This window comes from Heterodontus francisci, chromosome 22, assembly GCF_036365525.1.
Source record: "Heterodontus francisci isolate sHetFra1 chromosome 22, sHetFra1.hap1, whole genome shotgun sequence".
In the NCBI taxonomy this organism is placed as follows: Eukaryota; Metazoa; Chordata; class Chondrichthyes; order Heterodontiformes; family Heterodontidae; genus Heterodontus; species Heterodontus francisci.
The window spans coordinates 24469230-24541318 of record NC_090392.1 but is presented as its reverse complement, the minus strand read 5'-3'; positions in this window follow the sequence as shown (position 1 = coordinate 24541318).

Here is a 72089-nt window from a genome sequence, read left to right as displayed (position 1 = left end):
CCTCTCTGATACTCTCACACCCACTCAGACACTCGCTGACACTCACTATCACTCTCTGATACTCTCTGACACATTCAGACATTCTCTGCCACTCTCTATTACTCTCTATCACTCGCTGACACTTTCAGACACACTCTGCCACTCTATATCACTCTCTTTCACTCTCTGACACTCTCTGACACTCTCACACTCTCTGACACTCTCACACTCTCTGACACTCTCACACTCTCGGACCCTCTCTGACACTCTCTATCACTCTCTGACACTCTCTGACACTCTCTGTCACTCTGTGTCACTCTCTGACACTCTCTGACACTTTCAGACACTCTCTGCCACTCTCTATCACTCTCTGACACTCTCTGACACTCTCTAACACTCTCTGACACTCTCTTACACTCTCCATCACTCTCTGACAATCTCTGATGCACTCTGAAACTCTCAGAGACACTCTGACACACTCAGACACTCTCCATCACACTCTATCACTCTCTCACACTGTCTGACATTCTCTGATACACTCTAACACTCATAGACACTCTCTGACACTCTCTATCACTATCTGACACACTCTATCACTCTCAGACAGTCTCAGACACTCTCTGACACTCTCTGACACTCTTTGATACTCTCTGATACTCTCTGATACTCTCTGACACTCTCTATCACTCTCTGACAATCTCAGACACACGCAGACACTCTCTGACACTATCTGACACTCTGGATCACTCTCTGACACTCTCTGACACTTTCAGACACTCTCTGCCACTCTATGTCACTCTCTATTACTCGCTGACACTTTCAGACACTCTCTGCCACTCTCTATCTCTCTCTATCACTCTCTGACAATCTCTGACACACTCTGACACACTCACACTCTCTGACACTCTCACACTCTCGGACCCTCTCTGACACTCTCTGACACTCTCTATCACTCTCTGACACTCTCCGACACTCTCTATCACTCTCTGACACTCTCTGACACTTTCAGACACTCTCTGCCACTCTCTATCACTCTCTGACACTCTCTGACACTCTCTGACACTCTCTGACACTCTCTGACACTCTCTCACACTCTCTGACAATCTCTGACACTCTCTGACGCAATCTGTCCCTCTCTGACACTCTCTGACACTATCTGACACTCTCTGACACTCTCACACTCTCTGACACTCTCACACTCTCTGACACTCTCTGACACTCTCTGACATTCTCTCACACTCTCTGACACTCTCTGACCCTCTCTGACAATCTCTGACAAACTCTATCACTCTCTGACACTCTCTGACACTTTCAGACACTCTCTGCCACTCTCTATCACTCTATATCACTCTCTGAAACTTTCAGACACTCTCTATCACTCTCTATCACTCTCTATCACTCTCTGACACTCTCTGACACTCTCACACTCTCTGACACTCTCACACACTCGGACCCTCTCTGACACTCTCTATCACTCTCTGACACTCTCTATCACTCTCTGACTCTCTCTGACACTCTCTGACAATCTCAGACACACTCAGACACTCTCTGACACTCTCTGACACTCTCTACCACTCTCTGACACTCTCTGACACTTTCAGACACTCTCTGCCACTCTCTATCACTCTCTATCACTCTCTGACACTCTCTGACACTCTCACACTCTCTGACACTCTCTGACACTCTCACGCACTCTCTGACACTCTCACGCACTCTCTGACACTCTCTGACCCACTCTGACACTCTCTGACATTGTCTGACACTCTCTGACCCTCTCACACTCTCTGACACTCTCACTCTCTCTGACACTCTCTGAGACGCTCTCACGCTCTCTGACACTCTCCATCACTCTCTGACTCTCTCTATCCCTCTCTGACACTCTCTGACAATTTCAGACACTCTCTGCAACTCTCTATCACTCTCTGACACTTTCACACACTCTCTATCACTCTCTGACACTCTCTATCACTCTCTGACACTCTCTGACACTCTCTGACACGCTCTGACACTCTCTGCCACTCTCTGCCACTCTCTATCACTCTCTGACACTCTCTGACACTCGCACACTCTCTGACACTCTTTCACACTCTCTGACACTCTCTGACCCTCTCTGACCCTCTCTGACACTCTCAGACACTCTCTGGCACACTCTATCACTCTCTGACACTCTCTATCACTGTCAATCATTCTCAATCGCTCTCAATCACTCTCTGAACCTCTCTGACACTCTCTGGACTTTCAGATACTCTCAGACACACTCAGACACTCTCTCTCACTCTCTCTCACTCTCTGACACTCTCTGAAGCACTCTGGCACTCTCAGACACTCTCTGACACTCTCTATCATTCTCTGACACTCTCTGATACACTCTGACAGTCTCAGACACTCTCTGACACACTCAGACACTCTCTGACACTCTCTGATACACTCAGATACTCTCTACCACACTCTACCACTCTCTGAAACTCTCTCATACACTCTAACACTCTCAGACACTCGCTGAAACTCTCTATCACTCTCTGACTCAATCTGACACTCTCAGACAGTCTCTGACGCTCTCTATCACTCACTGACACTCTCTGACAATCTCAGACACACTCAGACACTCTCTGACACTCTCTGACACTCTCTATCACTCTCTGGCACTCTCTGACACTCTCTGCCACTCTCTATCACTCTCTATTACTCTCTGACACTCTCTGACACTCTCTGACACTCTCTGACACTCGCACACACTCTGACACTCTCTGACACTCTTTCACACTCTCTGACACTCTCTGACCCTCTCTGACCCTCTCTGATACTCTCAGACACTCTCTGGCACTCTCTATCACTCTCTGACACTCTCTATCACTGTCAATAATTCTCAATCACTCTCAATCACTCTCTGAACCTCTCTGACACTCTCTGGCACTTTCAGATACTCTCAGACACACTCAGACACTCTCTCTCACTCTCTATCACTCTCTGACACTCTCTGAAGCACTCTGGCACTCGCAGACACTCTCTGACACTCTCTATCACTCTCTGACATTCTCTGATACACTCTGACACTCTCAGACACTCTCAGACACTCTCTGACACACTCAGACACTCTCTACCACACTCTATCACTCTCTGAAACTCTCTGATACACTCTAACACTCTCAGACACCCGCTGACACTCTCTATCACTCTCTGACTCAATCTTACACTCTCAGACAGTCTCTGACGCTCTCTATCACTCACTGACACTCTCTGACAATCTCAGACACAATCAGACACTCTCTGACACTCTCTATCACTCTCTGACACTCTCTGACACTTTCAGACACTCTCTGCCACTCTCTATCACTCTCTGACACTCTCTATCACTCTCTGACCCTCTCTGACACTCTCAGACCCACTCAGACACTCGCTGACACTCACTTTCACTCTCTGACACTCTCTGATACACTCTGACACTCTCAGACACTCTCAGACACTCTCTGACACACTCAGACACTCTCTACCACACTCTATCACTCTCTGAAACTCTCTGATACACTCTAACACTCTCAGACACCCGCTGACACTCTCTATCACTCTCTGACTCAATCTTACACTCTCAGACAGTCTCTGACGCTCTCTATCTCTCTCTGACACTCCCTGACAATCTCATACACACTCAGACACTCTCTGACACTCTCTATCACTCTCTGAAACTCTCTGACACTTTCAGACACTCTCTGCCACTCTCTATCACTCTCTATCACTCTCAGACAGTCTCAGACACTCTCTGAAACTCTCTGATAATCTCTGATACTCTCACACACTCTCTGACACTCTCTATCACTCTCTGACACACTCTGACACTCTCTGACACTCTCTGACACTCTCTCTGACACTCTCTCACACTCTCTGACACTCTCTGGCACTCCCTGACCCTCCCTGACACTCTCTGAGACTCTCTGACACTCTCTATCACTCTCTGACACTCTCTGACAATCTCAGACACACTCAGACACTCTCTGCCACTCTCTATCACTCTCTGCCACTCTCTCTCACTCTCTGACACTCTCTGACACTCGCTGACACTCTCAGACAGTCTCAGACACTCTCTATCACTATCTGACAATCTCTGACACTTTCTGACACTCTCTGATACTCTCTTATACTCTCCAATACACTCTGACATTCTCTATCTCTCTCTGACACTCGCTGACAATCTCATACACACTCAGACACTCTCTGACAGACTCTATCACTCTCTGAAACTCTCTGACACTTTCAGACACTCTCTGCCACTCTCTATCACTCTCTATCACTCTCAGACAGTCTCAGACACTCTCTGACACTCTCTGATAATCTCTGATACTCTCAGACACTCTCTGACACTCTCTATCACTCTCTGACACTCTCTATCACTCTCTGACACACTCTGATACTCTCTGATGCACTCTGGCACTCTCAGACACTCTCTGCCACTCTCTGACGCTCTCTACCACTCTCTGACACTCTCTCTGACACTCTCTCACACTCTCTGACACTCTCTGACACTCCCTGACCCTCCCTGACACTCTCAGACACACTCAGACACTCTCAGACACTCTCTGCCACTCTCTATCACTCTCTGACACTCTCTGACCCTCTCGATCACTCTCTCACCCTCTCTGATACTCTCACACCCACTCAGACACTCGCTGACACTCACTATCACTCTCTGATACTCTCTGACACATTCAGACATTCTCTGCCACTCTCTATTACTCTCTATCACTCGCTGACACTTTCAGACACACTCTGCCACTCTATATCACTCTCTTTCACTCTCTGACACTCTCTGACTCTCTCACACTCTCTGACACTCTCACACTCTCTGACACTCTCACACTCTCGGACCCTCTCTGACACTCTCTATCACTCTCTGACACTCTCTGACACTCTCTGTCACTCTCTGTCACTCTCTGACACTCTCTGACACTTTCAGACACTCTCTGCCACTCTCTATCACTCTCTGACACTCTCTGACACTCTCTAACACTCTCTGACACTCTCTGACACTTTCAGACACTCTCAGACACACTCAGACACTCTCTACCACTCTCTATCACTCTCTGACACTCTCTGATACACTCTGGCACTCTCAGACACTCTCTTACACTCTCCATCACTCTCTGACAATCTCTGATGCACTCTGAAACTCTCAGAGACACTCTGACACACTCAGACACTCTCCATCACACTCTATCACTCTCTCACACTGTCTGACATTCTCTGATACACTCTAACACTCATAGACACTCTCTGACACTCTCTATCACTATCTGACACTCTCTATCACTCTCAGACAGTCTCAGACACTCTCTGACACTCTCTGACACTCTTTGATACTCTCTGATACTCTCTGATACTCTCTGACACTCTCTATCACTCTCTGACAATCTCAGACACACGCAGACACTCTCTGACACTATCTGACACTCTGGATCACTCTCTGACACTCTCTGACACTTTCAGACACTCTCTGCCACTCTCTGTCACTCTCTATTACTCGCTGACACTTTCAGACACTCTCTGCCACTCTCTATCTCTCTCTATCACTCTCTGACAATCTCTGACACACTCTGACACACTCACACTCTCTGACACTCTCACACTCTCGGACCCTCTCTGACACTCTCTGACACTCTCTATCACTCTCTGACACTCTCCGACACTCTCTATCACTCTCTGACACTCTCTGACACTTTCAGACACTCTCTGCCACTCTCTATCACTCTCTGACACTCTCTGACACTCTCTGACACTCTCACACTCTCTGACACTCTCTCACACTCTCTGACAATCTCTGACACTCTCTGACGCAATCTGTCCCTCTCTGACACTCTCTGACACTATCTGACACTCTCTGACACTCTCACACTCTCTGACACTCTCACACTCTCTGACACTCTCTGACACTCTCTGACATTCTCTCACACACTCTGACCCTCTCTGACCCTCTCTGACAATCTCTGACAAACTCTATCACTCTCTGACACTCTCTGACACTTTCAGACACTCTCTGCCACTCTCTATCACTCTATATCACTCTCTGAAACTTTCAGACACTCTCTATCACTCTCTATCACTCTCTGACACTCTCTGACACTCTCTGACACTCTCACACTCTCTGACACTCTCACACTCTCGGACCCTCTCTGACACTCTCTATCACTCTCTGACACTCTCTATCACTCTCTGACTCTCTCTGACACTCTCTGACAATCTCAGACACACTCAGACACTCTCTGACACTCTCTGACACTCTCTACCACTCTCTGACACTCTCTGACACTTTCAGACACTCTCTGCCACTGTCTATCACTCTCTATCAATCTCTCTGACACTCTCTGACACTCTCACACTCTCTGACACTCTCTGACACTCTCACGCACTCTCTGACACTCTCACGCACTCTCTGACACTCTCTGACCCACTCTGACACTCTCTGACATTGTCTGACACTCTCTGACCCTCTCACACTCTCTGACACTCTCACTCTCTCTGAAACTCTCTGAGACGCTCTCACGCTCTCTGACACTCTCTATCACTCTCTGACACTCTCCATCACTCTCTGACTCTCTCTATCCCTCTCTGACACTCTCTGACAATTTCAGACACTCTCTGCAACTCTCTATCACTCTCTGAAACTCTCTATCACTCTCTGACACTTTCACACACTCTCTATCACTCTCTGACACTCTCTGATACTCTCTGATACTCTCTGACACTCTGACACTTTCAGACACTCTCTGCCACTCTGTCACTCGCTGACACTCTCTATCACTCTCTGACACTCTCTGACACTCTCACACTCTCTGACACTGTCTGACACTCTCTCACACTCTCTCACACTCTCTGACGCTCTCTGACCCTCTCGGACCCTCTCTGACCCTCTCTGACCCTCTCTGACACTCTCTGAAATTTTATATCACTCTCTGACACTGTGACACTCTCTATCACTCTCTGACTCTGTCTGACACACTCTGACACTCTCAGGCACTCTCTGAAACTCTCTATCACTCTCTGACACTCGCAGACACTCTCTGACACTCTCAGACAATCTCTGGCACTCTCTGATACTCTCACACACTCTGACACTCTCACAATCTCTGACACTCTCTGACACTCTCTCACATTCTCTCACACTCTCTGACAATCTCTGACCCTCTCTGACAATCTCTGACACTCTCTGACACACTCTGACACACTCAGACACTCTCTATCACTCTCTGACACTTTCAGACACTCTCCGCCACTCTCTATCACTCTATATCACTCTCTGACACTTTCATACCCTCTCTATCACTCTCTATCACTCTCTATCACTCTCTATCACTCTCTGACACTCTCTGACACTCTCTATCACTCTCTGACACTCTCTATCACTCTCTGACACTCTCTGACACTCTCTGACACTCGCACACTCTCTGACACTCTCTGACACTCTCTTACCCTGTCTGACCGTCTCTGACACTCTCAGACACTCTCTGGCACACTCTATCACTCTCTGACACTCTCTATCACTCTCTATCACTCTCTGAAACACTCTGATACACTCTGGCACTCTCAGACACTCTCTGACACTCTCTATCACTCTCTGACACTCTCTGATACACTCTGACACTCTCTGATACACTCTGACACTCTCAGACACTCTCTGACACACTCAGACACTCTCTACCACTCTCTACCACTCTCTGACACTCTCTGACACTCTCTGATACACTCTAACACTCTCAGACACTCTCTGACACTCTCTAAAACTCTCTGACTCAATCTGACACTCTCAGACAGTCTCAGACACTCTCTATCACTCTCTGACACTCTCTGACGCTCTCTGATACACTCTAGCACTCTCAGACACTCTCTGACACTCTCTATCACTCTCTGCCTCAATCTGACACTCTCAGACAGTCTCAGACACTCTCTATCACTCTCTGACACTCTCTGACACTCTCTGATACTCCCTGATACACTCTGACACTCTCTGACACTCTCTGACACTCTCTATCACTCTCTGACACTCTCTGACAATCTCAGACACTCTCTGACACTCTCTATCACTCTCTGACACTCTCTGACACTTTCAGACAGTCTCTGCCACTCTCTAACACTGTCTGACACTCTCTGACCCTCTCTGACACTCTCAGACCCACTCACACACTCGCTGACACTCACTATCACTCTCTGACACTCTCTCACACTTTCAGACATTCTCTGCCACTCTCTATTACTCTCTATCACTCGCTGACACTTTCAGACACTCTCTGCCAATCTCTATCGCTCTCTGTCACTCTCTGACACTCTCTGTCACTCTCTGACACTCTCTGACACTCTCACACTCTCTGACACTCTCACACTCTCTGACACTCTCACACTCTCGGACCCTCTCTGACACTCTCTATCACTCTCTGACACTCTCTATCACTCTCTGACTCTCTCTGACACTCTCTGACACTCTCTGACAATCTCAGACACACTCAGACACTCTCTGAAACTCTCTGACACTCTCTGACACTCTCTATCACTCTCTGACACTCTCTGACACTCTCTGACACTCTCACACTCTCTGACACTCTCTGACACTCTCACGCCCTCTCTGACACTCTCTGACCCACTCTGACACTCTCTGACATTGTCTGACACTCTCTGACACTCTCACACTCTCTGACACTCTCACTCTCTCTGACACTCTCTGAGACGCTCTCACACTCTCTGACACTCTCTATCACTCTCTGACACTCTCTATCACTCTCTGAGACTCTCTGACACTCTCTGACACTCTCTGACACACTCAGACACTCTCTGACACTCTCTATCCCTCTCTGACACTCTCTGACAATTTCAGACACTCTCTGCAACTCTCTATCACTCTCTGACACTTTCACACACTCTCTATCACTCTCTGACACTCTCTGACACTCTCTGATACTCTCTGACACTCTGACACTTTCAGACACTCTCTGCCACTCTATCACTCGCTGACACTCTCTATCACTCTCTGACACTCTCTGACACTCTCACACTCTCTGACACTCTCTGACACTCTCTCACACTCTCTCACACTCGCTCACACTCTCTGACGCTCTCTGACGCTCTCTGACCCTCTCGGACCCTCTCTGACCCTCTCTGAAATTTTATATCACTCTCTGACACTGTGACACTCTCTATCACTCTCTGACACTCGCAGACACTCTCTGACACTTTCTGACACTCTCAGACACTCTCTGGCACTCTCTATCTCTCTCTGACACTCTCTATCACTCTCTGACACTCTCCATCACTCTCAGACAATCCCTGACCCTCTCAGACACTCTCTGACACTCTCTATCACTCTCTGTCACTCTCTGACACTCTCTGGCACTCTGTTTCACTCTCAGACATTTTCTGACACTCTAAGACACTCTCTGACACTCCGTATCACTATCACTCTGTATCTTTCTCAGTCTTTTTCTGACACTCTCAGACACTCTCAGACACTCTCTGATTCTCTTTGACTCTCTCTGACTCTCTCAGACACTCTCTGACTCTCTCTGACTCTCTCTGACACTCTCTCACACTCTCTGTCACAGAGAGAGAGAGAGAACAGCGGGAGCAGAGCTTTGAAATGTGCGCCAAGAAGTCGGAAGCCACACAGAGAGAGAGAGAGAGAGAACAGCGGGAGCAGAGCTTTGAAAAGCGCACCAAGAAATGGGAAGCCACAGAGAGAGAGAGAGGGAGAACAGCGGCAGCACAGATTTGAAAAAGGCGCCAAGAAATCGGAAGCCACACAGAGAGAGAGAGAACAGCGGGAGCAAAGCTTTGAAAATCGCGCCAAGAAATCGGATGTCACAGAGAGATAGAGAGAACAGCGGGAGCTGAGCTTGGAAAAGCGCGCCAAGAAATCGGATGTCACAGAGAGAGAGAGAGAGAGAAAGAACAGCGGGAGCAGAGCTTTGAAATGCGCGCCAAGAAATCGGAAGCCACAGAGAGAGAGAGAGAGAGAGAGAGAGAACAGCGGGAGCTGAGCTTGGAAAAGCGCGCCAAAAAATCGGAAGTCACAGAGAGAGAGAGAGAGAGAACAGCGGCAGGAGAGATTTGAAAAGCGCGCCAAGAAATCGGAAGCCACAGAGAGAGAGAGAACAGCGGGAGCTGAGCTTGGAAAAGCGCGCCAAGAAATCGGATGTCACAGAGAGAGAGAGAGAGAGAACAGCAGCAGCAGAGATTTGAAAAGCGTGCCAAGAAATCGAAAGCCACAGAGCCAGAGAGAGAACAGCGGGAGCTGAGCTTTGAAAAGTGTGCCAAGAAATCGGAAGACATTTCTCGTGTGCAGGCGGAGCGCACGCGGGACTGCTGGGTAAGTGAGGTTACATATTTGGGCAGTTGCTTGAGTGTCCCTGCTGACTGCACCGATGGGAAGTGCACCCAACTCCAGCTCCTCGAGAACCGCGTTAGGGAACTGGAGCTGGATGAACTTCGGATCATTCTGGAGGCGGAGGGGGTTATTGACAGGAGTTATAGGGAGGTAGTTACACCTCAGGTAAAAGAGGTAGGTAGATGGGTTACCGTCAGAGGAAGAAGGAGAGGGAACCAGCAGGCAGTGCAGGGATCCCCTGTGGCCGTTTCCCTCAACAACAGGTATACCGTTTTGGATACTGTTGGGGGGGACGACTTACCGGGGTAAGCAATGGGGTACAGGTCTCTGGCACAGAGTCTGTCCCTGTTGCTCAGAAGGGAAGGGGGAAGAGGAGCAGAGCATTAGTCATTGGGGACTCCATAGTTAGGGGAACAGATAGGAGGTTCTGTGGGAACGAGAGAGACTCATGGTTGGTGTGTTGCCTCCCAGGTTCGTGATGTCTCGGATCGTGTTTTTGGGATCCTTAAGGGGGAGGGGGAGCAGCCCCAAGTCGTGGTCCACATAGGCACCAACGACATAGGTAGGAAGAGAGATGGGGATTTAAGGCAGAAATTCAGGGAGCTAGGGTGGAAGCTTCGAGCGAGAACAAACAGAGTTGTTAGATTAGATTAGAGATACAGCACTGAAACAGGCCTTTCGGCCCATCGAGTCTGTGCCGAACATCAACCACCCATTTATACTAATCCTACACTAATCCCATAATCCTACCAAACATCCCCACCTGTCCCTATATTTCCCTACCACCTACCTATACTAGTGACAATTTATAATGGCCAATTTACCTATCAACCTGCAAGTCTTTTAGCTTGTGGGAGGAAACCGGAGCACCCGGAGAAAACCCACGCAGACACAGGGAGAACTTGCAAACTCCACACAGGCAGTACCCGGAATCGAACCCGGGTCGCTGGAGCTGTGAGGCTGCGGTGCTAACCACTGCGCCACTGTGCCTCTGGGTTGTTGCCCGTGCCACGTGCTAGCGAAGCGAGGAATAGGGAGAGAGAGGAGTTGAACACGTGGCTGCAGGGATGGTGTAGGAGGGAGGGTTTTGGTTTCCTGGATAATTGGGGCTCTTTCTGGGGTAGGTGGGACCTCTACAAACAGGATGGTCTTCACCTGAACCAGAGGGATACCAATATCCTGGGGGGCAGATTTGCTAGTGCTCTTCGGGGGGGGGGGGGCTTAAAATAATTCAGCAGGTGTTTGGGAACCTAAATTGTAGTTCCAGTGTACAGGATGTTGAGAGTAGTGAGGTCAGGGATAAGGTTACAAGGACGCAAGAGGGCACTGGCAAGCAAGAACTTGGTTTAAAGTGAGTCTACTTCAAAGCCAGGAGCATCCGAAATAAGGTGGGCGAGCTGGCAGCATGGATTGGTACCTGGGATCTCGATGTTGTGGCCATTTCAGAGACATGGGTGGAGCAGGGACAGGAATGGATGTTGCAGGTTCCGGGATTTAGATGTTTCAGTAAGAACAGAAAAGATGGTAAAAGAGAGGGGGGGAGGGGTGGCATTGTTAATCGAGGAGAGTATTACGGCGGCAGAAAGGACATTTGAGGACTCGTCTACTGAGGTAGTATGGGCCGAGGTTCGAAACAGGAGAGGAGAGGTCACCCTGTTGGGAGTCTTCTATAGACCTCCGAATAGTTCCAGAGATGTAGAGGAAAGGATAGCGAAGATGATTCTCGACAGGAGCGAGAGTAACAGGGTAGTTGTTATGGGGGACTTTAACTTTCCAAATATTGACTGGAAATACAAGAGTTCGAGTACTTTAGATGGGTCAGTGTTTGTCCAGTGTGTGCAGGAGGGTTTACTGACACAGTATGTAGACTGGCCAACCAGGGGCGATGCCACATTGGATTTGGTACTGGGTAATGAACTCGGCCAGCTGTTAGATTTAGATGTTTAGTTTAGAGATACAGCACTGAAACAGGCCCTTCGGCCCACCGAGTCTGTGCCGACCATCAACCACGCATTTTATACTAATCCTGCACCAATCCCCATATTCCCACCACATCCCCACCTGTCCCTATATTTCCCTACCACCGACCTATACTAGGGGCAATTTACAATGGCCAATTTACCTACCAACCTGCAAGTCTTTTGGCTTGTGGGAGGAAACCGGAGCACCCGGAAAAAACCCACGCAGACACAGGGAGAACTTGCAAACTCCACACAGGCAGTACCCAGAATTGAACCCGGGTCGCTGGAGCTGTGGTGCTGACCACTGCGCCACTGTGCCTTTGGTGATAGTGATCACAATTCGGTTAGGTTTACCTTAGCGATGGGCAGGGACAGGTATATACCGCAGGGCAAGAATTATAGCTGGGGGAAAGGAAATTATGATGCGATTAGGCAAGATTTAGGATGCGCAGGATGGGGAAGGAAACTGCAGGGGATGGGCACCATCGAAATGTGGAGCTTATTCAAGGAGCAGCTACTGCGTGTCCTTGATAAGTATGTACCTGTCAGGCAGGGAGGAAGTTGTCGGGCGAGGGAGCCGTGGTTTACTGAAGAAGTTGAAGCGCTTGTCAAGAGGAAGAAGAAGGCTTATGTTAGGATGAGACGTGAAGGCTCAGTTAGGGCGCTTGAGAGTTACAAGCTAGCCAGGAAGGATCTAAAGGGAGAGCTAAGAAGAGAGAGGAGAGGACACGAGAAGTCATTGGCGGATAGGATCAAGGAAATACCTAAGGCTTTCTATAGGTATATCAGGAATAAAAGAATGACTAGAGTTAGATTAGGGCCAATCAAGGATAGTAGTGGGAAGCTGTGTGTGGAATCAGAGGAGATAGGGGAAGCGATAAATAAATATTTTTCGTCAGTATTTACAGTAGAGAAAGAAAATGTTGTCGAGGAGAATACTGAGATACAGACTACTAGGCTAGATTGGATTGAGGTTCACAAGGAGGAGCTGTTAGCAATTTTGGAAAGTGTGAAAATAGATAAGTCCCCTGGGCCAGATTTATCCTAGGATTCTCTGGGAAGCCAGGGAGGATATTGCAAAGCCTTTGTCCTTGATCTTTATGTCGTCATTGTCGACAGGAATAGTGCTGGAAGACTGGAGGATAGCAAGTGTTGTCGCCTTGTTGAAGAAGGGGAGTAGAGACAGCCCTGGTAATTATAGACCTTTGAGCCTTAATTCGGTTGTGGGTAAAATGTTGGAAAAGGTTATAAGAGATAGGATTTATAATCATCTGGAAAAGAATAAGTTCATTTGCGATAGTCAGCACGGTTTTGTGACGGGTAGGTCGTGCCTCACAAACCTTATTGAGTTTTTTGAGAAGGTGAACAAACAGGTGGATGAGGGTCAAGCCGTGGATGTGGTGTATATGGATTTCAGTAAGGCGTTTGAATTAGAATTAGAACATTACAGCGCAGTACAGGCCCTTTGGCCCTCGATGTTGCGCCGACCTGTGAAATCATCTGACCTAAACTATTCCATTTTCATCCATATGTCTATCCAATGACCACTTAAATACCCTTAAAGTTGGCGAGTCTACTACTGTCGCAGGCAGGGCGTTGCACGCCCCTACTACTCTCTGAATAATGAAACTACCTCTAACATCTGTCCGATATCTATCACCCTCAACTTAAAGCTATGTCCCCTCGTGCTTGCCATCACCATCCGAGGAAAAAGACTCTCACTACCCACCCTATCTAACTCTCTGATTATCTTATATGTCTCTATTAAGTCACCTCTCCTCCTCCTTCTCTCCAACGAAAACAACCTCAAGTCCCTCAGCCTTTCCTCGTAAGACCTTCCCTCCATACCAGGCAACATCCTAGAAAATCACCTCTGCACCCTTTCCAAAGCTTCCACATACATCCTATAATGCGGTGACCAGAACTGCACGCAATACTCCAGGTGCGGTCTCACCAGAGTTTTGTACAGCTGCAGCATGACCTCGTGGCTCCGAAACTCGATCCCCCTACTAATAAAAGCTAACACAACATATGCCTTCTTGACAGCCCTATTAACCTGGGTAGCAACTTTCAGGGATTTATGTACCTGGACACCAAGAGGTCTCTGTTCATCTACACTACCAAGAATCTTCCCATTAGCCCAGTACTCTGCATTCCTGTTACTCCTTCCAAAGTGAATCACCTCACACTTTTCCGCATGAAACTCCATTTGCCATCTCTCAGCCCAGCTCTGCAGCCTATCTATGTCCCTCTGTATCCTACAACATCCTTCGGCACTATCCACAACTCCACCGACCTTAGTGTCATCCGCAAATTTACTAACCCACCGTTCTACACACACATCCAGGTCATTTATAAAAATGACAAACAGCAGTGGCCCCAAAACAGATGCTTGCAGTACACCACTAGAAACAGAACTCCAGGATGAACATTTGCCGTCAACCACCACCCTCTGTCTACTTTCAGCAAGCCAATTACTGATCCAAATATCTAAATACCCTTCAACCACATACTTCCGTATTTTCAGACAGTCTCTGACATTCTCAGCAACTCTCAGAAAGTCTCTGACACACTCTGTCACTCTCTGACACTCTCAATCACTCTCTATCACTCTCAGACACTCTCAGACTCTATCTGACACTCTCTATCACTCTCCATCACTCTCTGACACTCTCTATCACTCTCAGACACCCTCTCACACTCTCTGACACTCTCTGGCATTCTATCTCACTCTCTGATACTCTCTAACACACTCTGACACTCACAGACACTCTCAGACACTCTCTGGCACTCTCTCGCACTCTCTCGCACTCTCTGACACTCTATATCACTCTCTGACACTCTCTATCTCTCTCTGACACTCTCTGAAACTCTAAATCACACTCTGACAATCTCTGACACTCTCTGTTGCTCTCGGATACACACTGACACTCGCTGACACTCTCTTACACCCTCTGACACTCTCTGGCACTCTCTGCAACTCTCCGGCTCTCTATATCACTTTCTGACACTCTCTGACACTCTCTATCACTCTCTGACACTCTCTGACACTCTCGATCACTCTCTATCACTCCCTATCACTCTCTGACACACTCAGACCCTCTCTGACACTCTCTGACACTCTCAGACACTCTCCATCACTCTCTATCACTCCCTATCACTCTCTGACACACTCAGACCCTCTCTGACACTCTCTGACACTCTCAGACACTCTCCATCACTCTTTGACACTCTCTATCACTCTCTGACACTCTCTATCACTCTCTGACACTCACTGACACACTCTGACACTCTCAGAAACTCTCTGACACTCTGTATCACTCTCTGACACTCTCTGACACTCTCTATCACTCTATCACTCTCTGACAATCTCTGACACTCTCTGATACACTCTGAAACTCTCAGACACTCTCTGACACTCTCTGATACTCTCTATCACTCTCTGATACTCTCTGACACTCTCAGACACTCTCTGACACTCTCTGGCACTCTCTCGCACTCTCTGGCACTCTCTCGCACTCTCTGACACTCTATATCACTCTCTGACACTCTCTGACAATCTCAGACACAATCAGACACAGTCTGGAGCTCTCTGGCGCTCTCTATCACTCTCTGGCACTCTCTATCACTCTCTCACACTCTCTGACACCATCTGAATGTTTATATCACTCTCTGACACACTCTATCACTGTCTGACACTGCCTGACACTCTCAGACTCTCCCTGACAATCTCAGAAGCTCTCTGACTCTCTCTATCACTCTCTGACACTCTCAGACACTCTCAGACACTCTCTGTCACTCTCAGACACTCTCAGACACTCTCTGACACTCTCTGAGACTCTCTGACGCTCTCAGTCACTCTCTCTCACTCTCTATCACTCTCTATCACTCTCTGACACGCTCTATCACTTTCTGACACTGCCTGACACACACTGACACTCTCAGGCACTCTCTGAAATTCTCTATCACTCTCTGAAACTCTCTGACACTCGCAGACACTCTCTGACACATTCTATCTATTACTGACACTCTCAGACGCTCTCAGACATTTTCAGACACTCTCTGACACACTCTATCACTCTCTGACACTCTCTGACACTCTCTATCACTCTCTGACAATCACTGACACACTCTGACACTCTCAGACACTCTCAGACAGTCTCAGACACTCTCTATCACTCTCTGAAACTCTCTACCACGCTTTGACTCTCTCTATCTATCTCTATCACTCTCTGGCACTCTCTGACACTCGCGGATACACTCTGAAACTCCCTGACACGCTCTGACACTCTCTATCACACTCTGACACTCTCTAACAATCTCAGACACACTCAGACACTCTTTGACACTCTCAATCACTCTCTGACATTCTCTGACACATTCAGACACTCTCAGACAATCTCTACCACTCTCTACCACTCTCTGACACTTTCTATGACTCTCTGACACTCTCTGACACTCTCTGACAGTCTCAGACACAATCAGAAACTCTCAGACACTCTATGTCACTCTCTGACACTCTCTGACACTTTCAGACACTCTCAGAGACACTCAGACACTCTCTGGCTCTCTCTGGCACTCTCTATCACTCTCTGGCCCTCTCTATCACTCTCTCTCACTCTCTGAGACTCTCTGACACTCTCTGAATGTTTATATCACTCTCTGACACACTCTATCACTGTTTGACACTCCCTGACACTATCAGAATCTCTCTGACTCTCTCTGTCACTCTCTGACACTCTGGGACACTCTCAGACACTCTCTGACACTCTCTGACGCTGTCAGACACTCTCTATCACTCTCCATCACTCTCTGACACTGTCTATCACTTTCTGACACTGCCTGACACACACTGACACTCTCAGGCACTCTCTGAAAGTCTCTATCACTCTCTGAAACTCTCTGACACACGCAGACACTCTCTGACACTTTCTATCACTTTCTAACACTCTCAGTCAATCTCAGACATTTTCAGACACTCTCTGGCACTCGCTATCACTCTCTGACACTCTCTAACACTCTCTGATACACTCTGTCACTCTCTATCACTCTCAGACACTCTCTATCACTCTCAGTCTCTCTCAGACACTCCCTGACACTCTCAGACACTCTCAGACACTCTCCAACACCCTCTGACGCACTCTATCACTCTCTGAAACTCACTGAAACTCTCTGACACTCTCTGTCACTCTCTGACACTCTCTACCACTCTATACCACTCTCTACAACTCTCTGTCACTCTCTGACACTCTCTGACACTCTCTATCACTCTCTGACACTCTCAGACACTCTCTGACACACTCAGACCCTCTCAGACACTCTTGACACTTTATATCACTGTATGACACTCTCAAAAACTCTCAGACAGTCTCAGACAATTTATCTCACTCTCTGACACTGCCTGACACTCTCTGACACTCTCAGACACTCTCTTTCACTCTCTATCCCTCTATGACACTCTCTGACACTCTCTGACACTCTCAGACACTCTCTGACACTCTCAGACACAGTTTGACACTCTCTGACACTCTGAGAAACTCTCTGACACAGTCTGACACTCTCAGACACTCTCTGACACTCTCTATCACTCTCAAACACTCTCTATCACTCTCTATAACTCTCTGACACTCTCTGACAATCTCAGGCACTCTCTGACACTTTCTAACATTCTCTGAAACTCTCTGACACTCTCTATCACTCTCTGACACTCTCTATCACTCTCTATCACTCTCTATAACTCTCTGACACTCTCTGACAATCTCAGGCACTCTCTGACACCTTCTATCACTCTCTGACACTCTCAGACACTCTCAGACACATTCTATCTCTCTTTGACACTCTCTGACACTCTCAGAGACTCTCAGGCAGTCTCAAAAGCTCTCTATCACTCTCTGCCATTGTTTGACACTCTCTGACACTCTCAGACACTCTCAGACACTCCCTGACACTCTCAGACACTTTCTATCACTCTCTGACACTGTCTGACATTCTCTGACACTCTCTGACACTCTCACACCCTCTCTGACACACTCTGACACTCTCAGGCACTCTCAGACCCTCTCTATCACTCTCCATTACTCTCCGACACTCTCTCATACTCTCTTTCACTCTCTGACACTCTCAGACACTCTCTGGGACTCTCTGACACTCTCTATCACTTTCTGACACTCTCTGACTCTGTCTGACTCTCTCTGACATTCTCAGACACTCTCAGACTCTCTCTGACACACTCTGAAACTCTCTGACTCTCTCAGACACTCTCTTTCGCTCTCTATCACTCTGTGACACTCCCTATCACTCCCTGACACTCTCAGATTCTGTCTGACAATCTCTTTCACTCTCCATCACTCTCTGACACTCTCTGACACTCTCTGACACTCTCAGACACTCTCTGACACTCTCTGACACCTCAGACATCTCTGCCACTCTCTATCACTATCTGATACTCTCTATCGCTCTCCGGCACTCTCTGAAACTCTCTGATACACTCTGACACTCTCAGACACTCACTGACACTCTGCATCACTCTCTGACACTCTCTGACACTCTCCATCACTCTCTGACACTCTCTGACACTTCTATCACTCTCTGACACACTATGACACTCTCTATCACTCTCTGACAATCTCTGACACTCTCTGATGCACTCTGAAACTCTCAGACACTCTCTGATACTCTCTATCACTCTCTGACAATCTCTATCACTCTCTGAAACACTCCACCACGCAATGACACTCTCTATCTCTCTCCATCACTCTCGATCACACTCTGACACTCTCTGACACTTCCCGACACTCCCTGACACTCTCTGACACTCTCTGACTCTCTCTATCACTCTCTGACACTCTCTGACTCTCTCAGACACTCTCTGACACTTTTTATCAGTTTCTGACACTCTCAGACACTCTCAGACACTCTCTGGCACTCTCTGGCACTCTCTATCACTCTCTGACACTCTCGATCACACTCTGACACTCTCTGTCACTCTCTGTCACTGTCTATCACTCTCTGACACTCTCTGGCACTCTCTGACACTCTCTGTCACTCTCTGTCACTCTCTACCACTCTCTACCACTCTCTGACTCTCTCAGACACTCTCTGTCACTTTCTATCACTCTCTGACACTGTTTGACACTCTCTGACACTCTCAGACACTCTCAGACACTTTATATCACTCTCTGACCCTCTCAGACAGTCTCTGACACTTTCTATCACTCGCTGACACTCTCTGACACTCTCAGAGACTCTCAGATAGCCTCAGACACTTTCTATCACTCTCTGACACTGTCTGACAATCTCTGACACTCTCAGACACTCTCTTTAACTCTCCATCCCTCTATGACACTCCCTATCACTCCCTAACACTCTCAGATAATCTATGGCACTCTCTTTCAGTCTCCATCACTCTCTGACACTGTCAGACACTCTCAGACTCTCTCAGACACTATCAATCACTCTATGAAACTCTCTGACACTCTCTATCACTCTCTGGCACACTCTGACTCTCTCTGACACTCTCTGACACTCTCAATCACTCTCTGACACTCTCTGACACTTTCCAACACTCTCAGACACTCTCTACCACTCTCTATCACTCTCTGACACTCTCTGAGACTCTCTGATACACTCTGACACTCCCTGACACTCTCTGACACTCTCCATCACTCTCTGACACTCACTGACACTCTCTGACAATCTCAGACACTCTCTATGGCTCTCTGACACTGTCTGACACGTTCAGACACTCTCAGACACACTCATACACTCTCTAGCGCTCTCTGGCACTCTCTATCACTCTCTGGCTCTCTCTATCACTCTCTGACACTCTCTGACACTCTCTGACACTCTCTGACACTCTCAGACTCTCCCTGACGCTCTCGGACTCTCTCTGACTCTATCACTCTCTGACACTCTCTGACACTCTCTGACACTCTCAGACACTCTCTATCACTCTCTGACACTCTATATCACTTTCTGACTCAGCCTGACACACACTGACACTCTCAGGCACTCTCTGAAACTCTCTGTCACTCTCTATCACTCCCAGGCACACTCTATCACTCTCTGACACTCTGTGACACTCTCTGACACTCTATGTCACTCTCTGACAATCTCTACTACTCTCTCCCACTCTCTGTCACTCTCTATCACTCTCTGACTCTCTCTGACACTCTCAGACACTCTCTGACACTTTCTATCATTCTCTGACACTCTCAGACACTCTCTTTCACTTTCTATCACTCTCTGACACTGTTTGACACTCTCTGACGCTCTCAGGCACTCTCAGACACTTTCTATCACTCTCTGACAATCTCAGACTCTCTCTAACACTTTCTATCACTCGCTGACACTCTCTGACACACTCAGAGACTCTCAGACAGTCTCAGACACTTTCTATCACTCTCTGACACTGTCTGACAATCTCTGACACTGTCAGACACTCACTTTCACTCTCTATCCCTCTATGACACTCCCTATCTCTCCCTTACACTCTCAGATTCTCTATGACTATCTCTTTCACTCTCCATCACTCTCAGAAACTCTCAGAAACTGTCAGACACTCTCTAACACTCTCAGACTCTCTCAGACACAATCAGACACATTCTGGCACTCTATGGCGCTCTCTAACACTCTCTGGCACTCTCTATCACCCTCTCACACTCTCTGACACTCTCTGAATGTTTATATCACTCTCTGACACACTCTATCACTGTCTGACACTGCCTGACACTCTCAGACTCTCCCTGACAATCTCAGACTCTCTTTGACTCTCTCTATCACTCTCTGACGCTCTCAGACACTCTCTATCACTCTCTATCACTCTCTGACACTCTCTGACACTCTCTATCACTTTCTGACACTGCCTGACACACACTGACACTCTCAGGCACTCTCTGAAAGTCTCTATCACTCTCTGAAACTCTCTGACACTCGCAGACACTCTCTGACACATTCTATCAATTTCTGACACTCTCAGACACTCTCAGACATTTTCAGACACTCTCTGACACTCTCTATCACTCTCTGACGATCTCTGACACTCTCTGATACACTCTGACACTCTCAGACACTCTCTATCACGCTCTGACACTCTGTATCTCTCTCACACACTCACTGACACACTCTGACACTCTCAGACACTCTCAGACAATCTCAGACACTCTCTATCACTCTCTGAAACTCTGTACCACGCTTTGACTCTCTCTATCTATCTCTATCACTCTCTGACACTCGCGGATACACTCTGAAACTCCCTGAAATTCTCTGACACTCTCTATCACTCTCTGACACTCTCTGACAATCTCAGACACACTCAGACACTCTTTGACAGTCTCTATCACTCTCTGACATTCTCTGACACATTCAGACACTCTCAGACAATCTCTACCACTCTCTACCACTCTCTGACACTTTCTATGACTCTCTGACACTCTCTGACAATCTCAGACACAATCAGAAACTCTCAGACACTCTATGTCACTCTCTGACACTGTCTGACACTTTCAGACACTCTCAGAGACACTCAGACACTCTCTGGCTCTCTCTGGCACTCTCTATCACCCTCTGGCCCTCTCTATCACTCTCCCTCACTCTCTGACACTCTCTGACACACTCTGACACCTTCTGACACTCTCTGAATGTTTATATGACTCTCTGACACACTCTAACACTGTCTGACACTCCCTGACACTATCAGAATCTCTCTGACTCTCTCTATCACTCTCTAACACTCTCTGACACTCTCTGACACTCTTGGACACTCTCGGACACTCTCTGACACTCTCTGACACTCTCTGACACTCTCTGACACTCTCAGATACCCTCAGACACTCCCTGACACTCTCAGACACTTTCTATCACTCTCTGACACTGTCTGACATTCTCTGACACTCTCTGACACTGTCACACCCTCTCTGAGACACTCTGACACTCTCAGGCACTCTCAGACACTCTCTATCACTCTCCATCACTCTCCGACACTGTCTCATACTCTCTATCACTCTCTGACACTCTCAGACACTCTCTGGGACTCTCTGACACTCTCTATCACTTTCTGACACTCTCTGACTCTGTCTGACTCTCTCTGACATTCTCAGACACTCTCAGACACTCTCAGACACTCTCTGACACACTCTGACACTCTCTGACAATCTCAGACACTCTCTTTCGCTCTCTATCACTCTATGACACTCCCTATCACTCCCTGACACTCTCAGATTCTGTCTGACAATCTCTTTTACTCTCCATCACTCTGTGACAGTCTCTGACACTCTCAGACACTCTCTGACACTGTCTGACACCTCAGACATCTCTACCACTCTCTATCACTCTCTGATACTCTCTATCGCTCTCCAGCACTCTCTGAAACTCTCTGAAACACTCTGACACTCTCAGACACTCTCTGACACTCTGCATCACTCTCTGACACTCTCTATCACTCTTTGACACTGTCTGACAATCTTTGACACTGTCAGACACTCACTTACACTCTCTATCCCTTTATGACACTCCCTATCTCTCCCTTACACTCTCAGATTCTCTATGACAATCTCTTTCACTCTCCATCACTCTCAGACATTCTCAGACACTCTCTGACACTCTTAGACTCTCTCAGACACTCTCTATCAATCTCTATCACTCTTTGACACTCTCTGACACTCACTATCTCTCTCTATCACTCTCTTGCACACTCTGACATTCTCTGGCACTCTCAGACACTCTCTATCACTCTCTGACGCACTCTGACTGTCTCTGACACTCTCAGACAGTCTCAGACACTCTCTATCACTCTCAGACACTCTCTATCGCTCTCCATCACTCTCTGACTCTCTCTGACACTCTCTGACACTCTCTATCACTCTCTGACACACTCAGACACTCTCTGACAATCTCTGACACTCTCTATCACTCTCTGAAACACTCCGTCACTCACAGACACTCTCTGACACTCTCGATCACTCTCTGACATTCTCTATCACTCTCTGACACTCAAAGACACTCTCGATCACTCTCTGACACTCTCTGACACACTCTGACACTCTCTGACACTCTCTGACAATCTCTGATACACTCTGACACTCTCAGACAGTCCCTGACACTTCTCTCACTCTCTGACACACTCTGGCACTCTCTATCAATCTCTGACCATCTCTGACACTCTCTGACACTCTCAGACACTCTCAGACACTCTCAGACACTCCCTGACACTCTCTGAGACTCTCTGACACTCTCACACCCTCTCTGACACTCTCACACCCTCTCTGACACACTCTGACACTCTCAGGCACTCTCAGACACTCTCCATCACTCTCTATCACTCTCTGAAACTCTCAGGCACTCTCTGGGACTCTCTGACACTCTCTATCACTATCTGACACTCTCTGACTCTGTCTGACGCCTTCTGACATTCTCAGACACTCTCAGACACTCTTTGACAAACTCTGACACTCTCTATCACTCTCGCACACTCTCTGAAAATCTCTGATACACTCTGACACTCTCAGACACTCTCTGACACTCTGTATAACTCTCTAACAATCTCTGACACTCTCCATCACTCTCTGACAATCTCTGACACTCTCTGATGCACTCTGAAACTCTCAGACACTCTCTGACACTCTCTATCACTCTCTGACACTCTCTGAAAATCTCTGATACACTCTGACACTCACAGACACTCTCAGACACTCTCTGACACTCTCTGATACTCTCTATCACTCTCTGATACTCTCTGACACTCTCAGACACTCTCTGACACTATCTGGCACTCTCTCGCACTCTCTGACACTCTATATCAATCTCTGACACTCTCTATCTCTCTCTGACAATCTCTGAAGCTCTCTATCACTCTCTGACACACTCTGACACTCTCTGAAACTCTCTATCACTCTCTGACACTCTCTGACACTCTCTGACACTCTCTGACACTCTCTGTCACTCTCTGATACATTCTGACACTAGCTGACACTCTCAGACTCTATCTGACACTCTCTTACACACGCTATCACTCTCTGACACACTCTGTCACACACTGACACTCGCTGACACTCCCTTACACCCTCTGACACTCTCTGACACACTCTGACACTCTCTGACACTCTCTGACAGTCTCTCTCACTCTCGGATACATTCTGACACTCTCCGACACTCTCTGACACTCTCTGACACTCTCTATCACTCTCTGACACTCTCTATCACTCTCTGACACACTCTGACACTCTCTGACACTCTCAGACACTCGCTGTCGCTCTCGGACACTCTCAGACACTTTCCATCACTCTCTGACACTCTCAGACTCTCTCTGAAATTCTCTTTCACACTCTATCACTCTCTGACACACTCTCTCACTCTCTGACACACTCTGACACTCTCTATCACTCTTTGACAATCTCTGAAACTCTCTGATACACTCTGGCACTCTCACACACTATCACTCTCTGACACTCTCTATCACTCTCTGACACTCACTGACACTCTCTGATACTCTCAGACACTCTCAGACAGTCTCAGACACACTCTATCACTCTCTGAAACTCTCTACCACGCTTTGACTCTCGCTATCTCTCTCTATCACTCTCTGGCACATTCTGACACTCTCGGATACACTCTGACACTCCCTGACTCTCACTGACACTCTCTTTCACTCTCTGACACTCTCTGACAATCTCAGACACACTCAGACACTCTCTGACACTCTCTATCACTCTCACACACTCTCTGACACATTCAGACACTCTCAGACACTCACTACCACTCTCTGCCACTCTCTGCCACTCTCTGATACACTCTGACACACCCTGACACTCTCTGACACATTCTGTCACTCTCTGACACTCTCTGACAATCTCAGCCACAATCAGAATCTCTCAGACACTCTCTGTCACTCTCTGACACTCTCTGACTCTTTCAGACACTCTCAGACACACTCAGACACTCTCTGGCACTCTCTATCACTCTCTGACACTCTCTGACAATCTCAGACACAATCAGACACAGTCTGGCACTCTCTGGCGCTCCCTATCACTCTCTGACACTCTCTATCACTCTCTCACACTCTCTGACACTCTCTGAATGTGTATATCACTCTCTGACACACTCTATCACTGTCTGACACTGCCTGACACTCTCAGGCTCTACCTGACAATCTCAGACTCTCACTGACCCTCTCTATCACTCTCTGACACTCTCTGACACTCTAGGACACTCTCAGACACTCTCTGATACTCTCTGACACTCTCTGACGCTCTCAGACACTCTCTATCACTCTCTATCACTCTCTGACACTCTCTATCACTTGCTGACACTGCCTGACACACACTGACACTCTCAGGCACTCTCTGAAAGTCTCTATCACTCTCTGAAACTCTCTGACACTCGCAGACACTCTCTGACATTTTCTATCACTTTCTGACACTCTCAGATACTCTCAGACATTTTCAGACACTCTCTGGCACTCTCTATCACTCTCTGACACTCTCTAACACTCTCTATCACTCTCAGTCTCTCTCAGACACTCTCAGACACTCTCAGACACTCTCTATCACTCTCTATCACTCTCTATCACTCTCTGACACTCTCTGACACTCTAGGACACTCTCAGACACTCTCTGATACTCTCTGACACTCTCTGACGCTCTCAGACACTCTCTATCACTCTCTGACACTCTCTATCACTTTCTGACACTGCCTGACACACACTGACACTCTCAGGCACTCTCTGAAAGTCTCTATCACTCTCTGAACCTCTCTGACACTCGCAGACACTCTCTGACACTTTCTATCAATTTCTGAAACTCTCAGACACTCTCAGACATTTTCAGACACTCTCTGGCACTCTCGATCACTCTCTGACACTCTCTAACACCCTCTATCACTCTCTATCACCCTCTGACGCACTCTATCACTCTCTGAAACTCACTGAAACTCTCTGACACTCTCTGTCACTCTCTTACACTCTCTACCACTCCATACCACTCTCTGCAACTCTCTGTCACTCTCTGACACTCTCTGACATTCTCTATCACTCTCTGACACTCTCTGAGACTCTCAGACACTCTCTGACACGCTCAGACCCTCTCAGACACTCTTGATACTTTCTATCACTGTATGACACTCTCAGACACTCTCTGCCACTTTCTCTCACTCTCTGACACTGTTTGACACTCTCTGACATTCTCTGACGCTCTCAGACACTCTCTGACACTTTCTATCACTCTCTGACACTCTCAGAAACGCTCAGACAGTCTCAGACAATTTATATCACTCTCTGACACTGCCTGACACTCCCTGACACTCTCAGACACTCTCTTTCACTCTCTATCCCTCTATGACACTCTCTGACACTCTCAGACACTCTCTGACACTCTCTGACACTCTCAGACACAGTTTGACACTCTCTGACACTCTGAGACACTCTCTGACACAGTCTGACACTCTCTGACACAGTCTGACACTCTCAGACACTCTCTGACACTCTCTATCACTCTCTGACAATCTCTATCACTCTCTAGAACTCTCTGACACTTTCTGACACTCTCAGGCACTCTCTGACACTCTCTGACACTTTCTATCACTCTCTGACACTCTCAGACACTCTCAGACATATTCTATCTCTCCTTGACACTCTCTGACACTCTCAGAGACTCTCAGGCAGTCTCAGACGCTCTCTATCACTCTCTGCCACTGTCTGACACTCTCTGACAATCTCAGACACTCTCAGACACTCCCTGACACTCTCAGACACTTTCTATCACTCTCTGACACTGTCTGACATTCTCTGACACTCTCTGACACTCTCACACCCTCTCTGACACTCTCAGGCACTCTCAGACACTCTCTTTCGCTCTCCATCACTCTATGACACTCCCTATCACTCCCTGACATTCTCAGATTCTGTCTGACAATCTCTTTCACTCTCCATCACTCTCTGACGCTCTCTGACACTCTCAGACACTCTCTGACACTCTCTGACACCTCAGACATCTCTACTACTCTCGATCACTCTCTGATACTCTCTATCGCTCTCCGGCACTCTCTGAAACTCTCTGATACACTCTGACACTCTCAGACACTCTCTGACACTCTGCATCACTCTCTGACACTCTCTGACACTCTCTATCACTCTCTGACACTCTCTGACACTCTCTGACACTCTCTGATGCACTCTGACACTCTCAGATAGTCTCTGACACTTCTATCACTCTTTGACACTCTCTGACACTCTCTATCACTCTCTGACACTCTCTGACTCTCTCTGACACTCTCTGATACACTCTGACACTCTCAGACAGTCTCTGACACTTCTATCACTCTCTGACACACTCTGACACTCTCTATCACTCTTTGACACTGTCTGACAATCTTTGACACTGTCAGACACTCACTTACACTCTCTATCCCTCTATGACACTCCCTATCTCTCCCTTACACTCTCAGATTCTCTATGACAATCTCTTTCACTCTCCATCACTCTCAGACACTCTCTGACACTCTTAGACTCTCTCAGACACTCTCTATCAATCTCTATCACTCTTTGACACTCTCTGACACTCACTATCTCTCTCTATCACTCTCTGGCACACTCTGACATTCTCTGGCACTCTCAGACACTCTCTATCACTCTCTGACACACTCTGACAGTCTCTGACACTCTCAGACAGTCTCAGACACTCTCTATCACTCTCAGACACTCTCTATCGCTCTCCATCACTCTCTGACTCTCTCTGACACTCTCTGACACTCTCTATCACTCTCTGACACACTCAGACACTCTCTGACAATCTCTGACACTCTCTATCACTCTCTGAAACACTCCGTCACTCACAGACACTCTCTGACACTCTCGATCACTCTCTGACATTCTCTATCACTCTCTGACACTCAAAGACACTCTCGATCACTCTCTGACACTGTCTGACACTCTCTGATACACTCTGACACTCTCAGACAGTCTCTGACACTTCTCTCACTCTCTGACACACTCTGGCACTCTCTATCAATCTCTGACCATCTCTGACACTCTCTGACACTCTCAGACACTCTCAGACACTCTCAGACACTCCCTGACACTCTCTGAGACTCTCTGACACTCTCACACCCTCTCTGACACTCTCACACCCTCTCTGACACACTCTGACACTCTCAGGCACTCTCAGACACTCTCCATCACTCTCTATCACTCTCTGAAACTCTCAGGCACTCTCTGGGACTCTCTGACACTCTCTATCACTATCTGACACTCTCTGACTCTGTCTGACGCTCTCTGACATTCTCAGACACTCTCAGACACTCTCAGACACTCTCTGACACACTCTGACACTCTCTGAAACTCTCTACCACTCTCTGACACTCTCTGACACTCTCTGACACTCTCTGTCACTCTCGGATACATTCTGACACTAGCTGACACTCTCAGACTCTATCTGACACTCTCTTACACACGCTATCACTCTCTGACACACTCTGTCACACACTGACACTCGCTGACACTCCCTTACACCCTCTGACACTCTCTGACACACTCTGACACTCTCTGACACTCTCTATCACTCTCTGACACTCTCTGACAGTCTCTGTCACTCTCGGATACATTCTGACACTCTCTGACACTCTCTGACACTCTCTATCACTCTCTGACAATCTCTACTACTCTCTCCCACTCTCTGTCACTCTCTATCACTCTCTGACTCTCTCTGACACTCTCAGACACTCTCTGACTCTCTCACACACTCTCTGACACTTTCTATCATTCTCTGACACTCTCAGACACTCTCTTTCACTTTCTATCACTCTCTGACACTGTTTGACACTCTCTGACGCTCTCAGGCACTCTCAGACACTTTCTATCACTCTCTGACAATCTCAGACTCTCTCTAACACTTTCTAACACTCGCTGACACTCTCTGACACACTCAGAGACTCTCAGACAGTCTCAGACACTTTCTATCACTCTCTGACACTGTCTGACAATCTCTGACACTGTCAGACACTCACTTTCACTCTCTATCCCTCTATGACACTCCCTATCTCTCCCTTACACTCTCAGATTCTCTATGACTATCTCTTTCACTCTCCATCACTCTCAGAAACTCTCAGACACTCTCTAACACTCTCAGACTCTCTCAGACACAATCAGACACATTCTGGCACTCTATGGCGCTCTCTAACACTCTCTGGCACTCTCTATCACCCTCTCACACTCTCTGACACTCTCTGAATGTTTATATCACTCTCTGACACACTCTATCACTGTCTGACACTGCCTGACACTCTCAGACTCTCCCTGACAATCTCAGACTCTCTTTGACTCTCTCTATCACTCTCTGACGCTCTCAGACACTCTCTATCACTCTCTATCACTCTCTGACACTCTCTGACACTCTCTATCACTTTCTGACACTGCCTGACACACACTGACACTCTCAGGCACTCTCTGAATGTCTCTATCACTCTCTGAAACTCTCTGACACTCGCAGACACTCTCTGACACATTCTATCAATTTCTGACACTCTCAGACACTCTCAGACATTTTCAGACACTCTCTGACACTCTCTATCACTCTCTGACAATCTCTGACACTCTCTGATACACTCTGACACTCTCAGACACTCTCTATCACGCTCTGACACTCTGTATCTCTCTCACACACTCACTGACACACTCTGACACTCTCAGACACTCTCAGACAATCTCAGACACTCTCTATCACTCTCTGAAACTCTGTACCACGCTTTGACTCTCTCTATCTATCTCTATCACTCTCTGACACTCGCGGATACACTCTGAAACTCCCTGAAATTCTCTGACACTCTCTATCACTCTCTGACACTCTCTGACAATCTCAGACACACTCAGACACTCTTTGACAGTCTCTATCACTCTCTGACATTCTCTGACACATTCAGACACTCTCAGACAATCTCTACCACTCTCTACCACTCTCTGACACTTTCTATGACTCTCTGACACTCTCTGACAATCTCAGACACAATCAGAAACTCTCAGACACTCTATGTCACTCTCTGACACTCTCTGACACTTTCAGACACTCTCAGAGACACTCAGACACTCTCTGGCTCTCTCTGGCACTCTCTATCACCCTCTGGCCCTCTCTATCACTCTCTATCACTCTCTCTCACTCTCTGACACTCTCTGACACACTCTGACACCTTCTGACACTCTCTGAATGTTTATATGACTCTCTGACACACTCTAACACTGTCTGACACTCCCTGACACTATCAGAATCTCTCTGACTCTCTCTATCACTCTCTAACACTCTCTGACACTCTCTGACACTCTCGGACACTCTCGGACACTCTCTGACACTCTCAGATACCCTCAGACACTCCCTGAGACTCTCAGACACTTTCTATCACTCTCTGACACTGTCTGACATTCTCTGACACTCTCTGACACTCTCACACCCTCTCTGAGACACTCTGACACTCTCAGGCACTCTCAGACACTCTCTATCACTCTCCATCACTCTCCGACACGGTCTCATACTCTCTATCACTCTCTGACACTCTCAGACACTCTCTAGGACTCTCTGACACTCTCTATCACTTTCTGACACTCTCTGACTCTGTCTGACTCTCTCTGACATTCTCAGACACTCTCAGACACTCTCAGACACTCTCTGACACACTCTGACACTCTCTGACACTCTCAGACACTCTCTTTCGCTCTCTATCACTCTATGACACTCCCTATCACTCCCTGACACTCTCAGATTCTGTCTGACAATCTCTTTTACTCTCCATCACTCTGTGACAGTCTCTGACACTCTCAGACATTCTCTGACACTCTCTGACACCTCAGATATCTCTACCACTCTCTATCACTCTCTGTTACTCTCTATCGCTCTCCAGCACTCTCTGAAACTCTCTGAAACACTCTGACACTCTCAGACACTCTCTGACACTCTGCATCACTCTCTGACACTCTCTGACACTCTCTATCACTCTTTGACACTGTCTGACAATCTTTGACACTGTCAGACACTCACTTACACTCTCTATCCCTCTATGACACTCCCTATCTCTCCCTTACACTCTCAGATTCTCTATGACAATCTCTTTCACTCTCCATCACTCTCAGACATTCTCAGACACTCTCTGACACTCTTAGACTCTCTCAGACACTCTCTATCAATCTCTATCACTCTTTGACACTCTCTGACACTCACTATCTCTCTCTATCACTCTCTTGCACACTCTGACATTCTCTGGCACTCTCAGACACTCTCTATCACTCTCTGACACACTCTGACAGTCTCTGACACTCTCAGACAGTCTCAGACACTCTCTATCACTCTCAGACACTCTCTATCGCTCTCCATCACTCTCTGACTCTCTCTGACACTCTCTGACACTCTCTATCACTCTCTGACACACTCAGACACTCTCTGACAATCTCTGACACTCTCTATCACTCTCTGAAACACTCCGTCACTCACAGACACTCTCTGACACTCTCGATCACTCTCTGACATTCTCTATCACTCTCTGACACTCAAAGACACTCTCGATCACTCTCACACTCTCTGACACTCTCACACCCTCTCTGACACTCTCACACCCTCTCTGACACACTCTGACACTCTCAGGCACTCTCAGACACTCTCCATCACTCTCTATCACTCTCTGAAACTCTCAGGCACTCTCTGGGACTCTCTGACATTCTCTATCACTATCTGACACTCTCTGACTCTGTCTGACGCCTTCTGACATTCTCAGACACTCTCAGACACTCTTTGACAAACTCTGACACTCTCTATCACTCTCGCACACTCTCTGAAAATCTCTGATACACTCTGACACTCTGAGACACTCTCTGACACTCTGTATCACTCTCTAACACTCTCTGACACTCTCCATCACTCTCTGACAATCTCTGACACTCTCTGATGCACTCTGAAACTCTCAGACACTCTCTGACACTCTCTATCACTCTCTGACACTCTCTGAAAATCTCTGATACACTCTGACACTCACAGACACTCTCAGACACTCTCTGACACTCTCTGATACTCTCTATCACTCTCTGATACTCTCTGACACTCTCAGACACTCTCTGACACTATCTGGCACTCTCTCGCACTCTCTGACACTCTATATCAATCTCTGACACTCTCTATCTCACTCTGACAATCTCTGAAGCTCTCGATCACTCTCTGACACACTCTGACACTCTCTGAAACTCTCTATCACTCTCTGACACTCTCTGACACTCTCTGACACTCTCTGTCACTCTCGGATACATTCTGACACTAGCTGACACTCTCAGACTCTATCTGACACTCTCTTACACACGCTATCACTCTCTGACACACTCTGTCACACACTGACACTCGCTGACACTCCCTTACACCCTCTGACACTCTCTGACACTCTCTGACACACTCTGACACTCTCAGACACTCTCTATCACTCTCTGACACTCTCTGACAGTCTCTGTCACTCTCGGATACATTCTGACACTCTCTGACACTCTCTGACACTCTCTATCACTCTCTGACAATCTCTACTACTCTCTCCCACTCTCTGTCACTCTCTATCACTCTCTGACTCTCTCTGACACTCTCAGACACTCTCTGACTCTCTCACACACTCTCTGACACTTTCTATCATTCTCTGACACTCTCAGACACTCTCTTTCACTTTCTATCACTCTCTGACACTGTTTGACACTCTCTGACGCTCTCAGGCACTCTCAGACACTTTCTATCACTCTCTGACAATCTCAGACTCTCTCTAACACTTTCTAACACTCGCTGACACTCTCTGACACACTCAGAGACTCTCAGACAGTCTCAGACACTTTCTATCACTCTCTGACACTGTCTGACAATCTCTGACACTGTCAGACACTCACTTTCACTCTCTATCCCTCTATGACACTCCCTATCTCTCCCTTACACTCTCAGATTCTCTATGACTATCTCTTTCACTCTCCATCACTCTCAGAAACTCTCAGACACTCTCTAACACTCTCAGACTCTCTCAGACACAATCAGACACATTCTGGCACTCTATGGCGCTCTCTAACACTCTCTGGCACTCTCTATCACCCTCTCACACTCTCTGACACTCTCTGAATGTTTATATCACTCTCTGACACACTCTATCACTGTCTGACACTGCCTGACACTCTCAGACTCTCCCTGACAATCTCAGACTCTCTTTGACTCTCTCTGTCACTCTCTGACGCTCTGAGACACTCTCTATCACTCTCTATCACTCTCTGACACTCTCTGACACTCTCTATCAATTTCTGACACTGCCTGACACACACTGACACTCTCAGGCACTCTCTGAATGTCTCTATCACTCTCTGAAACTCTCTGACACTCGCAGACACTCTCTGACACATTCTATCAATTTCTGACACTCTCAGACACTCTCAGACATTTTCAGACACTCTCTGACACTCTCTATCACTCTCTGACAATCTCTGACACTCTCTGATACACTCTGACACTCTCAGACACTCTCTATCACGCTCTGACACTCTGTATCTCTCTCACACACTCACTGACACACTCTGACACTCTCAGACACTCTCAGACAATCTCAGACACTCTCTATCACTCTCTGAAACTCTGTACCACGCTTTGACTCTCTCTATCTATCTCTATCACTCTCTGACACTCGCGGATACACTCTGAAACTCCCTGAAATTCTCTGACACTCTCTATCACTCTCTGACACTCTCTGACAATCTCAGACACACTCAGACACTCTTTGACAGTCTCTATCACTCTCTGACATTCTCTGACACATTCAGACACTCTCAGACAATCTCTACCACTCTCTACCACTCTCTGACACTTTCTATGACTCTCTGACACTCTCTGACAATCTCAGACACAATCAGAAACTCTCAGACACTCTATGTCACTCTCTGACACTCTCTGACACTTTCAGACACTCTCAGAGACACTCAGACACTCTCTGGCTCTCTCTGGCACTCTCTATCACCCTCTGGCCCTCTCTATCACTCTCTCTCACTCTCTGACACTCTCTGACACACTCTGACACCTTCTGACACTCTCTGAATGTTTATATGACTCTCTGACACACTCTAACACTGTCTGACACTCCCTGACACTATCAGAATCTCTCTGACTCTCTCTATCACTCTCTAACACTCTCTGACACTCTCGGACACTCTCGGACACTCTCTGACACTCTCTGACACTCTCAGATACCCTCAGACACTCCCTGACACTCTCAGAAACTTTCTATCACTCTCTGACACTGTCTGACATTCTCTGACACTCTCTGACACTCTCACACCCTCTCTGAGACACTCTGACACTCTCAGGCACACTCAGACACTCTCTATCACTCTCCATCACTCTCCGACACGGTCCCATACTCTCTATCACTCTCTGACACTCTCAGACACTCTCTAGGACTCTCTGACACTCTCTATCACTTTCTGACACTCTCTGACTCTGTCTGGCTCTCTCTGACATTCTCAGACACTCTCAGACACTCTCAGACACTCTCTGACACACTCTGACACTCTCTGACACTCTCAGACACTCTCTTTCGCTCTCTATCACTCTATGACACTCCCTATCACTCCCTGTCACTCTCAGATTCTGTCTGACAATCTCTTTTACTCTCCATCACTCTGTGACAGTCTCTGACACTCTCAGACACTCTCTGACACTCTCTGACACCTCAGACATCTCTACCACTCTCTATCACTCTCTGTTACTCTCTATCGCTCTCCAGCACTCTCTGAAACTCTCTGAAACACTCTGACACTCTCAGACAGTCTCTGACACTCTGCATCACTCTCTGACACTCTCTGACACTCTCTATCACTCTTTGACACTGTCTGACAATCTTTGACACTGTCAGACACTCACTTACACTCTCTATCCCTCTATGACACTCCCTATCTCTCCCTTACACTCTCAGAATCTCTATGACAATCTCTTTCACTCTCCATCACTCTCAGACATTCTCAGACACTCTCTGACACTCTTAGACTCTCTCAGACACTCTCTATCAATCTCTATCACTCTTTGACACTCTCTGACACTCACTATCTCTCTCTATCACTCTCTTGCACACTCTGACATTCTCTGGCACTCTCAGACACTCTCTATCACTCTCTGACACACTCTGACAGTCTCTGACACTCTCAGACAGTCTCATACACTCTCTATCACTCTCAGACACTCTCTATCGCTCTCCATCACTCTCTGACTCTCTCTGACACTCTCTGACACTCTCTATCACTCTCTGACACACTCAGACACTCTCTGACAATCTTTGACACTCTCTATCACTCTCTGAAACACTCCGTCACTCACAGACACTCTCTGACACTCTCGATCACTCTCTGACATTCTCTATCACTCTCTGACACTCAAAGACACTCTCGATCACTCTCTGACACTCTCTGACACTCTCACACCCTCTCTGACACTCTCTCACCCTCTCTGACACACTCTGACACTCTCAGGCACTCTCAGACACTCTCCATCACTCTCTATCACTCTCTGAAACTCTCAGGCACTCTCTGGGACTCTCTGACACTCTCTATCACTATCTGACACTCTCTGACTCTGTCTGACGCCTTCTGACATTCTCAGACACTCTTTGACAAACTCTGACACTCTCTATCACTCTCGCACACTCTCTGAAAATCTCTGATACACTCTGACACTCTCAGACACTCTCTGACACTCTGTATCACTCTCTAACACTCTCTGACACTCTCCATCACTCTCTGACAATCTCTGACACTCTCTGATGCACTCTGAAACTCTCAGACACTCTCTGACACTCTCTATCACTCTCTGACACTCTCTGAAAATCTCTGATACACTCTGACACTCACAGACACTCTCAGACACTCTCTGACACTCTCTGATACTCTCTATCACTCTCTGATACTCTCTGACACTCTCAGACACTCTCTGACACTATCTGGCACTCTCTCGCACTCTCTGACACTCTATATCAATCTCTGACACTCTCTATCTCTCTCTGACAATCTCTGAAGCTCTCGATCACTCTCTGACACACTCTGACACTCTCTGAAACTCTCTATCACTCTCTGACACTCTCTGACACTCTCTGACACTCTCTGTCACTCTCGGATACATTCTGACACTAGCTGACACTCTCAGACTCTATCTGACACTCTCTTACACACGCTATCACTCTCTGACACACTCTGTCACACACTGACACTCGCTGACACTCCCTTACACCCTCTGACACTCTCTGACACACTCTGACACTCTCTATCACTCTCTGACACTCTCTCTCACTCTCGGATACATTCTGACACTCTCCGACACTCTCTGACACTCTCTGACACTCTCTATCACTCTCTGACACTCTCTATCACTCTCTGACACACTCTGACACTCTCTGACACTCTCAGACACTCGCTGTCGCTCTCGGACACTCTCAGACACTTTCCATCACTCTCTGACACTCTCAGACTCTCTCTGAAATTCTCTTTCACACTCTATCACTCTCTGACACACTCTCTCACTCTCTGACACACTCTGACACTCTCTATCACTCTTTGACAATCTCTGAAACTCTCTGATACACTCTGGCACTCTCACACACTATCACTCTCTGACACTCTCTATCACTCTCTGACACTCACTGACACTCTCTGATACTCTCAGACATTCTCAGACAGTCTCTGACACATTCTATCAATTACTAACACTCTCAGACACTCTCAGACATTTTCAGACACTCTCTGACACTCTCTATCACTCTCTGACACTCTCTGACACTCTCTATCAATCTCTGACAATCTCTGACACTCTCTGATACACTCTGACACTCTCAGACACTCTCTATCACGCTCTGACACTCTCTTTCACTCTTTGACACTCACTGACACACTCTGACACTCTCAGACACTCTCAGACAGTCTCAGACACTCTCTATCACTCTCTGAAACTCTCTACCACGCTTTGACTCTCTCTATCTATCTCTATCACTCTCTGGCACTCTCTGACACTCGCAGATACACTCTGGAACTCCCTGACACTCCCTGACACTCTCTGACACTCTCTATCACTCTCTGACACTCTCTGACAATCTCAGACACACTCAGACACTCTTTGACAGTCTCTATCACTCTCTGACATTCTCTGACACATTCAGACACTCTCAGACAATCTCTACCACTCTCTACCACTCTCTGACACTTTCTATCACTCTCTGACACTCTGACAATCTCAGACACAATCAGAAACTCTCAGACACTCTATGTCACTCTCTGACACTCTCTGACACTTTCAGACACTCTCAGAGACACTCAGACACTCTCTGGCTCTCTGTGGCACTCTCAATCACTCTCTGGTACTCTCTATTACTCTCTCTCACTCTCTGACACTCTCTGACACACTCTGACACTCTCTGACACTCTCTGAATGTTTATATGACTCTCTGACACACTCTATCACTGTTTGACACTCCCTGAAACTATCAGAATCTCTCTGACCCTCTCTATCACTCTCTGACACTCTCTGACACTCTAGGACACTCTCTGATACTCTCTGACACTCTCTGACGCTCTCAGACACTCTCTATCACTCTCTATCACTCTCTGACACTCTCTATCACTTTCTGACACTGCCTGACACACACTGACACTCTCAGGCACTCTCTGAAAGTCTCTATCACTCTCTGAAACTCTCTGACACTCGCAGACACTCTCTGACACTTTCTATCACTTTCTGACACTCTCAGATACTCTCAGACATTTTCAGACACTCTCTGGCACTCTCTATCACTCTCTGACACTCTCTAACACTCTCTATCACTCTCAGTCTCTCTCAGACACTCTCAGACACTCTCAGACACTCTCAGACACTCTCTATCACTCTCTATCACTCTCTATCACTCTCTGACACTCTCTATCACTCTCTGACACTCTAGGACACTCTCAGACACTCTCTGATACTCTCTGACACTCTCTGACGCTCTCAGACACTCTCTATCACTCTCTGACACTCTCTATCACTTTCTGACACTGCCTGACACACACTGACACTCTCAGGCACTCTCTGAAAGTCTCTATCACTCTCTGAAACTCTCTGACACTCGCAGACACTCTCTGACACTTTCTATCACTTTCTGAAACTCTCAGACACTCTCAGACATTTTCAGACACTCTCTGGCACTCTCGATCACTCTCTGACACTCTCCATCACTGTCTGACAATCTCTGACACTCTCTGATGCACTCTGAAACTCTCAGACACTCTCTGACACTCTCTATCACTCTCTGACACTCTCTGAAAATCTCTGATACACTCTGACACTCACAGACACTCTCAGACACTCTCTGACACTCTCTGATACACTCTATCACTCTCTGATACTCTCTGACACTCTCAGACACTCTCTGACACTATCTGGCACTCTCTCGCACTCTCTGACACTCTATATCAATCTCTGACACTCTCTATCTCTCTCTGACAATCTCTGAAGCTCTCGATCACTCTCTGACACACTCTGACACTCTCTGAAACTCTCTATCACTCTCTGACACTCTCTGACACTCTCTGTCACTCTCGGATACATTCTGACACTAGCTGACACTCTCAGACTCTATCTGACACTCTCTTACACACGCTATCACTCTCTGACACACTCTGTCACACACTGACACTCGCTGACACTCCCTTACACCCTCTGACACTCTCTGACACACTCTGACACTCTCTATCACTCTCTGACACTCTCTCTCACTCTCGGATACATTCTGACACTCTCCAACACTCTCTGACACTCTCTGACACTCTCTATCACTCTCTGACACTCTCTATCACTCTCTGACACACTCTGACACTCTCTGACACTCTCAGACACTCGCTGTCGCTCTCGGACACTCTCAGACACTTTCCATCACTCTCTGACACTCTCAGACTCTCTCTGAAATTCTCTTTCACACTCTATCACTCTCTGACACACTCTCTCACTCTCTGACACACTCTGACACTCTCTATCACTCTTTGACAATCTCTGAAACTCTCTGATACACTCTGGCACTCTCACACACTATCACTCTCTGACACTCTCTATCACTCTCTGACACTCACTGACACTCTCTGATACTCTCAGACACTCTCAGACAGTCTCAGACACACTCTATCACTCTCTGAAACTCTCTACCACGCTTTCACTCTCGCTATCTCTCTCTATCACTCTCTGGCACATTCTGACACTCTCGGATACACTCTGACACTCCCTGACTCTCACTGACACTCTCTTTCACTCCCTGACATTCTCTGACAATCTCAGACACACTGAGACACTCTCTGACACTCTCTATCACTCTCACACACTCTCTGAATCATTCGGACACTCTCAGACACTCACTACCACTCTCTACCACTCTCTGCCACTCTCTGATACACTCTGACACACCCTGACACTCTCTGACACATTCTGTCACTCTCTGACACTCTCTGACAATCTCAGCCACAATCAGAATCTCTCAGACACTCTCTGTCACTCTCTGACACTCTCTGACTCTTTCAGACACTCTCAGACACACTCAGACACTCTCTGGCACTCTCTATCACTCTCTGACACTCTCTGACAATCTCAGACACAATCAGACACAGTCTGGCACTCTCTGGCGCTCCCTATCACTCTCTGACACTCTCTATCACTCTCTCACACTCTCTGACACTCTCTGAATGTTTATATCACTCTCTGACACACTCTATCACTGTCTGACACTGCCTGACACTCTCAGACTCTCCCTGACAATCTCAGACTCTCAATGACTCTCTCTATCACTCTCTGACACTCTCTGACACTCTCTGTCACTCTCTGACACTCTCAGACACTCTCAGACACTCTCTGACACTCTCTGACGCTCTCAGACACTCTCTCTCACTCTCTATCACTCTCTATCACTCTCTGACACTGCCTGACACACACTGACACTCTCAGGCACTCTCTGAAAGTCTCTATCACTCTCTGAAACTCTCTGACACTCGCAGACACTCTCTGACACATTCTATCAATTACTAACACTCTCAGACACTCACAGACATTTTCAGACACTCTCTGACACACTCTATCACTCTCTGACACTCTCTGACACTCTCTATCACTCTCTGACAATCTCTGACACTCTCTGATAAACTCTGACACTCTCAGACACTCTCTATCACGCTCTGACACTCTCTTTCACTCTTTGACACTCACTGACACACTCTGACACTCTCAGACACTCTCAGACAGTCTCAGACACTCTCTATCACTCTCTGAAACTCTCTACCACGCTTTGACTCTCTCTATCTATCTCTATCACTCTCTGGCACTCTCTGACACTCGCGGATACACTCTGGAACTCCCTGACACTCTCTGACACTCTCTATCACTCTCTGACACTCTCTGACAATCTCAGACACACTCAGACACTCTTTGACAGTCTCTATCACTCTCTGACATTCTCTGACACATTCAGACACTCTCAGACAATCTCTACCACTCTCTACCACTCTCTGACACTTTCTATCACTCTCTGACACTCTGACAATCTCAGACACAATCAGAAACTCTCAGACACTCTATGTCACTCTCTGACACTCTCTGACACTTTCAGACACTCTCAGAGACACTCAGACACTCTCTGGCTCTCTGTGGCACTCTCAATCACTCTCTGGTACTCTCTATTACTCTCTCTCACTCTCTGACACTCTCTGACACACTCTGACACTCTCTGACACTCTCTGAATGTTTATATGACTCTCTGACACACTCTATCACTGTTTGACACTCCCTGAAACAATCAGAATCTCTCTGACCCTCTCTATCACTCTCTGACACTCTCTGACACTCTAGGACACTCTCAGACACTCTCTGATACTCTCTGACACTCTCTGACGCTCTCAGACACTCTCTATCACTCTCTATCACTCTCTGACACTCTCTATCACTTTCTGACACTGCCTGACACACACTGACACTCTCAGGCACTCTCTGAAAGTCTCTATCACTCTCTGAAACTCTCTGACACTCGCAGACACTCTCTGACACTTTCTATCACTTTCTGACACTCTCAGATACTCTCAGACATGTTCAGACACTCTCTGGCACTCTCTATCACACTCTGACACTCTCTAACACTCTCTATCACTCTCAGTCTCTCTCAGGCACTCTCAGACACTCTCAGACACTCTCAGACACTCTCTATCACTCTCTATCACTCTCTGACACTCTCTGACACTCTAGGACACTCTCAGACACTCTCTGATACTCTCTGACACTCTCTGACGCTCTCAGACACTCTCTATCACTCTCTGACACTCTCTATCACTTTCTGACACTGCCTGACACACACTGACACTCTCAGGCACTCTCTGAAAGTCTCTATCACTCTCTGAAACTCTCTGACACTCGCAGACACTCTCTGACACTTTCTATCACTTTCTGAAACTCTCAGACACTCTCAGACATTTTCAGACACTCTCTGGCACTCTCGATCACTCTCTGACACTCTCTAACACCCTCTATCACTCTCTATCACCCTCTGACGCACTCTATCACTCTCTGAAACTCACTGAAACTCTCTGACACTCTCTGTCACTCTCTTACACTCTCTACCACTCCATACCACTCTCTGCAACTCTCTGTCACTCTCTGACACTCTCTGACATTCTCTATCACTCTCTGACACTCTCTGAGACTCTCAGACACTCTCTGACACGCTCAGACCCTCTCAGACACTCTTGATACTTTCTATCACTGCATGACACTCTCAGACACTCTCTGCCACTTTCTCTCACTCTCTGATACTATTTGACACTCTCTGACATTCTCTGACGCTCTCAGACACTCTCTGACACTCTCAGAAACGCTCAGACAGTTTCAGACAATTTATATCACTCTCTGACACTGCCTGACACTCTCTGACACTCTCAGACACTCTCTTTCACTCTCTATCCCTCTATGACACTCTCTGACACTCTCAGACACTCTCTGACACTCTCTGACACTCTCAGACACAGTTTGACACTCTCTGACACTCTGAGACACTCTCTGACACAGTCTGACACTCTCTGACACAGTCTGACACTCTCAGACACTCTCTGACACTCTCTATCACTCTCTGACAATCTCTATCACTCTCTATAACTCTCTGACACTTTCTGACACTCTCAGGCACTCTCTGACACTCTCTGACACTTTCTATCACTCTCTGACACTCTCAGACACTCTCAGACACATTCTATCTCTCCTTGACACTCTCTGACACTCTCAGAGACTCTCAGGCAGTCTCAGACGCTCTCTATCACTCTCTGCCACTGTCTGACACTCTCTGACACTCTCAGACACTCTCAGACACTCCCTGACACTCTCAGACACTTTCTATCACTCTCTGACACTGTCTGACACTCTCTGACACTCACTGACACTCTCACACCCTCTCTGACACACTCTGACACTCTCAGGCACTCTCAGGCACTCTCAGACACTCTCCGACATTCTCTCATGCTCTCTATCACTCTCAGACACTCTCAGACACTCTCTGACACACTCTGACACTCTCTGAAACTCTCAGACACTCTCTTTCGCTCTCTATCACTCTATGACACTCCCTATCACTCCCTTACATTCTCAGATTCTGTCTGACAATCTCTTTCACTCTCCATCTCTCTCTGACACTCTCTGACACTCTCAGACACTCTCTGACACTCTCTGACACCTCAGACATCTCTACTACTCTCGATCACTCTCTGATACTCTCTATCGCTCTCCGGCACTCTCTGAAACTCTCTGATACACTCTGACACTCTCAGACACTCTCTGACACTCTGCATCACTCTCTGACACTCTCTGACACTCTCTATCACTCTCTGACACTCTCTGACACTCTCTGACACTCTCTGATACACTCTGACACTCTCAGATAGTCTCTGACACTTCTATCACTCTTTGACACTCTCTGACACTCTCTATCACTCTCTGACACTCTCTGACTCTCTCTGACACTCTCTGATACACTCTGACACTCTCAGACAGTCTCTGACACTTCTATCACTCTCTGACACACTCTGACACTCTCTATCACTCTTTGACACTGTCTGACAATCTTTGACACTGTCAGACACTCACTTACACTCTCTATCCCTCTATGACACTCCCTATCTCTCCCTTACACTCTCAGATTCTCTATGACAATCTCTTTCACTCTCCATCACTCTCAGACACTCTCAGACACTCTCTGACACTCTTAGACTCTCTCAGACACTCTCTATCAATCTCTATCACTCTTTGACACTCTCTGACACTCACTATCTCTCTCTATCACTCTCTGGCACACTCTGACATTCTCTGGCACTCTCAGACACTCTCTATCACTCTCTGACACACTCTGACAGTCTCTGACAGTCTCAGACACTCTCTATCACTCTCAGACACTCTCTATCGCTCTCCATCACTCTCTGACTCTCTCTGACACTCTCTGACACTCTCTATCACTCTCTGACACACTCAGACACTCTCTGACAATCTCTGACACTCTCTATCACTCTCTGAAACACTCCGTCACTCACAGACACTCTCTGACACTCTCGATCACTCTCTGACATTCTCTATCACTCTCTGACACTCAAAGACACTCTCGATCACTCTCTGACACTGTCTGACACTCTCTGATACACTCTGACACTCTCAGACAGTCTCTGACACTTCTCTCACTCTCTGACACACTCTGGCACTCTCTATCAATCTCTGACCATCTCTGACACTCTCTGACACTCTCAGACACTATCAGACACTCCCTGACACTCTCTGAGACTCTCTGACACTCTCACACCCTCTCTGACACTCTCACACCCTCTCTGACACACTCTGACACTCTCAGGCACTCTCAGACACTCTCCATCACTCTCTATCACTCTCTGAAACTCTCAGGCACTCTCTGGGACTCTCTGACACTCTCTATCACTATCTGACACTCTCTGACTCTGTCTGACGCTCTCTGACATTCTCAGACACTCTCAGACACTCTCTGACACACTCTGACACTCTCTGAAACTCTCTACCACTCTCTGACACTCTCTGACACTATCTGTCACTCTCGGATACATTCTGACACTAGCTGACACTCTCAGACTCTATCTGACACTCTCTTACACACGCTATCACTCTCTGACACACTCTGTCACACACTGACACTCGCTGACACTCCCTTACACCCTCTGACACTCTCTGACACACTCTGACACTCTCTGACACTCTCTATCACTCTCTGACACTCTCTGACAGTCTCTGTCACTCTCGGATACATTCTGACACTCTCTGACACTCTCTGACACTCTCTATCACTCTCTGACACTCTCTATCACTCTCTGACACACTCTGACACTCTCTGACACTCTCAGACACTCGCTGTCGCTCTCGGACACTCTCAGACACTTTCCATCACTCTCTGACACTCTCAGACTCTCTCTGAAATTCTCTTTCACACTCTATCACTCTCTGACACACTCTCTCACTCTCTGACACACTCTGACACTCTCTATCACTCTTTGACAATCTCTGAAACTCTCTGATACACTCTGGCACTCTCACACACTATCACTCTCTGACACTCTCTATCACTCTCAGACACACTCTATCACTCTCTGAAACTCTCTACCACGCTTTGACTCTCGCTATCTCTCTCTATCACTCTCTGGCACATTCTGACACTCTCGGATACACTCTGACACTCCCTGACTCTCACTGACACTCTCTTTCACTCTCTGACACTCTCTGACAATCTCAGACAAACTCAGACACTCTCTGACACTCTCTATCACTCTCACACACTCTCTGACACATTCAGACACTCTCAGACACTCTCTACCACTCTCTACCACTCTCTGCCACTCTCTGATACACTCTGACACACCCTGACACTCTCTGACACATTCTGTCACTCTCTGACACTCTCTGACAATCTCAGCCACAATCAGAATCTCTCAGACACTCTCTGTCACTCTCTGACACTCTCTGACTCTTTCAGACACTCTCAGACACACTCAGACACTCTCTGGCACTCTCTATCACTCTCTGACACTCTCTGACAATCTCAGACACAATCAGACACAGTCTGGCACTCTCTGGCGCTCCCTATCACTCTCTGACACTCTCTATCACTCACTCACACTCTCTGACACTCTCTGAATGTTTATATCACTGTCTGACACACTCTATCACTGTCTGACACTGCCTGACACTCTCAGACTCTCCCTGACAATCTCAGACTCTCACTGACTCTCTCTATCACTCTCTGATACTCTCTGACACTCCCTGTCACTCTCTGACACTCTCAGACACTCTCAGACACTCTCAGACACTCTCTGACACTCTCTGACGCTCTCAGACACTCTCTCTCACTCTCTATCACTCTCTTTCACTCTCTGACACTGCCTGACACACACTGACACTCTCAGGCACTCTCTGAAAGTGTCTATCACTCTCTGAAACTCTCTGACACTCGCAGACACTCTCTGACACATTCTATCAATTACTGACACTCTCAGACATTTTCAGACACTCTCTGACACACTCTATCACTCTCTGACAATCTCTGACACTCTCTGATACACTCTGACACTCTCAGACACTCTCTATCACGCTCTGACACTCTCTTTCACTCTTTGACACTCACTGACACACTCTGACACTCTCAGACACTCTCAGACAGTCTCAGACACTCTCCATCACTCTCTATCACTCTCTGGCACTGCCTGACACACACTGACACTCTCAGGCACTCTCTGAAAGTGTCTATCACTCTCTGAAACTCTCTGACACTCGCAGACACTCTCTGACACATTCTATCAATTACTGACACTCTCAGACACTCTCAGACATTTTCAGACACTCTCTGACACACTCTATCACTCTCTGACACTCTCTGACACTCTCTATCACTCTCTGACACTCTCTGACACTCTCTGACACTCTCAGACACTATCACTCTCTGACACTCTCTATCACTCTCAGACACACTCTATCACTCTCTGAAACTCTCTACCACGCTTTGACTCTCTCTATCTATCTCTATCACTCTCTGGCACTCTCTGACACTCGCGGATACACTCTGGAACTCCCTGACACTCTCTGACACTCTCTGTCACTCTTGGATACATTCTGACACTAGCTGACACTCTCAGACTCTATCTGACACTCTCTTACACACGCTATCACTCTCTGACACACTCTGTCACACACTGACACTCGCTGACACTCCCTTACACCCTCTGACACTCTCTGACACACTCTGACACTCTCTGACACTCTCTATCACTCTCTGACACTCTCTGACAGTCTCTGTCACTCTCGGATACATTCTGACACTCTCTGACACTCTCTGACACTCTCTGACACTCTCTATCACTCTCTGACACTCTCTGACACTCTCTGACACTCTCAGACACGCGCTGTCGCTCTCGGACACTCTCAGACACTTTCCATCACTCTCTGACACTCTCAGACTCTCTCTGAAATTCTCTTTCACACTCTATCACTCTCTGACACACTCTCTCAGTCTCTGACACTCTCTGACACTCTCTGTCACTCTTTGACAATCTCTGAAACTCTCTGATGCACTCTGGCACTCTCACACACTATCACTCTCTGACACTCTCTATCTCTCTCTGACACTCACTGACACTCTCTGATACTCTCAGACACTCTCAGACAGTCTCAGACACACTCTATCACTCTCTGAAACTCTCTACCACGCTTTGACTCTCGCTATCTCTCTCTATCACTCTCTAGCACATTCTGACACTCTCGGATACACTCTGACACTCCCTGACTCTCACTGACACTCTCTTTCACTCTCTGACACTCTCTGACAATCTCAGACACACTCAGACACTCTCTGACACTCTCTATCACTCTCTGACACTCTCTGACACATTCAAACTCTCTCAGACACTCACTACCACTCTCTACCACTCTCTGCCACTCTCTGATACACTCTGACACACCCTGACACTCTCTGACACAATCTGTCACTCTCTGACACTCTCTGACAATCTCAGCCACAATCAGAATCTCTCAGACACTCTCTGTCACTCTCTGACACTCTCTGACTCTTTCAGACACTCTCAGACACACTCAGACACTCTCTGGCACTCTCTATCACTCTCTGACACTCTCTGACAATCTCAGACACAATCAGACACAGTCTGGCACTCTCTGGCGCTCCCTATCACTCTCTGACACTCTCTATCACTCTCTCACACTCTCTGACACTCTCTGAATGTTTATATCACTCTCTGACACACTCTATCACTGTCTGACACTGCCTGACACTCTCAGACTATCCCTGACAATCTCAGACTCTCACTGATTCTCTCTATCACTCTCTGACACTCTCTGACACTCTCTGACACTCTCTGTCACTCTCTGACACTCTCAGACACTCTCAGACACTCTCTGACACTCTCTGACGCTCTCAGACACTCTCTCTCACTCTCTATCACTCTCTATCACTCTCTGACACTGCCTGACACACACTGACACTCTCAGGCACTCTCTGAAAGTGTCTATCACTCTCTGAAACTCTCTGACTCTCGCAGACACTCTCTGACACATTCTATCAATTACTGACACTCTCAGACACTCTCAGACATTTTCAGACACTCTCTGACACACTCTATCACTCTCTGACACTCTCTGACACTCTCTATCACTCTCTGACAATCTCTGACACTCTCTGATACACTCTGACACTCTCAGACACTCTCTATCACGCTCTGACACTCTCTTTCACTCTTTGACACTCACTGACACACTCTGACACTCTCAGACACTCTCAGACAGTCTAAGACACTCTCCATCACTCTCTATCACTCTCTGACACTGCCTGACACACACTGACACTCTCAGGCACTCTCTGAAAGTGTCTATCACTCTCTGAAACTCTCTGACACTCGCAGACACTCTCTGACACATTCTATCAATTACTGACACTCTCAGACACTCTCAGACATTTTCAGACACTCTCTGACACACTCTATCACTCTCTGACACTCTCTGACACTCTCTATCACTCTCTGACCATCTCTGACACTCTCTGACACTCTCAGACACTCGCTGTCGCTCTCGGACACTCTCAGACACTTTCCATCACTCTCTGACACTCTCAGACTCTCTCTGAAATTCTCTTTCACACTCTATCACTCTCTGACACACTCTCTCACTCTCTGACACACTCTGACACTCTCTATCACTCTTTGACAATCTCTGAAACTCTCTGATACACTCTGGCACTCTCACACACTATCACTCTCTGACACTCTCTATCACTCTCTGACACTCACTGACACTCTCTGATACTCTCAGACACTCTCAGACAGTCTCAGACACACTCTATCACTCTCTGAAACTCTCTACCACGCTTTGACTCTCGCTATCTCTCTCTATCACTCTCTGGCACATTCTGACACTCTCGGATACACTCTGACACTCCCTGACTCTCACTGACACTCTCTTTCACTCTCTGACACTCTCTGACAATCTCAGACACACTCAGACACTCTCTGACACTCTCTATCACTCTCTGACACTCTCTGACACATTCAGACACTCTCAGACACTCACTACCACTCTCTGCCACTCTCTGATACACTCTGACACACCCTGACACTCTCTGACACATTCTGTCACTCTCTGACACTCTCTGACAATCTCAGCCACAATCAGAATCTCTCAGACACTCTCTGTCACTCTCTGACACTCTCTGACTCTTTCAGACACTCTCAGACACACTCAGACACTCTCTGGCACTCTCTATCACTCTCTGACACTCTCTGACAATCTCAGACACAATCAGACACAGTCTGGCACTGTCTGGCGCTCCCTATCACTCTCTGACACTCTCTATCACTCTCTCACACTCTCTGTCACTCTCTGAATGTTTATATCACTCTCTGACACACTCTATCACTGTCTGACACTGCCTGACACTCTCAGACTCTCCCTGACAATCTCAGACTCTCACTGACTCTCTCTATCACTCTCTGACACTCTCTGACACTCTCTGTCACTCTCTGACACTCTCAGACACTCTCAGACACTCTCTGACACTCTCTGACGCTCTCAGACACTCTCTCTCACTCTCTATCACTCTCTATCACTCTCTGACACTGCCTGACACACACTGACACTCTCAGGCACTCTCTGAAAGACTCTATCACTCTCTGAAACTCTCTGACACTCGCAGACACTCTCTGACACATTCTATCAATTACTGACACTCTCAGACACTCTCAGACATTTTCAGACACTCTCTGACACACTCTATCACTCTCTGACACTCTCTGACACTCTCTATCACTCTCTGACAATCTCTGACACTCTCTGATACACTCTGACACTCTCAGACACTCTCTATCACGCTCTGACACTCTCTTTCACTCTTTGACACTCACTGACACACTCTGACACTCTCAGACACTCTCAGACAGTCTCAGACACTCTCCATCACTCTCTATCACTCTCTGACACTCTCTGACACTCTCTGTCACTCTCTGACACTCTCAGACACTCTCAGACACTCTCTGACACTCTCTGACGCTCTCAGACACTCTCTCTCACTCTCTATCACTCTCTATCACTCTCTGACACTGCCTGACACACACTGACACTCTCAGGCACTCTCTGAAAGACTCTATCACTCTCTGAAACTCTCTGACACTCGCAGACACTCTCTGACACATTCTATCAATTACTGACACTCTCAGACACTCTCAGACATTTTCAGACACTCTCTGACACACTCTATCACTCTCTGACACTCTCTGACACTCTCTATCACTCTCTGACAATCTCTGACACTCTCTGATACACTCTGACACTCTCAGACACTCTCTATCACGCTCTGACACTCTCTTTCACTCTTTGACACTCACTGACACACTCTGACACTCTCAGACACTCTCAGACAGTCTCAGACACTCTCCATCACTCTCTATCACTCTCTGACACTGCCTGACACACTCTGACACTCTCAGACACTCTCTATCACGCTCTGACACTCTCTTTCACTCTTTGACACTCACTGACACACTCTGACACTCTCAGACAGTCTCAGACACTCTCTATCACTCTCTGAAACTCTCTACCACGCTTTGACTCTTTCTATCTATCTCTATCACTCTCTGGCACTCTCTGACACTCGCGGATACACTCTGGAACTCCCTGACACTCTCTGACACTCTCTGTCACACTCGGATACATTCTTACACTAGCTGACACTCTCAGACTCTATGTGACACTCTCTTACACACGCTATCACTCTCCGACACACTCTGTCACACACTGACACTCGCTGACACTCCCTTACACCCTCTGACACTCTCTGACACACTCTGACACACTCTGACACTCTCTGACACTCTCTATCACTCTCTGACACTCTCTGACAGTCTCTGTCACTCTCGGATACATTCTGACACTCTCTGACACTCTCTGACACTCTCTATCACTCTCTGACACTCTGACACTCTCTGACACTCTCAGACACTCGCTGTCGCTCTCGGACACTCTCAGACACTTTCCATCACTCTCTGACACTCTCAGACTCTCTCTGAAATTCTCTTTCACACTCTATCACTCTCTGACACACTCTCTCACTCTCTGACACACTCTGACACTCTCTATCACTCTTTGACAATCTCTGAAACTCTCTGATACACTCTGGCACTCTCACACACTATCACTCTCTGACACTCTCTATCACTCTCTGACACTCACTGACACTCTCTGATACTCTCAGACACTCTCAGACAGTCTCAGACACTCTCCATCACTCGCTATCACTCTCTGACACTGCCTGACACACACTGACACTCTCAGGCACTCTCTGAAAGTCTCTATCACTCTCTGAAACTCTCTGACACTCGCAGACACTCTCTGACACATTCTATCAATTACTGACACTCTCAGACACTCTCAGACATTTTCAGACACTCTCTGACACACTCTATCACTCTCTGACACTCTCTGACACTCTCTATCACTCTCTGACCATCTCTGACACTCTCTGATACACTCTGACACTCTCAGACACTCTCTATCACGCTCTGACACTCTCTTTCACTCTTTGACACTCACTGACACACTCTGACACTCTCAGACACTCTCAGACAGTCTCAGACACTCTCTATCACTTTCTGAAACTCTCTACCACGCTTTGACTCTCTCTATCTATCTCTATCACTCTCTGGCACTCTCTGACACTCGCGGATACACTCTGGAACTCCCTGACACTCTCTGACACTCTCTATCACTCTCTGACACTCTCTGACAATCTCAGACACACTCAGACACTCTTTGACAGTCTCTATCACTCTCTGACATTCTCTGACACATTCAGACACTCTCAGACAATCTCTACCACTCTCTACCACTCTCTGACACTTTCTATCACTCTCTGACACTCTGACAATCTCAGACACAATCAGAAACACTCAGACACTCTATGTCACTCTCTGACACTCTCTGACACTTTCAGACACTCTCAGAGACACTCAGACACTCTCTGGCTCTCTGTGGCACTCTCAATCACTCTCTGGTACTCTCTATTACTCTCTCTCACTCTCTGACACTCTCTGACACACTCTGACACTCTCTGACACTCTCTGAATGTTTATATGACTCTCTGACACACTCTATCACTGTTTGACACTCCCTGAAACTATCAGAATCTCTCTGACCCTCTCTATCACTCTCTGACACTCTCTGACACTCTAGGACACTCTCAGACACTCTCTGATACTCTCTGACACTCTCTGACGCTCTCAGACACTCTCTATCACTCTCGATCACTCTCTGACACTCTCTATTACTTTCTGACACTGCCTGACACACACTGACACTCTCAGGCACTCTCTGAAAGTCTCTATCACTCTCTGAAACTCTCTGACACTCGCAGACACTCTCTGACACTTTCTATCACTTTCTGACACTCTCAGATACTCTCAGACATTTTCAGACACTCTCTGACACTCTCTCTCACTCTCTGACACACTCTGGCACTCTCTATCAATCTCTGACCATCTCTGACACTCTCTGACACTCTCAGACACTATCAGACACTCCCTGACACTCTCTGAGACTCTCTGACACTCTCACACCCTCTCTGACACTCTCACACCCTCTCTGACACACTCTGACACTCTCAGGCACTCTCAGACACTCTCCATCACTCTCTATCACTCTCTGAAACTCTCAGGCACTCTCTGGGACTCTCTGACACTCTCTATCACTATCTGACACTCTCTGACTCTGTCTGACGCTCTCTGACATTCTCAGACACTCTCAGACACTCTCTGACACACTCTGACACTCTCTGAAACTCTCTACCACTCTCTGACACTCTCTGACACTCTCTGACACTATCTGTCACTCTCGGATACATTCTGACACTAGCTGACACTCTCAGACTCTATCTGACACTCTCTTACACACGCTATCACTCTCTGACACACTCTGTCACACACTGACACTCGCTGACACTCCCTTACACCCTCTGACACTCTCTGACACACTCTGACACTCTCTGACACTCTCTATCACTCTCTGACACTCTCTGACAGTCTCTGTCACTCTCGGATACATTCTGACACTCTCTGTCACTCTCTGACACTCTCTATCACTCTCTGACACTCTCTATCACTCTCTGACACACTCTGACACTCTCTGACACTCTCAGACACTCGCTGTCGCTCTCGGACACTCTCAGACACTTTCCATCACTCTCTGACACTCTCAGACTCTCTCTGAAATTCTCTTTCACACTCTATCACTCTCTGACACACTCTCTCACTCTCTGACACACTCTGACACTCTCTATCACTCTTTGACAATCTCTGAAACTCTCTGATACACTCTGGCACTCTCACACACTATCACTCTCTGACACTCTCTATCACTCTCAGACACACTCTATCACTCTCTGAAACTCTCTACCACGCTTTGACTCTCGCTATCTCTCTCTATCACTCTCTGGCACATTCTGACACTCTCGGATACACTCTGACACTCCCTGACTCTCACTGACACTCTCTTTCACTCTCTGACACTCTCTGACAATCTCAGACAAACTCAGACACTCTCTGACACTCTCTATCACTCTCACACACTCTCTGACACATTCAGACACTCTCAGACACTCTCTACCACTCTCTACCACTCTCTGCCACTCTCTGATACACTCTGACACACCCTGACACTCTCTGACACATTCTGTCACTCTCTGACACTCTCTGACAATCTCAGCCACAATCAGAATCTCTCAGACACTCTCTGTCACTCTCTGACACTCTCTGACTCTTTCAGACACTCTCAGACACACTCAGACACTCTCTGGCACTCTCTATCACTCTCTGACACTCTCTGACAATCTCAGACACAATCAGACACAGTCTGGCACTCTCTGGCGCTCCCTATCACTCTCTGACACTCTCTATCACTCACTCACACTCTCTGACACTCTCTGAATGTTTATATCACTGTCTGACACACTCTATCACTGTCTGACACTGCCTGACACTCTCAGACTCTCCCTGACAATCTCAGACTCTCACTGACTCTCTCTATCACTCTCTGATACTCTCTGACACTCTCTGTCACTCTCTGACACTCTCAGACACTCTCAGACACTCTCAGACACTCTCTGACACTCTCTGACGCTCTCAGACACTCTCTCTCACTCTCTATCACTCTCTTTCACTCTCTGACACTGCCTGACACACACTGACACTCTCAGGCACTCTCTGAAAGTGTCTATCACTCTCTGAAACTCTCTGACACTCGCAGACACTCTCTGACACATTCTATCAATTACTGACACTCTCAGACATTTTCAGACACTCTCTGACACACTCTATCACTCTCTGACAATCTCTGACACTCTCTGATACACTCTGACACTCTCAGACACTCTCTATCACGCTCTGACACTCTCTTTCACTCTTTGACACTCACTGACACACTCTGACACTCTCAGACACTCTCAGACAGTCTCAGACACTCTCCATCACTCTCTATCACTCTCTGGCACTGCCTGACACACACTGACACTCTCAGGCACTCTCTGAAAGTGTCTATCACTCTCTGAAACTCTCTGACACTCGCAGACACTCTCTGACACATTCTATCAATTACTGACACTCTCAGACACTCTCAGACATTTTCAGACACTCTCTGACACACTCTATCACTCTCTGACACTCTCTGACACTCTCTATCACTCTCTGACACTCTCTGACACTCTCTGACACTCTCAGACACTATCACTCTCTGACACTCTCTATCACTCTCAGACACACTCTATCACTCTCTGAAACTCTCTACCACGCTTTGACTCTCTCTATCTATCTCTATCACTCTCTGGCACTCTCTGACACTCGCGGATACACTCTGGAACTCCCTGACACTCTCTGACACTCTCTGTCACTCTTGGATACATTCTGACACTAGCTGACACTCTCAGACTCTATCTGACACTCTCTTACACACGCTATCACTCTCTGACACACTCTGTCACACACTGACACTCGCTGACACTCCCTTACACCCTCTGACACTCTCTGACACACTCTGACACTCTCTGACACTCTCTATCACTCTCTGACACTCTCTGACAGTCTCTGTCACTCTCGGATACATTCTGACACTCTCTGACACTCTCTGACACTCTCTGACACTCTCTATCACTCTCTGACACTCTCTGACACTCTCTGACACTCTCAGACACGCGCTGTCGCTCTCGGACACTCTCAGACACTTTCCATCACTCTCTGACACTCTCAGACTCTCTCTGAAATTCTCTTTCACACTCTATCACTCTCTGACACACTCTCTCAGTCTCTGACACTCTCTGACACTCTCTGTCACTCTTTGACAATCTCTGAAACTCTCTGATGCACTCTGGCACTCTCACACACTATCACTCTCTGACACTCTCTATCTCTCTCTGACACTCACTGACACTCTCTGATACTCTCAGACACTCTCAGACAGTCTCAGACACACTCTATCACTCTCTGAAACTCTCTACCACGCTTTGACTCTCGCTATCTCTCTCTATCACTCTCTAGCACATTCTGACACTCTCGGATACACTCTGACACTCCCTGACTCTCACTGACACTCTCTTTCACTCTCTGACACTCTCTGACAATCTCAGACACACTCAGACACTCTCTGACACTCTCTATCACTCTCTGACACTCTCTGACACATTCAAACTCTCTCAGACACTCACTACCACTCTCTACCACTCTCTGCCACTCTCTGATACACTCTGACACACCCTGACACTCTCTGACACAATCTGTCACTCTCTGACACTCTCTGACAATCTCAGCCACAATCAGAATCTCTCAGACACTCTCTGTCACTCTCTGACACTCTCTGACTCTTTCAGACACTCTCAGACACACTCAGACACTCTCTGGCACTCTCTATCACTCTCTGACACTCTCTGACAATCTCAGACACAATCAGACACAGTCTGGCACTCTCTGGCGCTCCCTATCACTCTCTGACACTCTCTATCACTCTCTCACACTCTCTGACACTCTCTGAATGTTTATATCACTCTCTGACACACTCTATCACTGTCTGACACTGCCTGACACTCTCAGACTATCCCTGACAATCTCAGACTCTCACTGATTCTCTCTATCACTCTCTGACACTCTCTGACACTCTCTGACACTCTCTGTCACTCTCTGACACTCTCAGACACTCTCAGACACTCTCTGACACTCTCTGACGCTCTCAGACACTCTCTCTCACTCTCTATCACTCTCTATCACTCTCTGACACTGCCTGACACACACTGACACTCTCAGGCACTCTCTGAAAGTGTCTATCACTCTCTGAAACTCTCTGACTCTCGCAGACACTCTCTGACACATTCTATCAATTACTGACACTCTCAGACACTCTCAGACATTTTCAGACACTCTCTGACACACTCTATCACTCTCTGACACTCTCTGACACTCTCTATCACTCTCTGACAATCTCTGACACTCTCTGATACACTCTGACACTCTCAGACACTCTCTATCACGCTCTGACACTCTCTTTCACTCTTTGACACTCACTGACACACTCTGACACTCTCAGACACTCTCAGACAGTCTAAGACACTCTCCATCACTCTCTATCACTCTCTGACACTGCCTGACACACACTGACACTCTCAGGCACTCTCTGAAAGTGTCTATCACTCTCTGAAACTCTCTGACACTCGCAGACACTCTCTGACACATTCTATCAATTACTGACACTCTCAGACACTCTCAGACATTTTCAGACACTCTCTGACACACTCTATCACTCTCTGACACTCTCTGACACTCTCTATCACTCTCTGACCATCTCTGACACTCTCTGACACTCTCAGACACTCGCTGTCGCTCTCGGACACTCTCAGACACTTTCCATCACTCTCTGACACTCTCAGACTCTCTCTGAAATTCTCTTTCACACTCTATCACTCTCTGACACACTCTCTCACTCTCTGACACACTCTGACACTCTCTATCACTCTTTGACAATCTCTGAAACTCTCTGATACACTCTGGCACTCTCACACACTATCACTCTCTGACACTCTCTATCACTCTCTGACACTCACTGACACTCTCTGATACTCTCAGACACTCTCAGACAGTCTCAGACACACTCTATCACTCTCTGAAACTCTCTACCACGCTTTGACTCTCGCTATCTCTCTCTATCACTCTCTGGCACATTCTGACACTCTCGGATACACTCTGACACTCCCTGACTCTCACTGACACTCTCTTTCACTCTCTGACACTCTCTGACAATCTCAGACACACTCAGACACTCTCTGACACTCTCTATCACTCTCTGACACTCTCTGACACATTCAGACACTCTCAGACACTCACTACCACTCTCTGCCACTCTCTGATACACTCTGACACACCCTGACACTCTCTGACACATTCTGTCACTCTCTGACACTCTCTGACAATCTCAGCCACAATCAGAATCTCTCAGACACTCTCTGTCACTCTCTGACACTCTCTGACTCTTTCAGACACTCTCAGACACACTCAGACACTCTCTGGCACTCTCTATCACTCTCTGACACTCTCTGACAATCTCAGACACAATCAGACACAGTCTGGCACTGTCTGGCGCTCCCTATCACTCTCTGACACTCTCTATCACTCTCTCACACTCTCTGTCACTCTCTGAATGTTTATATCACTCTCTGACACACTCTATCACTGTCTGACACTGCCTGACACTCTCAGACTCTCCCTGACAATCTCAGACTCTCACTGACTCTCTCTATCACTCTCTGACACTCTCTGACACTCTCTGTCACTCTCTGACACTCTCAGACACTCTCAGACACTCTCTGACACTCTCTGACGCTCTCAGACACTCTCTCTCACTCTCTATCACTCTCTATCACTCTCTGACACTGCCTGACACACACTGACACTCTCAGGCACTCTCTGAAAGACTCTATCACTCTCTGAAACTCTCTGACACTCGCAGACACTCTCTGACACATTCTATCAATTACTGACACTCTCAGACACTCTCAGACATTTTCAGACACTCTCTGACACACTCTATCACTCTCTGACACTCTCTGACACTCTCTATCACTCTCTGACAATCTCTGACACTCTCTGATACACTCTGACACTCTCAGACACTCTCTATCACGCTCTGACACTCTCTTTCACTCTTTGACACTCACTGACACACTCTGACACTCTCAGACACTCTCAGACAGTCTCAGACACTCTCCATCACTCTCTATCACTCTCTGACACTGCCTGACACACTCTGACACTCTCAGACACTCTCTATCACGCTCTGACACTCTCTTTCACTCTTTGACACTCACTGACACACTCTGACACTCTCAGACAGTCTCAGACACTCTCTATCACTCTCTGAAACTCTCTACCACGCTTTGACTCTTTCTATCTATCTCTATCACTCTCTGGCACTCTCTGACACTCGCGGATACACTCTGGAACTCCCTGACACTCTCTGACACTCTCTGTCACTCTCGGATACATTCTTACACTAGCTGACACTCTCAGACTCTATGTGACACTCTCTTACACACGCTATCACTCTCCGACACACTCTGTCACACACTGACACTCGCTGACACTCCCTTACACCCTCTGACACTCTCTGACACACTCTGACACACTCTGACACTCTCTGACACTCTCTATCACTCTCTGACACTCTCTGACAGTCTCTGTCACTCTCGGATACATTCTGACACTCTCTGACACTCTCTGACACTCTCTATCACTCTCTGACACTCTGACACTCTCTGACCCTCTCAGACACTCGCTGTCGCTCTCGGACACTCTCAGACACTTTCCATCACTCTCTGACACTCTCAGACTCTCTCTGAAATTCTCTTTCACACTCTATCACTCTCTGACACACTCTCTCACTCTCTGACACACTCTGACACTCTCTATCACTCTTTGACAATCTCTGAAACTCTCTGATACACTCTGGCACTCTCACACACTATCACTCTCTGACACTCTCTATCACTCTCTGACACTCACTGACACTCTCTGATACTCTCAGACACTCTCAGACAGTCTCAGACACTCTCCATCACTCGCTATCACTCTCTGACACTGCCTGACACACACTGACACTCTCAGGCACTCTCTGAAAGTCTCTATCACTCTCTGAAACTCTCTGACACTCGCAGACACTCTCTGACACATTCTATCAATTACTGACACTCTCAGACACTCTCAGACATTTTCAGACACTCTCTGACACACTCTATCACTCTCTGACACTCTCTGACACTCTCTATCACTCTCTGACCATCTCTGACACTCTCTGATACACTCTGACACTCTCAGACACTCTCTATCACGCTCTGACACTCTCTTTCACTCTTTGACACTCACTGACACACTCTGACACTCTCAGACACTCTCAGACAGTCTCAGACACTCTCTATCACTTTCTGAAACTCTCTACCACGCTTTGACTCTCTCTATCTATCTCTATCACTCTCTGGCACTCTCTGACACTCGCGGATACACTCTGGAACTCCCTGACACTCTCTGACACTCTCTATCACTCTCTGACACTCTCTGACAATCTCAGACACACTCAGACACTCTTTGACAGTCTCTATCACTCTCTGACATTCTCTGACACATTCAGACACTCTCAGACAATCTCTACCACTCTCTACCACTCTCTGACACTTTCTATCACTCTCTGACACTCTGACAATCTCAGACACAATCAGAAACACTCAGACACTCTATGTCACTCTCTGACACTCTCTGACACTTTCAGACACTCTCAGAGACACTCAGACACTCTCTGGCTCTCTGTGGCACTCTCAATCACTCTCTGGTACTCTCTATTACTCTCTCTCACTCTCTGACACTCTCTGACACACTCTGACACTCTCTGACACTCTCTGAATGTTTATATGACTCTCTGACACACTCTATCACTGTTTGACACTCCCTGAAACTATCAGAATCTCTCTGACCCTCTCTATCACTCTCTGACACTCTCTGACACTCTAGGACACTCTCAGACACTCTCTGATACTCTCTGACACTCTCTGACGCTCTCAGACACTCTCTATCACTCTCGATCACTCTCTGACACTCTCTATTACTTTCTGACACTGCCTGACACACACTGACACTCTCAGGCACTCTCTGAAAGTCTCTATCACTCTCTGAAACTCTCTGACACTCGCAGACACTCTCTGACACTTTCTATCACTTTCTGACACTCTCAGATACTCTCAGACATTTTCAGACACTCTCTGACACTCTCTCTCACTCTCTGACACTCTCTAACACTCTCTATCACTCTCAGTCTCTCTCAGACTCTCCCTGACACTCTCAGACACTCTCAGACACTCTCTATCACTCTCTATCACTCTCTGACACTCTCTGACACTCTAGGACACTCTCTATCACTCTCTATCACTCTCTGACACTCTCTGACACTCTAGGACACTCTCAGACACTCTCTGATACTCTCTGACACTCTCTGACGTTTTCTGACACTCTCTATCACTTTCTGACACTGCCTGACACACACTGACACTCTCAGGCACTCTCTGAAAGTCTCTATCACTCTCTGAAACTCTCTGACACTCGCAGACACTCTCTGACACTTTCTTTCACTTTCTGAAACTCTCAGACACTCTCAGACATTTTCAGACACTCTCTGGCACTCTCGATCACTCTCTGACACTCTCTAACACTTTCTATCACTCTCAGTCTCTCTCAGACACTCCCTGACACTCTCAGACACTCTCTATCACCCTCTGACGCACTCTATCACTCTCTGAAACTCACTGAAACTCTCTGACACTCTCTGTCACTCTCTTACACTCTCTACCACTCCATACCACTCTCTCCAACTCTCTGTCACTCTCTGACACTCTCTGACATTCTCTATCACTCTCTGACATTCTCTGAGACTCTCAGACACTCTCTGACACGCTCAGACCCTCTCAGACACTCTTGATACTTTCTATCACTGTATGACACTCTCAGACACTCTCTGCCACTTTCTCTCACTCTCTGACACTGTTTGACACTCTCTGACATTCTCTGACGCTCTCAGACACTCTCTGACACTTTCTATCACACTCTGACACTCTCAGAAACGCTCAGACATGCTCAGACAATTTATATCACTCTCTGACACAGCCTGACACTCTCTGACACTCTCAGACACTCTCTTTCACTCTCTATCCCTCTATGACACTCTCTGACACTCTCAGACACTCTCTGACACTCTCAGACACAGTTTGACACTCTCTGACACTCTGAGACACTCTCTGACACAGTCTGACACTCTCAGACACTCTCTGACACTCTCTATCACTCTCTTACAATCTCTATCACTCTCTATAACTCTCTGACACTTTCTGACACTCTCAGGCACTCTCTGACACTCTCTGACACTTTCTATCACTCTCTGACACTCTCAGACACTCTCAGACACATTCTATCTCTCCTTGACACTCTCTGACACTCTCAGAGACTCTCAGGCAGTCTCAGACGCTCTCTATCACTCTCTGCCACTGTCTGCCACTCTCTGACACTCTCAGACACTCTCAGACACTCCCTGACACTCTCAGACACTTTCTATCACTCTCTGACACTGTCTGACATTCTCTGACACTCTCTGACACTCTCACACCCTCTCTGACACACTCTGACACACTCAGGCACTCTCAGGCGCTCTCAGACACTCTCTATCACTCTCCATCACTCTCCGACATTCTCTCATGCTCTCTATCACTCTCAGACACTCTCAGACACTCTCTGACACACTCTGACACTTTCTGAAACTCTCAGACACTCTCTTTCGCTCTCTATCACTCTATGACACTCCCTATCACTCCCTGACATTCTCAGATTCTGTCTGACAATCTCTTTCGCTCTCCATCACTCTCTGACACTCTCTGACACTCTCAGACACTCTCTGACACTCTCTGATACCTCAGACATCTCTACTACTCTCGATCACTCTCTGATACTCTCTATCGCTCTCCGGCACTCTCTGAAACTCTCTGATACACTCTGACACTCTCAGACACTCTCTGACACTCTGCATCACTCTCTGACACTCTCTGACACTCTCTGACACTCTCTATCACTCTCTGACACTCTCTGACACTCTCTGACACTCTCTGACACTCTCTGATACACTCTGACACTCTCAGATAGTCTCTGACACTTCTATCACTCTTTGACACTCTCTGACACTCTCTACCACTCTCTGACACTCTCTGACTCTCTCTGACACTCTCTGATACACTCTGACACTCTCAGACAGTCTCTGACACTTCTGTCACTCTCTGACACACTCTGACACTGTCTATCACTCTCTGACAATCTCTGAAACTCTCTGATACACTGTGACACTCTCAGACACTCTCTGACACTCTCTGACACTCTCTGAAACTCTCTGAAACTCTCTATCACTCTCTGACACTCTCTGATACACTCTCTGATACACTCTGACACTCTCAGGCACTCTCTGACACTTACATCACTCTCTGACACACTGTGAAACTCTCTATCACCCTCTGACAATCTCTGACACTCTCAGACACTCTCAAACAGTCTCAGACACTCTCTATCACTCTCTGAAACTCTCTACCACGCATTGACACTCTCTATCTCTCTCTATCACTCTCTGACACTCTCTGACACTCTCTGACACTTTCCGACACTCTCAGGCAATCTCTACCACTCACTATCACTCACTGACACTCTCTGATACACTCTGACACTCCCTGACACTCTCTGACACTCTCTGACACTCTCCATCACTCTCTGACACTCTCTGACAATCTCAGACGCAATCGGACACTCTCTATGACTCTCTGACACTCTCTGACACTTTCAGACTGTCCATGTCACTCTCAGACTCTCTCTGACTCTCTCTATCACGCTCTGACACTCTCTGACACTCTCTTTCACTTTCTGACACTGCCTGACACACACTGACACTCTCAGGCACTCTCTGAAACTCTCTATCACTCTCTGACACTCGCAGACACTCTCTGACACTTTTTATCACTTTCTGACACTCTCAGACACTCTCAGACACTCTCAGGCACTCCCTGGCACTCTCTATCACTCCCTGACACTCTCTATCACACTCTGACACTTTCTGTCACTCTCTGTCACTCTCTATCACTCTCTGACCCTCTCTGGCACTCTCTGACACTCTCTGTCACTCACTGTCACTCTCTGACACTCTCTACCATTCTCTACCACTCTCTGTCACTCTCTGACATTCTCTGACACTCTCTATCACTCTCTGACACTCTCTGACACTCTCACTCCCTCTCAGACACTCGCTGACACTTTCTATCACTCTCTGACTCTCTCAGACACTCTCTGTCACTTTCTATCACTCTCTGACACTGTTTGACACTCTCTGACACTCTCAGACACTTTATGTCACTCTCTGACACTCTCAGACACTCTCAGACACTTTATATCACTCGCTGACACTCTCTGACACTTTCAGAGACTCTCAGACAGTCTCAGACACTTTCTATCACTCTCTGACACTGTCTGACAATCTCTGACACTCTCAGACACCCTCTTTAACTCTCTGTCCCTCTATGACACTCCCTATCACTCCCTAACACTCTCAGATACTCTATGGCACTCTCTTTCACTCTCCATCACTCTCTGACACTGTCAGACACTCTCAGACACTCTCAGACACTATCTATCACTCTATGAAACTCTCTGACACTCTCTATCACTCACTGGCAAACTCTGACTCTCTCTGACACTCTCTGACACTCTCTATCACTCTCTGACACTCTCTGACACTTTCCGACACTCTCAGACACTCTCTACCACTCTCTATCACTCTCTGACACTCTCTGAGACTCTCTGATACACTCTGACACTCCCTGACACTCTCTGACAATCTCCATCACTCTCTGACACTCTCTGACACTCTCAGAGACTCTCAGACAGTCTCTGACACTATCTATCACTCTATGAATCTCTCTGACACTCTCTATCACTCTCTATCAATCTCTGGCACACTCTGACTCTCTCTGACTCTCTCTGACTCTCTCTGACACTCTCTGACACTCTCTGACTCTCTCTATCACTCTCTGACACTCTCTGACTATCTCTGACACTCTGTGTAAAACTCTGACACTCTCTGACACTCTCTGACACTCTCTGACACTCTCTACCACTCTCCATCACTCTCAAACACTCTCTGAAACTCTCTATGACTCTCTGACACTCTCTGACACTTTCAGACACTCTCAGACACACTCATACACTCTCTGGCACTCTCTGGCAATCTCTATCACTCTCTGGCACTCTCTATCACTCTCTGGCACTCTCAGACACTCTCTATCACTCTCTGAATCTCTCTGACACACGCTGACACTTTCTATCACACTCTGACACTCTCTGACACTCACAGATAATCTCAGACAGTCTCAGACACTTTCTATCACTCTCTGACACTCTCAGACTCTCTCAGACTCTCTCAGACACTCTCAGACACTCTCTATCACTCTATATCACTCTCTGACACTCTCTGTCACTATTTATCACTCTGTGAAACTCTCTGACACTCTCTATCACTCTCTATCAATCTCTGGCCACTGTGACTCTCTCTGACACTCTCTGACACTCTCCATCACTCTCTGACACTCTCTGACACTTTCTGACACACTCAGGCACTCTCTACCACTCTCTATCAATCTCTGACACTCTCAGACACTCTCTGATACACTCTGAACCTCCCTGACACTCTCTGACAATCTCCAACACTCTCTGACACTCTCTGACAATCTCAGACACTCTCTGACACTCTCTATGACTCTCTGACACTCTCTGACATATTCAGACACTCTCAGACACACTCATACACTCTCCGGCACTCTCTGGCACTCTCTATCACTCTCTGGCACTCTCTATCACTCTCTGACACTCTCTATCACTCTCAGACTCTCCCTGACACTCTCAGACACCCTCTGACTCTCTCTATCACTCTCTGACACTCTCTGACATTCTCAGAAACACTCTGACACTCTCTGAAACTCTCTGAAACTCTCAGACGCTCTCTGACACTCTCTATCACTCTCTGACACTCTATATCAATTTCTGACTCTGCCTGACACACAGTGACACTCTCAGGCACTCTCTGAAACTCTCTATCACTCGCTGAAACTCTCTGACAATCGCAGACACTCTCTGACACATTTTATCACTTTCAGACACTCTCAGGCAATCTCAGACACTCTCAGACACTCTCAGACACTCCCTGGCACTCTCTATCACTCTCTGACACTCTCTATCACACTTTGACACTTTCTGTCACTCTCTGACACTCTCTGTCACTCTCTATCACTCTCAGGCACTCATATCACTCTCTGACACTCTCTGTCACTCACTGACACTCTCTACCACTCTCTGTCACTCTCTGACACTCTCTACCACTCTCCATCACTCTCAGACACTCTCTGACACTCTCTATGACTCTCTGACACTCTCTGACACTCTCAGACACACTCGTACACTCTCTGCCACTCTCTGGCAATCTCTATCACTCTCTGGCACTCTCTATCACTCTCTGACACTCTCTGACACTCTCTGACACTCTCAGACTCTCCCTGACACTCTCAGACTCTCTCTGACTCTATCACTCTCTACCACTCTCTGACACTCTCTGACACTCTCTGACACTCTCTGACACTCTCAGACACTCTCTGACACTCTCAGACGCTCTCTGACACTCTCTATCACTCTCTGACACTCCATATCACTCTCTGACTCAGCCTGACACACACTGACACTCTCAGGCACTCTCTGAAACTCTCTATCACTCTCTGAAACTCTCTGACACTCGCAGACACTCTCTGACACTTTGTATCACTTTCTGACACTCTCAGACTATCTCAGACACTCTCAGACACTCTCAGACACTCTCTGGCACTCTATGTCAATCTCTATCACTCTCAGGCACTTTCTATCACTCTCTGACCCTCACTGACACTCTCTGTCACTCTCTGACAATCTCTACCATTCTCTACCACTCTCTGTCTCTCTCTGAAACACTCCATCACGCTCTGACACATTCTGTCACTCTCTGACACTCTCTGTCACTCTCTATCACTCTCAGGCACTCTCTATCACTCTCTGACACTCTCTGACACTGTCTACCACTCTCTGACACTCTCTGACAATCTCAGACACTCTCTGACTCTCTCAGACCCTCTCAGACACTCTCTGACACTTTCTATCACTCTCTGACACTCTCAGACACTCTCTGTCACTTTCTATCACTCTCTGACACTGTTTGACACTCTCTGACAATCTCAGACACTCTCATACACTTTCTATCAATCTCTGACTCTGTCTGACAATCTCTGACACTCTCAGACACTCACTTTCACTCTCTCTCCCTCCATGACACTCCCTATCTCTCCCTAACACTCTCAGAATCTCGATGACAATCTCTTTCACTCTCCATCACTCTCTGACACTCTCAGACTCTCTCAGACACTCTCAGACTCTCTCTATCACTCTCTGAATCTCTCAGACACTCGCTGACACCTTCTATCACACTCTGACACTCTCTGACACTCTCAGATAATCTCAGACCGTCTCAGACACTTTCTATCACTCTCTGACACTGTCTGACAATCTCTGACACTCTCAGACTCACTATGTCGCTCTCTATCCCTCTATGAGACTCCCTATCACTCCCTAACACTCTCAGACACTCTCTATCACTATCTGAATCTCTCAGACACTCGCTGACACTTTCTATCACACTCTGACACTCTCAGATAATCTCAGACATTCTCAGACACTTTCTATCACTCTCTGACACTGTCAGACACTCTCTGACACTCTCAGACTCTCTCAGACACTCTCAGACACTCTCTATCACTCTATATAACTCTCTGACACTCTCTGTCACTATCTATCACTCTATGAAACTCTCTGACACTCTCTATCACTCTCTGTCACTCTCTGGCCACTCTGACTCTCTCTGACTCTCTCTGACACTCTCCATCACTCTCTGACACTCTCTGACACGTTCCGACACGCTCAGACACTCTCTATCACTCTCTGACACACTCTGACACTTTCTGACACTCTCAGACACTCTCTCTCACTCTCGATCAAACTCTGACACACTCTGACAGTCTCAGACACTCTCTGACACTCTCTATGACTCTCTGACACTCTCTGACATATTCAGACACTCTCAGACACACTCATACACTCTCCGGCACTCTCTGGCACTCTCTATCACTCTCTGGCACTCTCTATCACTCTCTGACACTCTCAGACTCTCCCTGACACTAAAAGACTCTCTCTGACTCTCTCTATCACTCTCTGACACTCTCTGACATTCTCAGAAACACTCTGACACTCTCTGAAACTCTCTGAAACTCTCAGACGCTCTCTGACACTCTCTATCACTCTCTGACACTCTATATCAATTTCTGACTCTGCCTGACACCCAGTGACACTCTCAGGCACTCTCTGAAACTCTCTATCACTCGCTGAAACTCTCTGACACTCGCAGACACTCTCTGACACATTTTATCACTTTCAGACACTCTCAGGCAATCTCAGACACTCTCAGACACTCTCAGACACTCCCTGGCACTCTCTATCACTCTCTGACACTCTCTATCACACTTTGACACTTTCTGTCACTCTCTGACACTCTCTGTCACTCTCTATCACTCTCAGGCACTCATATCACTCTCTGACACTCTCTGTCACTCACTGACACTCTCTACCACTCTCTGTCACTCTCTGACACTCTCTACCACTCTCCATCACTCTCAGACACTCTCTGACACTCTCTATGACTCTCTGACACTCTCTGACACTTTCAGACACTCTCAGACACACTCATACACTCTCTGGCACTGTCTGGCAATCTCTATCACTCTCTGCCACTCTCTATCACTCTCTGACACTCTCTGACACTCTCTGACACTCTCTGACACTCTCAGACTCTCCCTGACACTCTCAGACTCTCTCTGACTCTCTCTATCACTCTCTGACACTCTCTGACACTCTCTGACACTCTCAGACACTCTCTGACACTCTCTGACACTCTCTGACACTCTCAGACGCTCTCTGACACTCTCTATCACTCTCTGACACTCTATATCACTTTCTGACTCAGCCTGACACACACTGACACTCTCAGGCACTCTCTGAAACTCTCTATCACTCTCTGAAACTCTCTGACACTCGCAGACACTCTCTGACACTTTGTATCACTTTCTGACACTCTCAGACTATCTCAGACACTCTCAGACACTCTCTGGCACTCTCTGTCAATCTCTATCACTCTCAGGCACTCTCTATCACTCTCTGACACTCTCTGACAATCTCTACCATTCTCTACCACTCTCTGTCTCTCTCTGAAACACTCCATCACGCTCTGACACATTCTGTCACTCTCTGACACTCTCTGTCACTCTCTATCACTCTCAGGCCCTCTCTATCACTCTCTGACACTCTCTGACACTGTCTACCACTCTCTGACACTCTCTGACAATCTCAGACACTCTCTGACTCTCTCAGACCCTCTCAGACACTCTCTGACACTTTCTATCACTCTCTGACACTCTCAGACACTCTCTGTCACTTTCTATCACTCTCTGACACTGTTTGACACTCTCTGACAATCTCAGACACTCTCATACACGTTCTATCAATCTCTGACTCTGTCTGACAATCTCTGACACTCTCAGACACTCACTTTCACTCTCTCTCCCTCCATGACACTCCCTATCTCTCCCTAACACTCTCAGAATCTCGATGACAATCTCTTTCACTCTCCATCACTCTCTGACACTCTCAGACTCTCTCAGACACTCTCAGACTCTCTCTATCACTCTCTGAATCTCTCAGACACTCGCTGACACCTTCTATCACACTCTGACACTCTCTGACACTCTCAGACCGTCTCAGACACTTTCTATCACTCTCTGACACTGTCTGACAATCTCTGACACTCTCAGACTCACTATGTCGCTCTCTATCCCTCTATGAGACTCCCTATCACTCCCTAACACTCTCAGACACTCTCTATCACTCTCTGAATCTCTCAGACACTCGCTGACACTTTCTATCACACTCTGACACTCTCAGATAACCTCAGACATTCTCAGACACTTTCTATCACTCTCTGACACTGTCAGACACTCTCTGACACTCTCAGACTCTCTCAGACACTCTCAGACACTCTCTATCACTCTATATAACTCTCTGACACTCTCTGTCACTATCTATCACTCTATGAAACTCTCTGACACTCTCTATCACTCTCTGTCACTCTCTGGCCACTCTGACTCTCTCTGACACTCTCTGACACTCTCCATCACTCTCTGACACTCTCTGACACGTTCCGACACTCTCAGACACTCTCTATCACTCTCTGACACACTCTGACACTTTCTGACACTCTCAGACACTCTCTCTCACTCTCGATCAAACTCTGACACACTCTGAAAGTCTCTGACACTCTCTGACACTCTCCATCACTCTCTATCACTCCCTGTTACTCTCTGACACACTCTGATATTCTCTGACACTCTCTGACACACTCTGACAATCTCTGACACTTTCTATCACTCTCTGACACTCTCTATCACTCTCTGACACTCTCAAACACTCTCCATCAATCTCTGACACTCTCAGACAATCTCTATCACTCACTGACACTCTCTGACACTCTCTATCACTCTCTGACACTCTCTATGACTCTCTGACACTCTCTGACACTCTCAGACACACTCGTACACTCTCTGGCACTCTCTGGCAATCTCTATCACTCTCTGGCACTCTCTATCACTCTCTGACACTCTCTGACACTCTCTGACACTCTCTGACACTCTCAGACTCTCCCTGACACTCTCAGACTCTCTCTGACTCTCTCTATCACTCTCTACCACTCTCTGACACTCTCTGACACTCTCTGACACTCTCTGACACTCTCAGACACTCTCTGACACTCTCAGACGCTCTCTGACACTCTCTATCACTCTCTGACACTCCATATCACTCTCTGACTCAGCCTGACACACACTGACACTCTCAGGCACTCTCTGAAACTCTCTATCACTCTCTGAAACTCTCTGACACTCGCAGACACTCTCTGACACTTTGTATCACTTTCTGACACTCTCAGACTATCTCAGACACTCTCAGACACTCTCAGACACTCTCTGGCACTCTATGTCGATCTCTATCACTCTCAGGCACTTTCTATCACTCTCTGACCCTCACTGACACTCTCTGTCACTCTCTGACAATCTCTACCATTCTCTACCACTCTCTGTCTCTCTCTGAAACACTCCATCACGCTCTGACACATTCTGTCACTCTCTGACACTCTCTGTCACTCTCTATCACTCTCTGGCACTCTCTATCACTCTCTGACACTCTCTGACACTGTCTACCACTCTCTGACACTCTCTGACAATCTCAGACACTCTCTGACTCTCTCAGACCCTCTCAGACACTCTCTGACACTTTCTATCACTCTCTGACACTCTCAGACACTCTCTGTCACTTTCTATCACTCTCTGACACTGTTTGACACTCTCTGACAATCTCAGACACTCTCATACACTTTCTATCAATCTCTGACTCTGTCTGACAATCTCTGACACTCTCAGACACTCACTTTCACTCTCTCTCCCTCCATGACACTCCCTATCTCTCCCTAACACTCTCAGAATCTCGATGACAATCTCTTTCACTCTCCATCACTCTCTGACACTCTCAGACTCTCTCAGACACTCTCAGACTCTCTCTATCACTCTCTGAATCTCTCAGACACTCGCTGACAACTTCTATCACACTCTGACACTCTCTGACACTCTCAGATAATCTCAGACCGTCTCAGACACTTTCTATCACTCTCTGACACTGTCTGACAATCTCTGACACTCTCAGACTCACTATGTCGCTCTCTATCCCTCTATGAGACTCCCTATCACTCCCTAACACTCTCAGACACTCTCTATCACTATCTGAATCTCTCAGACACTCGCTGACACTTTCTATCACACTCTGACACTCTCAGATAATCTCAGACATTCTCAGACACTTTCTATCACTCTCTGACACTGTCAGACACTCTCTGACACTCTCAGACGCTCTCTGACACTCTCTATCACTCTCTGACACTCTATATCACTTTCTGACTCAGCCTGACACACACTGACACTCTCAGGCACTCTCTGAAACTCTCTATCACTCTCTGAAACTCTCTGACACTCGCAGACACTCTCTGACACTTTGTATCACTTTCTGACACTCTCAGACTATCTCAGACACTCTCAGACACTCTCTGGCACTCTCTGTCAATCTCTATCACTCTCAGGCACTCTCTATCACTCTCTGACACTCTCTGACAATCTCTACCATTCTCTACCACTCTCTGTCTCTCTCTGAAACACTCCATCACGCTCTGACACATTCTGTCACTCTCTGACACTCTCTGTCACTCTCTATCACTCTCAGGCCCTCTCTATCACTCTCTGACACTCTCTGACACTGTCTACCACTCTCTGACACTCTCTGACAATCTCAGACACTCTCTGACTCTCTCAGACCCTCTCAGACACTCTCTGACACTTTCTATCACTCTCTGACACTCTCAGACACTCTCTGTCACTTTCTATCACTCTCTGACACTGTTTGACACTCTCTGACAATCTCAGACACTCTCATACACGTTCTATCAATCTCTGACTCTGTCTGACAATCTCTGACACTCTCAGACACTCACTTTCACTCTCTCTCCCTCCATGACACTCCCTATCTCTCCCTAACACTCTCAGAATCTCGATGACAATCTCTTTCACTCTCCATCACTCTCTGACACTCTCAGACTCTCTCAGACACTCTCAGACTCTCTCTATCACTCTCTGAATCTCTCAGACACTCGCTGACACCTTCTATCACACTCTGACACTCTCTGACACTCTCAGACCGTCTCAGACACTTTCTATCACTCTCTGACACTGTCTGACAATCTCTGACACTCTCAGACTCACTATGTCGCTCTCTATCCCTCTATGAGACTCCCTATCACTCCCTAACACTCTCAGACACTCTCTATCACTCTCTGAATCTCTCAGACACTCGCTGACACTTTCTA